This window comes from Euphorbia lathyris, chromosome 5 (genome assembly GCF_963576675.1).
Source record: "Euphorbia lathyris chromosome 5, ddEupLath1.1, whole genome shotgun sequence".
Lineage (NCBI taxonomy): Eukaryota > Viridiplantae > Streptophyta > Magnoliopsida > Malpighiales > Euphorbiaceae > Euphorbia > Euphorbia lathyris.
Window position 1 is genome coordinate 62719425 of NC_088914.1, and position 72089 is coordinate 62791513.

At 36.6% G+C, this 72089-nt stretch overlaps 1 protein-coding gene across 1 annotated transcript; it reads left to right on the top strand.

Moving 5' to 3' along the window:
* Positions 1-30902: 30902 nt before the first annotated feature.
* Positions 30903-37726, top strand: LOC136229381 (GLABRA2 expression modulator). Its single transcript, XM_066018132.1, is given in 5 exon segments — positions 30903-31431; positions 31523-31624; positions 32969-33240; positions 37058-37221; positions 37223-37726. Coding segments are annotated over 5 exon segments (936 nt in total). The 5' UTR covers positions 30903-31055; the 3' UTR covers positions 37245-37726.
* The last annotated feature ends 34363 nt before the right edge of the window (positions 37727-72089 follow it).

Here is a 72089-nt window from a genome sequence, read left to right on the forward strand (position 1 = left end):
TATGATGATTCCAATCATTCTCGTCAAATATATTCATGCCTTTATTTATTTACAAACAACAGAAATACTTAGTCTCTTATACATTGTTTTTGTAATTGCTCAAGTTATAACTATTGTTACCAGGACCCGCCTTTCGGTTTTCGGATCCCGGCGATTTTCCTCCTCTCCTTTTACTATCCCGGAATTTTTAAATGAGCGCCCTTTCGGGTTTTCACCCATTGGGATTTCCCTTATTGTTGCATAGGTCGCCCTTTGCGGGTTTTCGACCTATCGGGAATTTTTCTTTATTTTTTTTTTTTTTTTTTTACGAAAAGTATTTCTTAAGCCTATCCAGATTGGTAGGTTCGGAGAATTCCATACCGTCCATTGTGGTTAACTTCACCGCTCCTTTGCTTAGTATCTTCTTCACGACGAATGGTCCTTCCCAGTTAGGCCTGAACTTCCCCCTCGGGTCGGTGTGCGTCACACGGATCTGTTTCAGCACCAGATCTCCTTCTTTGATAGGGCTGGTCTTGACTTTTTTATTGAAAGCCCGAGCCATCCTTCTTTGATACAACTGTACATGGTAAAGGGTTTCCATCCTTTTCTCATCAACTAAAGCCAACTGCTCGCATCGCCTCTTTACCCATTCCGCCTCGGGAATTTCTGCTTCCACTGCGATGCTCAACGATCGCTTTTCGATCTCAATCGGCAAGACTGCTTCTGTTCCGTATACCAAAGAGAATGGTGTTGCCCCAGTCGAGGTTCTGACTGTCGTGCGATAAGCCCACAATGCGAGAGGGAGGTGCTCATGCCAGTTCCGATGTGATACTACCGTCTTTACGAGGATCCTTTTAAGGTTCTTATTAGCTGCTTCTACTGCCCCATTAGCCTGTGGACGGTACGGAGAAGACCTGTGATGTTCAATGCCATATTCTCGGAAAAGATTCCTTACTTCCCCCTGAAACTGGACTCCGTTATCCGTGATCATGTGATGAGGCACTCCGAACCTGGTGATCAAGTGTTTTTCAATGAACTTTCTCATCTGCTTGGATCCCAGTTTGCTAAACGACTCTGCTTCTACCCACTTGGTGAAATAATCGATGGCGACTGCAATAAACTTATGTCCATTTGAAGCATTAGGCCTTACTTCACCGATGATGTCAATGCCCCAGGCAACGAATGGCCAAATAGGTGCTAGCACATGTAGTTCCATGGCCGGAAGATGACTGCAATCACCGTGGATTTGACAATCGTGACATTTCTTCGCATACTCGTTACAATCTCTTTCCATGGTGAGCCAATAAAAGCCTTGCCTAATAATTTTCTTAGCTAGTACTGCTCCTCCCATATGGGCTCCACAAATTCCCGAATGTACTGATTCCATCGCCTCGCGGGCTTCCCCCGCATCCAAGCATCTTAGTTGTAATCCATCAATGTGCCTTTTGTAAAGCAAGTCGTTATGGATGACGAACTGACGAGCTAGCCTTCTAATCACAGCTTGATCCCTAGGTTCCGACTCTGTCGGATATGTTCCATCTTTCATGAAGTTCACGATATCGAAATACCACGGTTTTTCATCTGCCCCTAACAGCATTACGTCTTCGTAGCACGGTTTGTGAGATCTTCTCAATACCAATGGTTTCGAAACAAGGTTCCGGGGGTTGTCCCAAACTGACACCAAAGTAGCCAAGGCATCCGCCGCCTGGTTCTGTGCTCGAGGAATATGATAGAAACGACATTCCTTGAATCTTCGTGCCAACCCTCCTAGCTGATCTAGATACGGGCGTAGCCTTTCTTCTCTCACTTCCCAGTTCCCTTGTGCCTGTCCGATGATCAACTTGGAGTCACCCCAAATTTCGACATATGATGCTCCCAGTGCTGCTAATGACTCCAAACCATAAATGCACGCTTCATATTCGGCCATATTATTAGTAAGAGGGAAGGATAACTTCTTCGCCATCGGGATTCTTTCTCCTTCAGAGGAGATAAGTAGTACTCCTACTCCGGCTCCCTTCGAATTAACTGCTCCGTCGAAGAACATTTTCCACGGTATAACTTCGATTGCATTCAAATGTTCATCGGGGAAATCATAGCTTATCTCTTCTTCTTCTGTATTCAGGGGTTGATTAGCCAAAAATTCTGCCACGGCCCTTCCTTTGATAACCTTCTTCGTTACATATTCAATGTCAAACTCGGACAAAAGCAACAACCATCGGGCTAACTTCCCGATCAAGGATGGAGTTCGGTACAGATACTTCACGGGGTCCATCCGAGAAATAATGATCACTTTATACGATTGGAAATAGTGCCGCAGTTTCTTCGTCAACCACACCACTGCCACACATGTCTTTTCGATCATGTTGTATTTGAGCTCATACTCCAGGAACTTCTTACTCAAATAATACACCGCGTGCTCCACGCCGGTGTCTCCCTCTTGAGCCAACATTGCTCCGATAGATCGCTCCTCAATTGCTACATAGAGGAGAAGTGGCTTTCCCAGTTTAGGCGGTCTCAACACTGGCGGATTAGACAAGTAACTTCGGACACTCTCCAACGCTTGTTGACACTTATCATTCCAAACGACGGGTTGGTCTTTCCTTAGAAACTTAAAGATTGGCTCGCAGATTGCGGTGAGTCTTGCTATGAACCGGCTGATATACTGAACCTGCCCCAGAAACCCCCTCACTTCCTTCTCACTTCTCGGCGCTGGCATTTCCTTTATAGCCTTCACTTTATCGGGATCCACCTCGATTCCCTTATTTCCGATTACATAGCCTAAGATTTTCCCCGACGAAACGCCGAAAAAGCACTTCTTCGGGTTTAACCTTAGCTTGAATTCTGCAATTCGGGCCAAAAACTTCTCGAGTGCGGCAAAATGCCCTTCTCTTGTCTCTGATTTGACCATCATGTCATCCACGTAGACTTCTACCTCTTTGTGTATCATGTCATGGAACAGTGCTGTGGCCATTCTCTGATAGGTTGCCCCGGCATTTTTCAAACCAAATGGCATTACTCTGTAACAGTATGTTCCCCACTCTGTTGTGAACGAGGTTTTCGCTTTGTGCTTTTCGGCCATCTGAACTTGCATGTAGCCCATGAAACCATCCACATTTGTGTGTAAGACGCTTGATGCTGCACTGTCGATCAATACATCGATATGAGGCAAGGCGAACTCATCCTTGGGGCATGCCTTGTTAAGATCTTTGTAATCCACGCACATCCTCACTTTGCCATCCTTTTTCGCAATGGGCACTACATTTGTGACCCAAAGGGGATAGTCGATCACTTCGATGAATCCTGCTTCTAACTGCTTCTTCACCTCCTCTCTGATCTTATCTGCCCATTCGGGTCTCATACGTCGGAGCTTCTGCTTTACGGGCCTTGCCTCGGGATATGTTGGAATACGGTGAGTTACGATTGATTGATCGATTCCAGGCATGTCTTCGTATGTCCACGCAAATACAATTTCGTATTTTTTAATTATTCTCTCAAATTCTTTTCTCTCTTCAATAGTTAATTCTTGAGCAATTTGTATAAGTTTAGGATTTTCATCCGTACCAAGATTGAAAGTTGACATTTCTATTGTATTGATTTCAAATGTAGGCATGTTATATGAATGAGAATGCATGGAATGATCATGATCAACATCAAGCAAGTAAGCAAAATCAGAATTCATTTCATTGATAGCGTGGGTGATTACATCATCAGACTCAAACAAAGCAGTAATACAATTTTCATCTCAATATCTTTGGGCTTCTCATGAACTTTGGAGGTACTAGGCTCATCTCTCACTCCTGCAGTTGCTTCAATGGTAATGACCTGCTCCTCGGCATTTGAATCCAGCATCATGATCTCCTCGACAAAGCAGCTTGCCTTTCCTTTGCCCCAGTCGGTGACATCATTGAAGATTTCAAACCTTGGCAGAATCTTTCCTTCCGTGCTAGTCCACGACTCGGAGGTTCCCGAATATGGCTTTCCATGCCCCTCGCTTACAAAATGCTTCCTCAAGCCTATTTTTCCTTCTGCACTCATGTTGGATGGACTTCCCTGCTCATATCCCAAACCCCTCCGGGTTTTCTGACTTTTAAAATCCAGAAACTCCGACAACCCTTGATGGTGTGCTCCTAATCCCATTCCCGGGATGAAACCTCCCTTCATCATCTTCACCACATCGGTGGTCATGCTCGACTCGTAAATCCCAGAGACTTGGAATCCGGAGAAAAGTTGAGGCTCAATTCCCAATGCTGCCACCGAGCTCAGTTTCTCAGCTCTAATTGTAACTATCTCCTCCCCGAAGGGGAACTTAATCATTTGGTGGAGCGTGGAGGGTACACCTCCCAGCTTGTGGAACCAAGGGCGTCCCAACAACACAGCAAAAGTTACCGGGATGTCCAATACTGTGAACTCAGTCTCTTCCTCATGCGGCCCTACCTTCAATTTGGCCTTGAAAACTCCTTCAATATGCCTACGGCTGTCATCGTATGCTCTGATCACTGTTTCAGAAGCTGTCAAATCTCCTCTCTCCACTCCCAACTTGGACAAGAGCTTCAAAGGACAAACATTAATGGCCGATCCATCATCGACCATAACACAGCTAGTCTTCTTCCCGTTGATTTCCGCTCGGATATACAATGGCTTATTGTGAGCCTTCCCCTCTTCTGGGAGATCCTTGTCGGTAAATGTGATCTCAGTCCTCTTTCGGGCCATAATTGCCCCTACTAGCGCTGTCGGCTCGGTATCGGTGGAAATAACCAAATTCTGCAACTCTTTCATCAGATTTTCACGATGGTACCTAGAATGGCATAAAACTTCCCAGACCGTAGACTTAGCTTGCGTCTTCTTCAACTGTTCAAGAACTTGGTCATCGGGCTTAGGAGCCGACCCTTCTCCAATCTCAGTCTCTACCATTGGTGCCTTTCCCTCGACCACACGACCTGATCTCGTCATCACCGCAACTTCCGGCTCGTCCTCCGACTCGTCCCAAATGTTAATAGGAACCCTTCGATTGGCATCCTCCTCGTCCGAGGAACTCGCCCAAATGTCTACGACCATTAAATCCATGACGTGAGGAACACTCGGATTCAGGAAAAAGGGATCCGCTGATCCGTACAAAGCCCAACCTATCAACTCATCATAGTCACGGAGGGACACCCGGCTCATTCTCCTTGCGGCCAACGGAATAGCGCCTCGTTGTATGCACATAAGCTGCACCTTATCGCTCATTGTCTCATTACACTGCTCATAACGGTGCCTCCACCTCCTAGCATAATCCACAAAATGTTCCTCGGGGAATTGCCTAATCCTGTCCAAATCATCCAGGGATCCCATCCACGGAATGTACATTTCGTATCTCGCCACAAAGGCATTTCTGAGTGGTACCCAATGACACATCTCTTCCTCCGACAGACCCTGATGCCACAATAAGGCTTCTCCCATCAAGGTTTCCGGAAAATGTTCATGCAACTCACACTGTGGGAATCCAGCGTTATACATATGATCGCGGAATATCCTCGCATGCTCTACAGGATCCCGGTATCCACCATACCTAGGCATTGCTAACACCGCATCAGGTGTTTGGTAAGACGGGGAATCAGGAGTTTGCTCTGCTAGCATCCATACCGTATGTTCCTTGATAAATCTCTTCGTCATAGCTGCCCAATCGGTCTTAACATACATCGGCAGCGACATGTACCACATCAGCGGTTCACCCATCAATGAATTACAAAACAAGCTAGTGATCTCTTCCTCTTTGAAACCCAAGGCTGTCATAGCCGACAAATAGAAGTGAAGGTGCTCCATAGGGTCCTTATTGCCGTTATACTTGCTCACCCTTGGCAATGGACGCTTGATGGGTCCAATCTGCATTGCAAAGTGCTCCGCGGTTCTATCCTCAGCTCTCTGATACTTTTCAAGAAACAAATCCGACAATCGATCCCAATCGTGCTTGCAAGAGTCGGGCCATGAATGGAACCATTGCAAAGGCTCACCTACCAGCGAATGGTGGAACCACTGAGCAATTTCATCTACCCCGAAGGATTCAATAAACATGTCGTGCATATACTCACGCAAGTGCACTTCGGGATCCCTTCCTCCACTGAACAAACCCAAATTTGGCACGATAGTCCGCGACGCCCCTTCACCGGTCTTTTCGGCACTATCCTCGTCATATGGTGCTCCACCATCTGATCCCTCCTCCATTGGTTCTTCCTCTTGTTCCTCACCCAAGAAGGACACATACAAACCATTTCCCACATTGCTTCTTTCGACGGAGTCCAACAACTCCTCTACATCTTCCTCAAAAGATTCCATCACTACAGTTTTCGTCAAACCAACTCCGATCACGCTCACCCTATGATTAGGCAATGGATTGAGCCTAACGGAAGGGTTTGCTGACGAAGGATCAGCTATCTTCTTCTCCTCAATCAAATCTTGGATTTCGTGTTTCAGCCTCTCGCAATTCTCAATCGTATGTCCATAACTGCTGTGGAATTCACAATACCCTCTAGCCTGAATCTGCGGAGCGGGTGGTGCCTTGTTATAATGAGTGAGGGCTTTCAACAACCCATTTTTCTGCAATCGTTCGAAAACTTTTGCGTATGTCAGATCAAATTGGGCGAACTGCCTTTTTCCGATAGCATTAAGATCAACCACTTTCACTGTCGCAGATTCCGTACTCGCGCTAGGCCCTCCGGCACTATATCCAGACTTCGTCCACTTGGTATAAGCTTTCTTCGGCTCCCCATCGCCTTCGACAGTCAAGGCACAACTATACATCTGATTGAAATCTGTGAACGGCATATATCTCAACTCATTCTTAATATACGGCAACGTATTGCCAATCACCATTCGGATCTGATCTTGCTCAAGCGGCTTCTGTTTCATGACCGTGGCCTTAGCCCTCCATCTCTTCACGAAGTCTGAAAGGGATTCCCCAGTCTGCTGCTTAGTGCTCTCTAACTATTTCAAAGTGACTTCCAATATGGTGTTAAAACTATACTGAGCGATGAATGACTTCGCTAACTCCTTCCAATCCTTCTTTGTCACCATTGGCAGCGCATGGAACCATGTGAGGGCAGCCCCCTCTAGGTAAGTGTTAAACAGCCCCAAGACTTGATCCTCGGTCAGGATCGTGTGCTTCATTACCGCAACGTATTGATTCATGTGAGCGGTGGGATCTCCAGTTCCATCGAACTTTTTCATGTCAGGGAGCCGGAATTTCAGAGGCAAAGCTGTTGCTGTCAAGCAATTCTTCAAGTTATAGAAATCCTGACTTCCGGAGCTTCCTTCGTGCAAGTCCTGCACTTCCTGTGTGATGTGTTGCCTCCACTCCTCTTCCTTAGATTTCTCCTTCTCTAACTGTTTTCGGACATAATCCTGATAATCCTCCTCATTCCCAAAGCGAGGGCCATCGTTCACCTCATTCTCCGCACGCTTACTACCACTCTTGTTGTCCTTCAGTGCTAACTCAGCTAGCTGGGCCAAGATTGCGGCCAGCTGGTCGTTGATATTGTTCACAGAATTCTCCAATTCAGCCACCTTCTCGTCGGTTGCAGACATACTGACGGAAGACTGAGTATACTCGGATGAAGATGATTCAGGAGCCACAACTACTGATTCGGAACTATCTACTCGCAACTGATCAAACTGTCTGACAAGCCGATTACTCTCGCGAAACCACAACCGCTTAATGATGACGTCTGCGCGAACGGTATCCATTAGTATGTATGCATGATTTCATATGCATGATTCGTGGTGTGTGCGTTTATTTATTTACGATTATAAAATAAGAAGAACAAACGTTAGTTCTATTTACATGTATCACAACATCTCTCTTCCACCCTTATTCCTCCACACACTCGTTGGTCCAGGTCTCTTTCCTAGGATTTTGGTTTTTTGGCTCACATTGCGGTCCAGGGGACGCGTGATGCCGTCGATTATTGTGGGAAAATAAATCATTCATCAGACAATACAGTTCGTTTTGACGTATCAACATTCAGTGACTAAGAAATTGACCAAGTTGGATTGTTCTTTCAGAATAACTCGTCTGTCGTCCTTTCGTGAGACGCATTAATTCGGGTTTTGACTCCCTTTGAGCGCATCTCAGTTTTTAGACGTGGTTCGAGTTATTCTTCTAGTCCAATCGTTCTTTATTATCAATGACTCGTTCCCTTTTGTTTGCGTGGGTTCGTGTCTCGATTTTTGGATTACAACGGGACCTTTTGGATCTATCGAGAGACGTAACCACGTGTTTATTTAGTGATGGAATCACTTTTGGATTTTTTTTTTTTAGGGAACGAACTCATCGCGTAACGCGTTTGTTCTTAGCGTCGAGGATCCGTTTGCTCATTTTGCTACGTGAAAAGACGGCGAGTCTTATTTTGAGCGCACGATAATCTTTCGGCTAATTAAAACTCTTTGTTCCTCCCACTCCACGGGATATATCATCTCAGTGTGGTTATAGAAAATAAACGTTTCGTTGAATCGCGTGTTTATTCGAAGCGAGGATATCACCGTTTTCCTTCCTTTAGGCGCGAATTTAAGCAAACACGTACATCGGGCCATATTTCTTGCAGTTTTGGTAACGGTCGAAATGATCGAGTCGTTAGTCAAAACCCGCAGTCTCGTCCATATGGCGCAATTATATGGTTTGGCTTGATTCGGCTTCGAGATTTTAAACGGGGTATACACTCATTCGAGGCACGTATTCAACGGTATTGGTTTATTTTCTTTAACTACTCTCGGGATTGACATATATCGCAGATTCGGAATGATTTTGGTCTTTTAGTTCATTTTTCTTTTCTTAGTCACCTTTTGCGGACACGTCCATTTCTCTTAAGAATGACGCAAGGCATAACGTAAAAGCTCGTCTTTTATTCGGAAGGGACGGGCTACTTGTGCGAAACTTTTCACGTTACAACAAGGTCGTTCGAAACAGAAATGTTCTTCGTTTTCGTTTCGTCGTGATCTCGTTTTATCCCAATTTATTTAAAGAATGTGAATAACGGCTACCGTTAATATAGTCTCTTGTATCGAAATGTAACTATCCTTAACACCGAACCGATTCATACTAATACGTGCTTACGTCATAACGTATTTCCTGAACACGTGCCTTCGTCGGGACACCGAAAGGGACAAGGCGGGTCGCACATGTTCATTCATATGAGATGACTAAGTCGTCTTTAGTTCAAATCGTTTCGATGTTTTAGGGTAACTAGTATGTCGATTCATGAGTATATATTAACGCATCGTCTCATTTTCTTTACATAGTTTAGGATTAGACACGTATCATGGCGGTTTGAAAACACGAACTGATTCATTTATCACATCAAAAATAGTAACGGGTAATCCTATGGAAACTTCTAAGGCTACTATATGCTGACACGGCTGACCGCGGGACCTCACAGGACCGCACAGATTCGCCCCTAACGAATGGATGGGGACCCTCTGGCGCCTTACTGTAAGGGGGAACTTACGCTATCCTCTTTCGAGCGACAAATGGACTCTCGCTAGAGGTTTCACGGAAATTACCCAAAGGGTTTGCAATAATGCTCGTGAATGCATACGAAAAGAAGTAAAACGATCCGTCCCCGTTAAGGGCTTAGTGCATGCCTTCCGGAATCAAATTTCTCGCTTCCCCAGCAGAGTCGCCACTTGTTAGACGAGGTGCCGCGGCCTAATCTCCCGGGCGGACCGGGGGGTGGACAACCTCATGGCGACATAAGCGGTGATTGGCGCCGAAAGCAACCAATCACGGAATCAAGCTGCTCGACAGGACCGGAGCTCGGAGATATGGAAGAGTCGCCACCCACGAATGGGAAAATGAACACCGATCCCTTGCGGGAGACCGGTGTGGGTTCGGGAAACTTAGGTACGAGCCGAGAAGGCTAGCTCCTTTTCGGAGAAAGGCTACTAGGCACCCCGACATCGCCCGGTTATGAACCACCGGCCTCCTACTCAGCATGTTAAGCGATAACGGACTAATCGTATACTTCTTTAAGTTTAAAATTCATTTGAAACCCTTTTCTTTCTCTTTTTGGAAACCATTTTGAGCATATGATATTGAAAAGCCACATCAGTAAAGAATCACCCATTTATATTTATACATACACAGAGAGGGGGAAGAAAGAAGTGATTTATTTACAACCGTATTTAAATGTTATGTTGTGTTGTCTATTCTACATTAACTTATTTCCCCAAAACGATGTTTATTACATGGTTCGCACCTTAATCGCCGTTGGAACGATTTAGGTACGTTTTAAAACCCCGTTTGATGAAGCTTACCCGAGTCGCCGTTGGAACGACTCGAGTAATTGAAAACGTTAAAGTAAAAGCCTTTTAATAAGAAAACATGGTTAAACATACAAGTCAATTTTATTTTGTACAAATTCATTAAGAAAGCGATTCAAAATCTCCATTATTAACAAAGAAAACAATTTTGATTACAATGTTCGCTTAATCCGTCGTTGGAACGGACTAAGGTTTTAAAACGTGGTGTTTAGAAAACGATTTGAAATATCAACCAAAATGACTCTATTTATCTACATTAGAGATTTAAGAAAGCTCATTAGCTTAAATAATTTAATTGGAAACTCTCTTTTTGTGACTTATTTTCCCCACTTATTTAATGGACTCTCTAACTATTATAATTACATCAATAAATACATTTAGGCCCAAAATTTAATTTTTCCAAGTGAAGCCCATTTGAAACATGGACTTATAAATGACCAAAAGAAATAAAGAAAATAATATAGATATATATTTACACATTTTAGCCCAAAAGACATAAAATAAGAGTAAAAGAAAATATATTATCTAATACATATATAAGAAAGAATAATGAAAATAATATATTTATACTTTAAACATAAGAAAATAGTGAATGAAATTCATAAATAGGAAAATAGCCTTTATCACTCAAAATAATTTTATTTAACAATAATTAAGATAACCCAAATATACCCCAAAACTATATATATATACATAACTAATATAATCCTAATGTCAAAAAGACTATATGTTCATCCCCCAATATCTACTAATTATCTCCCAAAATGTCCAAGTAAATAACATTTAAAATAGAATTTAATGTAATTTAAATGAATAATAATAAAAAAGAAAGTAATATATGCATATACAAAAAATTAGAATAAAAAATGGAATACCAATCTCCTAAAATAATTATATATGTTGAAGTTTTAAAACAATTTGAAAAGAATATATTACATTATTATATATTTATATACTAAGGATTAAAAGTCTAAAAGTTAAGAAAAAGGGACCGAAATGGCATTTTTTACATTTTGGCAGATTTACCGACGGAAACTCCGTCGGTAAACAGCATTTAGTGACAGAATTGGCAAATTACAGCAGCACTCCAATATTTTCCAGATTTATTCAAAAGCTTTAAATTAAATCTAATTCAATCGTTTTGGACTTCCGAACTACCAAAGATGGATCATAGTCGAAAACGGAAGTTCCTAAAACGATGTTTTTATTTTAAAACGTTATTTGAAAACCTCTTTTAAATTAAAAACTTATAATTACAACATTTTCGACACCCGAACTACCTTTTTATCGGATCACGGTTCGTATTGGGATATCCAAAACGAGGTTTTTATTTTAAAACAAAACCCGAGTTTTATTTAACACGAAACGAAAATTAAATAAATACATTAATTAAATAGAACGTGACAAAATAAATAAATAACTAAAGGAATAAAAACTATAGCATAAAAAAATAAATAGAAGGAGAGAATAAATTAAATAAAATAAAGAGTCTAGTCCTCGGATAATACCTTTGATTCGGTATCTAACAGTCGAAGCCGATTGATTCCGCGAACCGCGAGCTCCCGATATTAATAAAAATTTAGTAAAAATTGAACTTAGGAAATTTGGAATTTTTGAGAAAAAAAAATATTTTTCTCAAAAAAAATCCACTCTCTCTCTCTCTAAAAATGTTTAGAGTGAGAAAGTTTTCCCCAAAAAAAAGCCTTCCTCTTCACCTTGGGATCCGTGCCCTTATATAGGGAAACAGATCCCGGAACAATGGGCGACGCCCAAAAAAAATTGGGCGTCGCCCATTGTGGTTGGGCGGCCGCCCAACCTTGTTGGGCGGCCGCCCAACAATGTTGGGCGATCGCCCAACGGCGTTGGGCGAGCGCCCAACGCGAGGTTGGGCGCCCGCCCGGCGACCCCCGGAGCGTGCCCCGCGCCGTCGGACGCGTGCACTCCGTGGCCGCCGAGCGCGCGTTCCGCGCAGCTAGACGCTCGCGCGTCGCGGCCGCCGAACGCGCGCCTCGCGCCACTAGGCACGTGTGCTCAACGGCCCACGAGGGCGGGCACCGCCAGCGGTCCCAGGCATTGCCCCGGGCGTCGAGAGCGTGCCACTCGCGGTGCGTCCGACGGACGCCGCGCGCACGTCTCGAGCCGTCAAGCGGGCGTTCGACCATTGTCATCCGCGTGCGGGATGCCGTTACGTGCCCGCGCCGTGCCGTTAATTTTCCTCAGCTTATTATTCTTTATATATTTTTCAAAACTTCCGGAATCAATCGCTTCGACCGTCTTGTTTCAGGTTTTCATCACAGGTCCTCCGACTCGGTGTCTACAACTATATTTTACGATATCTGACTTAAGTATCAGAGCGTTTGTGGGAAGATTGCTTCCCACACTTTAACAGGCTTGATCTTCAAAGAAGACGTTCAACCTTCATCCAGAGACGTTCAACCTTCATCCAGGGACGTTCAACCTGTTGAAACACCTTTCCAACATGATTTTGATTTGACAAAATTATTTAAGTTAATCCATGATTAAGACAATTAAATTTAAGTGCTTTGATTTAATTATACTAATGCGTTTGTTCAGTGTTGAGTATAAGAATATTTATAAGAACAGGAATCAAATTAAACAGAACATAGTCAGCATAACAACATAGCGCGGGCTGAGTAAAGAATGACTCAGTACGAAAGAAGGAAAGTCTTCTTCAGGACCGAAGCTTACAGAACGAAGCTGACCGTAGAAGCTGAGTGAAAAGCAACTCGGCATAAAAGAAGAAAAGTCTTCTTCGGAACTATATCTTACAGAATGAAGCTGACTGTGGAAGCTGAGTGAAAGGAAACTCAGTATCGGAACTGGCAACAATCAAAGACAACGGTTATCAAAGTCATGCTGAATGATTTTAAGGACACCACCAATGATCCGTTTGCTAAAAGACAAGATCCGACAACTGTCTGCACCAATAATAGAAACCTTGGAATTATGCAAAGAGTTAATTTCGAGATGCATGGGTCAACTGTCCGTTAGCTAAATGACAAAAACTGCACTAGAAGACAAACCTGCGAAAAGAAGACAAGCCTGGCGACTGCAGAATTCAGACGACAGGATTGGCCTGCAAATCTGAAGCTGACCAGAACATGTCACAAAAGAAAGCCGTTTGAATCCAACGGAAAAGTCCGGATTCAAATCATTGTATCCTCAGATTTCAACTATAAAAGGACAAGTACACTTCTTGGATCCTTAGCCGAAAATACAAGAGAAAAAGAGCATACATACAAAGCACATCAAAACAAGAAAAAGATCTTACACCAAATTTCTATCTCTGTGTAAAAGCTAGTTTGATTTTATAATCATCTAAAGTGTTCTTTGTCTGAAAAAGAACAAGTTTGTATCAATTGTAAAATTGAGAGAGTTGTGCTGAGTACTCGGTTTTAAGTGCTCAGCGGTAGAGAAATATAGGTGTTCGGTTATAGCACTTAGTAGGAGTTGAGTAGACGAATAGAGGAAGGTACTTTTGCATATTCAACTGCCTTGTAAACGGTTTGTGCTCTACCTTTAAAGAGCTCAGTATTGGATTGAAAAAGCCCGGAGGGATTCTGGGGACTGGACGTAGGCGGAGAGGCCGAACCAGGATAAGTCGTGCTGAGTAATCTCTAACTCTCTCTCTATATATATCTGTATGTGTTGCTTGCTATATGTACTCAGTATATAAATAGTTTAAGCTGACACTGAGTAAATCAGAGTGCTGAGTTGGAAGCTGACTACAAAAGTGTCATTTCCTAACTCGCAAGTAAAACAGTTCTAGTCAGTATCTGACTAAAAGCTGTCTTACGCCTCACTCGGCCGTGCTGACCAAAACTGAGTTGTGAAACTCAAAGAATTATATTAAGTCAGCATAATTAAAACGAAAAAGTTATATTAGTTCCTAACCCCCCCTTGGAACTAATTACACGGGACCAACAAGTGGTATCAGAGCCTAATAGCTCACTACTCAAAGATATAACTATCTTGAGCTGATCCCGATAAATGGCTGAGAACAGCACTCGTTTCCTTCCAGGGAACCAAACAACATAGATACTCCCTGAAGGATTATCAATTAGTCGGCCTCCCCTATTCTTTGGATCTAATTATACATTCTGGAAGAATAGGATGAAGAACTTTATTCAAGCCACAAACATGAGTGCATGGCTTGCAATAGTTCAAGGCTCATATGTGCCTTATAAAACTGTTAACAATGAGAAAGTTGTTAAGAGTGAAACTGAGTGGTCAGAAGATGACCTTAAGAAATTACAAAATAACGCTTCGGCTATCAATATGCTTCACTGTGCTCTAGATGCTGCAAAGTACAATAAGATTTCAGGTTGCGAGTCAGCACAGGAGATATGGAAGAAGCTGGAGGTGACCTATGAAGGTACGAGCAAGGTCAAGGAATCTAAGGTAAACCAGCACATGAGACTCTACGAGCTGTTCGAGATGAACGAAAACGAAGACATCTCAGAGATGAACTCGAGATTCACAAATATCATAAATGAGCTCAAGAGGCTCGGGAAGAATTTCACCGAAGAGGAACAGGTGAAGAAAATCTTGAGAAGTCTACCCAAGAGTTGGCAAGCTAAGAAAACGGCTATGGAGGAAGCCCAAGACTTGACCACGTATAAGTATGGAGAGCTGATTGGATCTCTGCTGACTCATGAGATCTCTATGAAAAACTTTGAAGCAAAAGAAAAGTCAGAAGACAAGAAGCAGAAATCCCTTGTCATGAAAGCTGACTCAACCGAAGCTGACTCATCAGATGATGAGAAGATGGCCAATTTTTACAAGAAAAATGAAGAAGCTGTTCAGAAAGAACGACAGGAACAGCAAGAGGCCATACAAAAGAAGCGACAGGTACAAAGCTGAGTCTAGTGACACCAGATATAAAAAGGACAGCTCCAAGCCTGTCACATGCTTCGAGTGCCATCAAACTGGGCACATTAAGTCAAGCTGTCCCAACTTAAAGAAAGAAAAGAAGGGAAGCAAAAAGGCAATGGTGGCCACATGGAGTGACATCGATGAATCAACACCATCTGGAGCTGATGCCACTGAGTCAGCAAACATATGCTTCATGGCTGATGATGCTGCTGACCACACTCATTCTGAGCAAGCTGACCTCTCAGAAGAATCTGAACAGGAGGAATATTCCAATGAGGTGACATCTTTACTCTTGCTTAGAAATGAAATGGTTAATGCCCTGAGTGATCTATATACACTAACTAAAAAGTGCAATAAGAAAATAAAAGCACTCAGCAGGCGGTGTGACGAGATTGAATAGGTCAAACTGAGTGACCTCCGATATCTTCTCCAAGACAACTCAACTTTGCATGACAACATGGAAATCATGCACAAGTTTGTCTCGGAAGTCCAATCAAATTCAAACAAACTGAGGAAGGATGTCACAACCCTACAGAACCAAACAAAAGGTTCAACTAAAAATAAATCCCACGCTGAGTACTCAGGTATAGGTCAGCATAGATAGTTCACTCAGTGCGACTGTTGTGGGAAAAGGGGACACACAATAGATGTGTGTTGGTATAATAAGCGGATTGTCCAATGTGACTTCTGCGGAAAGAAAGGTCATACCACCAAGGTATGCTGGCATGCTCAGCACAACGGTGCTGACCAAAAACAAAGTCACCATAAAAGGGTAACTGACGCGGCCTCGCGCGGTTGTGGAGCGAGGCCGATCTTAGGGATAAGTGTACCCCGTCGTTATTAAGTAATAAATTTCTGGTTTAGTCCAGGTTATCGTCCACAGGATTTATTTCTGCAAGTATCGAGTTACTTGGTTTCAGGTGTTATCTAGACTTAGGGGGTTTTGAGTTGGTTTTTCTAAGTTAATCTACTCCTAGGTTGAATTATACTATTCCTAGCTAAGTTATCCGATTCTAACTAAGTTATTCTACGCCTAATTAAGTTACTCTACCCCTAATTAAGTTAAACTACTCCTAAGTGATATTTTACCAATGCAATTATCCGAAGGAACATGAAGGGATACGATGATAATGAAAATAGATTGTTTAAGCAATTGAATTAAAACCTAAGTCACTTGTGTCCGAGGCGATTAACCCGACCTATCCTCCTAAAGTCCCTAGTTCGTGATTCCCTTGTAAGGCCGAAACTAGCTCTAAGGCTCAACAATTTGGGCTTAATCTTCTATAGGGTCGTCAATCCTATAGGCACTGACTAGGTCAGATTCAGTTCGCAATATGTGCCAACTTGATTTTGGGATTATCGAATGAGTTAAACCAATCAGACAAAGCGTAAGACAAAGATTAAAGCATTAAAACAATTGAATGAACAAGAACTATAATATATATCAAAGATGAAAGTATTGTCACGAAGTTACAATGAGCCTAGGATTCATAACATGTATCAGAGGCTAGACAGAATATAAAAGAAGAAAAATCCCTTTCAGGGAACCTGTCTACCAATGCAGGCGTCTTCCTAGGACTTAAGGATGGAGCTTGAGCAATCCTCGGTGAACGGAGCTTCGGAGGTGTCTTTAATGGAGGTTTGAAGGATATGGAGGAGGTGGAGAGGATTTCTCAAGATGAAAAGCTAAGAAAATTACCAAGATAAAAGATACTAATTTACATTGGAAAAACTCTATTTATAGGCGTGGCTCGGCCCTCTTTTTGACCTATTTTCGTGTCCTTATGCAGGTAGGAAGTCGTGGGGTCCGTCGTGGCATCATGGGGGCAGAATTGGTCTTTTTGACCAATTCCCGCAGGTCTGCTCGCCGAGCAGGGCGAGCTGCTCGGCGAGCAGGCGCTGCTCGCGGCGAGCAGCGCCCTGCTCGGCGAGCAGGCCTCTGGCGGCCTGCTCGGCGAGCAGGCCTCTGGTGGCCTGCTCGGCGAGTGGGCATGGCCTGCTCGGTGAGCAGGCCTCCAGGGGCCTTCTCGGCGAGCAGGCATGGCCTGCTCGGCAAGTAGGCCTCCAGGGGCCTGCTCGGCGAGCAGGCATGGCCTACGGAGGCCGGCTCGTCGAGCATTCTTGCCCGGTATGCCCCCGCGTGCTTGCTGACTGCCGTCGATGCCTTTTTCGTCCGAACTTATACCTGCGCATGTACAGAAACTCTAGATAACATTAGTCCAAAGGCTAAATTGACCCGCCAATCGCTTATTTTGAGCAAACGCTTCGTTTGGTGCGACTTTTGACGGACCAATTAGCTTCAAAAGATAACGGAATTATACTATGCATGCTATTTTGGCCGTAATTGCCTAAATTGGTCATAAAACGAGCCTAAACAACGAAAAATAAATAAAACGTTTCCAATTCCTAACTAACTCACACAAAAGCATTTAAATGCGAGAAATGCTCGCTTATTAACTAAATAATGCTAAAACCCATCCTAAAACCGTACCCAAAGATAGGGGTTTTTGACCCCTATCAAACCTCCTCGCACTTAAAACTTTACTTGTCCCCAAGTAAACTAAAAAACTAAACCCGCAATCACAAGCAAGCTAGAAAACCTCCCGGTTTGACTAGGTGCTTGACACAATTTCGAGCATCTGTAATTACATGCATTCAGAAATACAAAGTAGAGACACGATATCCAAAAGCCGCATTTCAATTATCATAGGTCATAGTTTTAAGCAAAAGGACACATGTTCAATTAAACGAGCTTGAGGGGATCGCTAAGTAAAACACCTCACCATAGGTAGTTCACTCAATTCACACAATTTTGGTGGCTAAAGTGTTTACTCTCGGCTTATGTTCTTGCTTAGGATTACGTTGATTTTGCACGTTCATCCGAGTTCCTCTACTATGCTATATGGCTCTGATGATATCAAAAACAGCCTCGAATTTGGGTTGTAATGTGGTTAGAGGGTTAAAGGTACAACAAGGGTTAATAGTTCTAGCGCTAGAAAAACAAAGTTCAAATGGCTTTAGCAAATATGAAGTGACTGAGCTTTTTATTCATAATTTTTTTTTCTTTTTCTTTGAGACGTTTTGATTTTAAGAACTGGGGAACGAAGTTCTCCCCTTTTTGTTCGTCTCTTTTCTTTTCTTTTCTTTTTCTGTTTTTCTTTTCCTTTTGGATAGTAATGCTCATTCACTTCTTAGCCTTTTGGCTTGCTACTTTGATGCCATAAACAAAGATAAAGCGCTAGAAACGACAAAGACACGATGTGAGCTTTGCAAAAACTTTGGGTTAAGTAACAAACCAAGTGATGGCTTGCAAAAATTGGGTTATAACGAAAGAAAAATCTATAAACTATAAAAATATAGGCTCAAAGGGGCTTCCTAGAGTGGATGAAAAAGAGAAAATAAGGTAAAGAAAATGGTTAATTCTAATGAGGCTGATTCATCGTTTATCATCTCAAATCATTGCATGTAGGTTCAACACAGTATTAGGTGCAAAATCTGTAATCTTTCCACAAGTCAAAGCATTCACACAAAAATGTCAAGAAAAAGAGCTTTTTGATGTTCGCTCTTAGGCTCAAATTCAACTCACAATTCTTTGGGTTTCAATTTTGTGCTTACTAGTTTCCCCCAAACTCAAGTTCAACATCACATGCCTTCAATTCTTAAGTTATCTACCTAAGTAATGATTTAAGCATTTCTTCAAAAGTAGGGTCTAAATGCAAACTTTAGCTCATGCTCTTACTGATACAAGGATTGTGTCTTACACCTAAACTAGTTGTCATGCAATATTAGATTCGGTTCTCAGTCCTCGAGGATAAATAACGAAGTTTAGATTCGAAGGAGGTTCACGGTTTTAGGTCCTAAACATGCAAAAACATAAATAAAACCCGAAAACGCTAAACCAAACTAGACACGACGCAACAAAAATTAAAAAATTTATACAATTTTTGTAAGTTTGTCTACCCCTCCTCCTCACACTAAAAATATGCAATAAGTTCCAACATTGCATCACAAATCATAAAGTACGAGTGTAAAAAGTCAGGGTGGAGAAGACAACTTACTGATTTTATCGCAATCGCCAAAAATTTGATGATTTGCGGTGCCAAAATTATTTATTTATTATTATTATTATTATTTATTTATTTATTTCAGCTCCGTTCGGGAAAAAAAATCCCGAACAGTTTGCTTATCGCGGGCCGAGCAGCGGGCTGGGCGGCAGTGCCCAGCGGCGGGCTGGGCGCAGTGCCCAGCGGTAGGCTGGGCGCAGTGCCCAGCGGCGGACTGGGCGCAGTGCCCAGCTCGCCGAGCTGGGCGGCAGTGGGGCCAAATTTTTTTTTTTTAATTTTATTTTAAACCTGAACACTTAAAAAAAATAAAATAAAATAAAATAAAATAAAAGAAAACTAAACAACTAAAAAAATATTTATTTATTTATTTATTATTTTTTTTATTTATTTTTTATTTATTTTTTTTAACGAACACTTTAAAAAAACGTAAAAGAAAAACTAAAAAGACTAAACTAAAAGATCAATGTATAATCTAAATAAAATAAACCTGAAAAGTTTTATTAAAACTTGGGTTGCCTTCCAAGAAACGCTACGTTATAGTCGGTGAGCTCGACATAGAATTCTCGCCTAGGTGTATGCTTCTAATCGCGTTAGGAATTCGAACTCCTTAACAAATAACCCGTACCTACAAAACGGATTAAGAGCCTCAAATAAGTTTAATGAAAGTAGGAGGCCGAATTTAAACATATTATGAAAAAGTTTGGTTTGCTCCCTTTTGGATTCTCTTGGTAGGTCGAAGAGAATGAAAACTTCTGAACAATGAGTAAATCCAAACTTTTCGAACTTTTGAGGAAAAGGTAGTTGATATACACAAGCTTCGATTTGATCATTTATTTCTATCACATGATTTAGAATTTCAGATTTTGAACCGGGGTTGCTTACCGCTTCCGGTTCTTCACTTACCTTGAGTGATGCATGTGACAGTGGACTTGGTTCTACCTTTTCGTCATTCCTCAAAGAGATGGCTTGAGCTGATTCCCTTTGTGGGATTTCTATGTTTTCCTTTATGCTTGGGAGGGCATCTTGGGAGTGCTCTTGCATCTCATGGTTTATTTGAGCCAATTGGTTGCTCAAGTCCTTGCAAACCTCCTCATTGATTGTAAGTCGGGCTGATATTCCTTTCAAAAGGGACAGCACCTCATCTCGTGAGCTAGAGGGTTGTGGAGGAACTTGGCTTGCTTGTTCGTAAGGGAACATTCCCAATTCGTTTTCCATGTGCTCATTAACAAACCTATTTGGAGGCCTCAACATGTTAGGGTTCCCGTAGGACAGATTTGAGTGTTGAGGTCTCCTCCAATCACTACCATAAAAGCTGTAAGAATTGGGGTTAGAATTATACCTTTGGTGATTACCCATAAAACTTACACTTTCATTGGTGTTGAGGCTCAGTTTCACCATCAAGATATCCATTTTCTCATTTAAGTCGGCCATGGAGGGATTGGGAGCCTCATTCTCCAGGGCATGAATGTATTGTCTTGATGGGATAGTAAACTTTTAAGCTTAACACTCGACTTTTTCTTGCCAATTCATTGATCAGAGAATGCTGAGAAAAAGTGAAGTTCTAGCACAAAAGTTGATAAGTAACAGTATACAGATATGAACAAGTATAGAAAAGTATAAAGAAATTATATATCAACAAGTATAGAGAATAAGTATAAAGAATTATGTATAAACAAGTATAAACGATATAAACAAGGATATTCACAAAAAGAATCGTATATAAACAAGTGTATGTATAAACAGGTATATGTATAAACAAGTATAAATATGAACAAGTATAAATATAAACAAGTATTAACGGTTATAAACAAGTATAGATAAACAAGTATAGATGATATTCACAGAGATATTCACAAAGGAATGCCTAAACTAACAAATCGACCTTTGGTTCGATATTGCAGAAGAAATAAATCCCCGGCAACGGCGCCAAAAACTTGACGCGACCTCACGCGGTTGTGGAGCGAGGCCGATCTTAGGGATAAGTGTACCCCGTCGTTATCAAGTAATAAATTTCTAGTTTAGTACAGGTTATCGTCCACAGGATTTATTTCTACAAGTATCGAGTTACTTGGTTTCAGGTGTTATCTAGGCTTAGGGGGTTTTGAGTTGGTTTTTCTAAGTTAATCTACTCCTAGGTTGAATTATATTATTCCTAGCTAAGTTATCCGATTCTAACTAAGTTATTCTACGCCTAATTAAGTTACTCTACCCCTAATTAAGTTAAACTACTCCTAAGTGATCTTTTACCAATGCAATTATCCGAAGGAACGTGGAGGGATACGATGATAATGAAAATAGATTGTTTAAGCAATTGAATTAAAACCTAAGTCATTTGTGTCCGAGCCGATTAACCCGACCTATCCTCCTAAAGTCCCTAGTTCGTGATTCCCTTGTAAGGCCGAAACTAGCTCTAAGGCTCAACAATTTGGGCTTAATCTTCTATAGGGTCGTCAATCCTATAGGCACTGACTAGGTCAGATTCAGCTCGCAATATGTGCCAACTTGATTTTGGGATTATCGAATGAGTTAAACCAATCAGACAAAGCATAAGACAAAGATTAAAGCATTAAAACAATTGAATGAACAAGAACTATAATATATATCAAAGATGAAAGTATTGTCACGAAGTTACAATGAGCCTAGGATTCATAACATGTATCAGAGGCTAGACAGAATATAAAAGAAGAAAAATCCCTTTCAGGGAACCTGTCTACCAATGCAGGCGTCTTCCTAGGACTTAAGGATGGAGCTTGAGCAATCCTCGGTGAACGGAGCTTCGGAGGTGTCTTCAATGGAGGTTTGAAGGATATGGAGGAGGTGGAGAGGATTTCTCAAGATGAAAAGCTAAGAAAATTACCAAGATAAAAGATACTAATCTACATTGGAAAAACTCTATTTATAGGCATGGCTCGGCCCTCTTTTTGACCTATTTTCGTGTCCTTATGCAGGTAGGAAGTCGTGGGGTCCGTCGTGGCATCATGGGGGCGGAATTGGTCTTTTTGACCAATTCTCGCAGGTCTGCTCGCCGAGCAGGGCGAGCTGCTCGCCGAGCAGGGCGAGCTGCTCGCCGAGCAGGCGCTGCTCACGGCGAGCAGTGCCCTGCTCGGCGAGCAGTGCCCTGCTCGGCGAGCAGGCCTCCAGGGGCCTGCTCGGCGAGCAGGCATGGCCTACGGAGGCCCGCTCGTCGAGCATTCTTGCCCGGTATGCCCCCGCGTGCTTGCCGACTGCCGTCGATGCCTTTTTCGTCCGAACTTATACCTGCGCATGTACAGAAACTCCAGATAACATTAGTCCAAAGGCTAAATTGACCCGCCAATCGCTTATTTTGAGCAAACGCTTCGTTTGGTGCGACTTTTGACGGACCATTTAGCTTCAAAAGATAACGGAATTATACTATGCATGCTATTTTGGCCGTAATTGCCTAAATTGGTCATAAAACAAGCCTAAACAACGAAAAATAAATAAAACGTTTCTAATTCCTAACTAACTCACACAAAAGCATTTTAATGCGAGAAATGCTCGCTTATTAACTAAATAATGCTAAAACCCGTCCTAAAACCGTACCCAAAGATAGGGGTTTTTGACCCCTATCAGTAACTCATTGTGACTTCTGTGGTAAACAAGGCCACACAATAAATATATGTCGTCACAAACTAAAACATGATATTGCACCTGTTTATGCTAACCAACGAGGACCCAAAAAGAATTGGGTACCTAAAAATGAATAGTTTAAAATGCAGGTGAGCCTGAGATGCGTGGAGAAATCAAAATTGTGGTATATTGACAGCGCATGCTCGAGGAACATGATTGGTGATGAAACTCAGTTCATCACACTTGAGCTTAAACGAGGTGGAAACGTAAGCTTTGGAGACAATAAGAAGGGTAAGATAGTAGGTTCAGGTACTATCGGAGGTAACCCTACTATTGAGTCAGTCTCCTTAGTTAAAGGTCTCAAATATAACCTATTGAGCGTAGCTCAGCTGTGTGACAGCGGTAGACAGGTTATATTTGATGCTACTTAGTGTCGGATACTCGAGGGAAAAACAAATGCTTTGATTTTAACTGCCCCTCGTGTTGATAATGTATACATATTGAGTTTGGAAAAACAGTTTCCAAAAATATATGATTAGTATCTAAAGAGGATAACTCCCGGCTATGGCATAGGAGACTTGGTCATGTAAGCATGGACCTCCTTGCCAAATTAGCTAGAAAGCAATTAGTTGAGGGATTGCCCAAGTTGAAATTTGAAAAAGATCAATTATGTAATGTTTGTCAGCAAGGTAAACAAACGAAAAAGTCTTTTCAAAGTAAAAATATTGTGTCAACCAAGAGACCATTGGAATTACTACACTTGGATCTTTTCGGACCTATCCAGCCACTCAGCTTGGGAGGTAAGAAATTTTCCTTAGTCATTGTAGATGATTTCTCTCGGTACACTTGGATCATCTTGCTGAGTAGCAAGGATGAAACTTTTGAGATGTTCACAACATTGATTAAAAAGCTTGAAAATGACAAAGACCTAAGAGTAGCTCATATTAGAAGTGACAATGGCGGAGAATTCAAAAACCAACAGTTTGATGAATTCTGTGAAGTCAGTGGCATTGACCATAACTTTTCTGCTCCTAGGATGCCTCAACAAAATGGGGTTGTTGAAAGGAAGAACAAAACAATAGTTGAAATTGCTAGGACAATGCTGAGCGAAAATAGGCTTCCAAAGTATTTTTGGGGTGAAGCTGTCCACACAACATGCTATATACTCAATAGGGCTTTAGTTAGACCTATTCTTAAGAAAACCCCATATGAACTTTGGAAAGGACGAAAGCCTAACATTGGCTACTTTCGTGCATTTGGGTGTAAATGTTTTATACTCAACACAAAAGATAACCTTGCTAAATTTGATGCTAAAGCCGACGAAGCGATCTTTTTAGGGTACTTAACTAACAGTAAAGCATATAGGGTGTATAATAAGCGAACTCAAGTTGTAGAAGAGTCTGTCCATATCGAGTTCGATGAAACTGACCCTGCAGGAAAGACAACTCAGTCCGCCGAAGATGAACCAAGCTCAGCTTCCGCTGACCAAATTAGAGCCGATGTGTCATCAGTACAAGGGCTGACCAAAGGTAAACACGAAACCGAAATTACCTTTACTGACCAATCTACTCTTGCAGATATTGTAGAAACACCGATTCCAGACAACTCAACATTACCCAAAGAAATAAAAATTCCAAGAGGACATTCAGAAAAGTCCATTCTTGATGCTGCTGACAACAAGCTGATGACGAGAGATCAGCTTAGAAAATACCTTAGCAATGTTGCATTCGTCTCAGTTCATGAGCTAAAGAATTTTGCTGAAGCTGAGCACGACGAACATTGGATCAATGCTATGCAAGAGGAGCTTGATCAGTTAAAAAGAAATGAGGTATGGGATTTAGTACCAAAACCTAGGAATCAAAAGACCATAGGAACTAAGTGGGTCTTTAGAAATAAGCTAGATGAGCAAGGCAATGTAGTTAGAAATAAAGCCCGACTTGTAGCCCAAGGCTATAGTCAGCAAGAGGGTATTGACTATGGTGAGACCTTTGCTCCCGTTGCTAGGTTAGAGGCTATACGTATATTGTGTGCATATGCTAGTTTCATGAACTTCAAACTATATCAAATGGATGTTAAAAGTGCTTTTCTTAATGGATTTATAAATGAAGAGGTATATGTTAGTCAGCCTCCTGGGTTTGAAGATCCAAAGTTTCCAAACCACGTTTATAAACTCAAGAAGGCCTTGTACGGCCTGAAACAAGCACCTCGTGCTTGGTATGAGAGGTTGACCAATTTCCTGCTGACCAGGAACTATGTCAGAGGCAAAGCTGACACAACCTTATTCATTAAGAAGAAGGGTTAAAATACCTGCTGGCACAAATTTACGTAGATGATATAATATTTGGTGCTACTGACGAATCTATGTGCAAAGAATTTAGTAAACAGATGCAAACTGAGTTCGAAATGTCTATGATGGGCGAACTCAACTTCTTCCTTGGACTTCAAATCAAGCAAGGGAAGAATGACATCTTCATTAGTCAGTCTAAGTACGCCAAGGAAATGTTAAAGAAATTCAATATGGAAGATTGTAAACCCATATCAACCCCAATGGGTACTGACATTGTCCTGTGCACGGATGAGAAAGGTAAGTCAGTAGACAGTAAGTTATATCGAGGTATGATTGGATCTCTACTCTATCTTACTGCTAGTAGACCTGATATTCAGTACTCAGTATGCTATTGCGCTAGATATCAAGCTGACCCTAGAGAATCACACCTTATAGCTATGAAAAGAATTTTTAGATATTTGCAGGGATCAGTTAATGCAGGTTTGTGGTATCCAAACTCAAATGACTTCACACTCATTGGATACACTGATGCTGACTATGGACGAGACAAGCTAGAGCGTAAGAGTACTTCTGGAGGATGTCATTTCCTTGGAAGCTGTCTAGTGTCTTAGTTCAGCAAGAAGCAGTCATCAGTTGCCCTGTCTACAACTGAAGCTGAGTACATTGCTGATGGAAGCTGTGTCACCCAAGTCCTATGGATTAAGCAGCAACTTGAGGATTACGGAGTCAAAACAGAAACAATTGAAGTCAAGTGCGACAACAAAAGCGCTATTGACCTATCTAAGAATCCAATCCAACACAGCAGGATGAAGCATGTCAGCATAAGGCATCACTTCATTAGAGATCATGTACTCAAAGGTGAGATCAAGCTGACCTACGTACCAACAGATGAACAGCTTACGGATATCTTCACTAAGCCTTTGGCTTGTGAGCAATTCAGCATATTAAGGGAAGAAATTAATATACTTGAAAAAATGTATTATTAATTTTCTTAAATTGTAATTATTTTTTTGGTATACATATCTTTAAAATAATATTAAATATTATTATAATTTTTTTTATAATTTTTTAAAAATCATATTTTTTTTCTTCATTCGTAAAATTTATTAGAATTGTAAAACCTTTTTACAATGATAGTCTTACTCCTATTTTAATAATTTTTCAAATATTTTTCATTTATTTTTTAGTCAATAGATTTTATGTTATTAAATTAAAATTCTATAATGTTATAAAAATTAATAAATCAATTACTTTATATTGGAGTTTATAATGTAAAGATTGTGATTATGTAGGAAAAAAGAAAAAGAAAAAAAAATATAAAATATGAAAAATAGATGTTTTATTATTAAAACATAAAGTAAAGGGTAATTTTGGTATTTTAAAATTTATTTAGTATAGTTTGACCATTGACCCAAGCATAAGGACTAAGGAGTTAACAAAAACAAAAACTCAAGGACTATATAATTATTTCTAAAAACATAGGGACTAAGTAGTGTATTAGGTAAAAACACAGGGACCTTATAATTATTTACCCTAAATATTATGAAATAATTATCATTGAGGAAAACAAATGTTGGATGTGAAGGAAAATGATGATAATTAATAGCTTGTCTTGACAAAGATATATTCAATGGTTCATTCGTGTACGTGTTGATGGGATATATATGGTTGAGTTGAGACATGAATTGCTAGGCACTTGTCCTTGAGACTAGTGTCGGAGTATCTCGGGTTGAAGGAGATACTCTGTGCCCTTTTTGCTACGCACCGGGGTGGTGCGGGGATACCTGACGGTGAGAGGCATCCTATGTTGTTGATATATATATATATATATATATATATATATATATATATATATATATATATATATATATATAGTATGATGAGATTGCAATTGAGATTGAGACAGTTTGAATTGACCGGTGAACCATTGACTATATTTTTACTTGGCAAGCAGGGCCCTTAAATAGAGAAATAAATGAATGTTTTTAAAGTCGTATTTTATATTTGGTCAAATGCTCATAAACTGAATTGTATGCACGTGTGGTTGTCTTATGTATAAAATTACTGAGCTCCAAGCTCACCCCACTCTCCACTATAGCTTTCTTTTCAGGTTAAAAGTATTAATTGACTAGCGGTACAACTGTCAGAGTGACCGGTATGTTAAACTATGTTGCTATATATAGTTAAAGTATAGGGTCATTGTTAAGTTTGATATGTAAAGGATGGAGAATTAATAAATCCGTGTGTTTATGATAATTTTTCGTTTTAATGACGTTTTAATTATCTACGATTGTAAATATTAATTAAATAAAAGGAAATTTAGAGAGGGTGTTACACAATTGGCAACCCACTCCGGATAATGTACCTTCTTGATTGTCTGCATGTCTTTAGTTTGTCGACCTCAACTTTTATTGCTTTCTATCTGCCCGCCATATGTTTTTTCTTTTGTTTGACCACTTTGGCCTTCGTTTCTACGTCCATCGTGTGAGTCATGACTTTTAGTGGGACACCAATGACATCTGACGAAGTCTAGATGATGGCTTTCATGTTCTACCATATGATTTCTAGCTTTCTGGGTTTCACCTAGCTTTATTCTCTCTCCTCTAGGATTTCTAGCTTCGTGGGTTTCATTTGGAGCGATGTCATGTATGTTTCCTGAGATATCTTTTGGTTCCCTTTGTGCGACATCCATTCCCTTCCTAGTGAGAATATTCCATGCTAGATGGTATATGAAAATAACACCTGCTGGCTCCAACAAGAGCGATCAACTATGATGACGTTGTATATTGTTGGTTTAGTGTCATATAGACAATCATTTTAGGACATAATTTATTAATAAAGGAATTGTTCATTATTAAGTTATTTGATTTTTTTGATATAGTAAGTTTAACTATATAAAGACATTTATCTTTTTTATCACAATTAAACAAGTTAAATAAAAGTAACCCCTAGTTTATAAAAGTAATCATAAAATGTTCATACAAAAATGAAGTGAGACCATACTTTATTATTCTAATTAGTTGATAAACTTATATAAATCCAAGTCAAGTATATGCCTTTAGATAAAACATAATACCATTGATACTTGCATGTAACAATATATTCTGTTCCTGAACAGAAAGCTGATCTCACAAATTTTAGATATATGAATATCTAGACAGTTACATGGATCCAATGAAAGAGTTAATTAGGATTGAGACTCGACTTGAGATAACAGGATGAATAGATTTATCTAGTGTCATATGTCTCATCTCAAATGTATTAGTAGGTATAACTAATTCTTAGACTCAAACGATCATTTTAATGTATTATTAAAATACGGAATGAAATAATATATTAGGTAAAAAAATACATGGATTACTAAATTTTCTACCCTGTAGCAGGGGCGGATGTAGGGGGGTCAAATGGGGCATTTGCCCCCCCCTTCATCCCAGTATAATAATTTTTTTTAAATAAAAAAATAAGGATTAAAGTACAAAAATATCCCTAATGTTTTGGGTCAGGAACAATTTTATCTCTAACATCTAAAATGGTACAATTTTATCCCTAATGTTTGAAGCCAAGAGCAATTTTACCCCTAACGTTGATAAATTGAGTCAATTTGAGAAATAATTCATCAAACTGTCTTCTCGGTCATAAATAATAGTATCTGAAATTGATCCAATTTATTAACATTTGAGGTAAAATTGGTGTAAAATTATAAAATTGTTATGTAATTGGTGCAAAATAAAGAAAAAAATGACTGTATTTTATAATAGTGTCTGAAATTGATCCAATTTATCAAAATTAGGGATAAAATTGCTCTTGGCTACAAACATTAGGAGTAAAATTGCACCATTTTAAATGTTAGAGGTAAAATTGCACCTGACCCAAAACGTTAGGGATATTTGATGCGTAACAACCCGAGAATCCCGGAAATGGATGATTACGAGTTGGAAACATTATAATTTACGTTTTTTATAAAAAAAAATCATGAAAATAATGTATGACAATTGAACGATTTTGCATTTTTCGTCACCAAAAATTGAACAATTTTGTATTTTTTGTCATAAAAAATTGAACAATTTTATATTTTTTGTCTAAAATTTTTTTACGTAGAATTTTGCTCCCCTCTCCCTCAAATCCTGGATTCGCCACTGACCTGTAGTATAAAATTCCTTATTTCATCTCAGGGCAATTTTCATGATCATTTTGTTTTAAAAGTAAGTATGAAGCCATCATAACAAAACAGGAACAAAAAGGCGATTAAATTAGATTTATTTAGAAAGGTTGATGTAAATGTAATGGTTGTATGATTGTGGCATCGCATGGCAATGCTATCATTATGAAATTGAATTTGTGAATGAGACAACATAAATGCCATAATTACTCAATCCACTGCTAACTTGTATGTATGTGTAACAGTTTGATTGTTGTTCTATCAATAAATAAATAAATAAACAATTCAATTGTTGTTTCTATTTCATTGTTTATAAAAAAAAATTGTGCAAGACTTTTTATTTATTTTATAAAAATCAAAAATTTTTCCTACAATTGCCAACTGAAATAAAGGCAAGTGTTTTATTATTTGAAATGTAACTATAAATACATTTTTATTTTTAAAATTTATCCAAAGGAAAATTTAAAATATTCCAAAAGGCTATTAATGAGGGTTGGTCCGAATAGTAAGCGTTGAATCTTTGCTTGACATGTTTGCCCTGACCATGGGAGTGGGTAGACCTACCCTTACCTAAACTTTTTCCTACTAAAAAAATTCCAAAAGGCTAACATCTGATATTTATATAATTGACGTCTATGTAATTTCAAAAACTTCATACCAAATAATTAAAATAATTGAATTTGATGAAATTGAAATTTTTACATTTGGTTTGATTTACCAACCAAATTATCAAAATTTCTATATTTCTAATTTAAATGTTTAAATTTAATTAACTGATTATAAATTAATTCAATAATGTTAAAATAATTTGTTTCCTAAAAATGTTCAAACAAAATTTTAAGAGAATTAAATACGATTAAAATAATAACTAGTAACTAACTAAATACTAAAAGGAGAAGGCATTATGACTGGCAAGCAACTCTCACGAGATAGAAGTGCGAAAGTTTGAGCCTTTAAAACCTTAAGGTTAGTTAAGGTATATGCTTTGCTTCAATTATTTGGGGGGTTTTTTTGTTACAAGTTGAAAAATATATAATAAAAGTTAAATTATATATTTTTTTATTTAAATATAAATTATGTTCGGTTTTTATTAAACTAATTCTTTATGAAATAATCGAACTGATAATCAAATATTAAACAAGGTAAAATTAACAATCGAACCGAGCAAGAGTATTAATATAACTGAATCAAATAAATATTTCGGTTGAATTACACATTTGGTCGTTGATTTTTAGACCTTTTTTTTGCCACCGTACAAAAAAAAAAACAAAAAGAAGAGGTTCTAGATTATTATGAAAGGTCATATGCAATAAAAAAAATTAGGATAAATGATGTTTTTATTGATAATTTTCAAATTTCATATATATGTTTTTTTATAGTCCAAATTTTATATTCTCAACAAAAAAATCCAAATTTTATGTTTTATTGAACCAATAATTGTTAAATTATGAAAGAGAAATAGAAAAGAAAAAAAGAAGAGAAAGATTGAAAAACAGTTAAAATAAAATAATGTTAATGTAATAAAATAAAAGGGCAGCAGTCAAAAGGTGTCTCCTCAATCAGACACAACACAAACACTTACTACTCTTTGTTCGCGCTAAAAAAAAGGCATTCCTATTGTATTGCACGGCCCACCACCGTCTTTCCCGTTAGCCCATCTACGAACCTTTTCTTCCTTCCTTCCTTTCCCATTTCAAACTCACTTCTACGCGTTATTCGTAATCAAAACTCCCCCCTCCTCCGACTACCTACTCTCTTCCTCACGCGCCACCCTGCTCCTTCTTTACCCATGGACAAACAGCCTAACCCCGACCCCCAACCCAACCCGGAATCTGCTGCTCAGGTTCCTAACCCCAATTCAACACCTGCTCCTGATCCTGATCCTAAAAAACTCGATAATCATCAGCATACTCCGAATGGAGACGCCAATAAGCCTACCGTCGAGACTGGATCGGATTCTCAGACGGTGCCTTCGGATGATCACCTTCAACAACCCAATCTTATGGGCTCCGGGAGAAAATCGGTCCATTGGAGCCCTGATTTGGTCTCTGAATCTCACGCTTCTCAGAATGTTGTCGATGAGAATAAAAATGTTAACTTAGATGGATCCAATCCTTACATTTCTTCTTCTCCTGCTCAATCCTCATCTCAGTATTCTTTTAAAGGTAACTTTATGTTTTGAATATGTAAATAGTTAAACATATGTGATTTGTTTAGGAATTTTCTGAATGTTTATTTCTCTTTGTTTTGGAGCAGACACAATGGGAACAGTGCGGGATGTTCTTGGGAGGTGGGGAAAAAGGATGGGAGAAGCTACCCGGAAGGCTGAGGATCTCGCTGGCAATACATGGCAGCACTGTAAGTCTTTTTTTTGTTGTCCATTTCGTATATGTATTGGGGTCTGAGGTCTCCATGGCAAATATATGATATATGCATTTGACAATCATTGCATTGCATGCATTTATATTCATATGGTTGATTGGATATTTTAAAATCGTGGTTGAAGGTTGAGTTTGCTTCAGTTATCTGATTATTGGTCGTCCGTTTCATCTGTAGTTCATTAATATTTTTTTTTGTCTCTATTGCTGGAGGAAAGTGTACTTTGGTATGCTATTTTGAGTATCCAGCATAATTGGAGAGTATTTGGCGTATGCTTTATTGCCTAGGCATTGAACATTGAGGTGCATCTTCCTGATGAACATAAATGGTTGTTACATTTGGTATTAGAGCCTCACTCTCCATTTTCGATGTGAGATTTAGTTCATTCATGTTCTCATCGCAATCCCTCAGGCCACTCCTTGCTCAAGCCTTCTACCTATAGCGCCACCCACTCCGGACCAGGTCGTTCTAGGCCCACGAGCTTCTGCCATGTAGGTCCTCGAACCAACGCATCGTACTAGAGAGTCAGCTCTGATACCAATTGTAACAATAGTATCCATGTATTTTGACATAGCTCTTTTATGGTGGATTCTATTTGTATTTGTAGTGCTGGCTGATTTACCTTATGCATGCGAGAATTGAGCTCGAGTTTGGGGTGTCAACAACTTTTTTATGTTATACCAGTAAAAGTTATTGCTCTAGTGGAATTTAAGTTTTGAAGGTAAACGTATTCTATTTTAATGCTTAAATGAAATTGCCTCTTCCTCCATATCGATTTGATTGCATGGAATTGTAGAAGTCCAAGCTAGTTGCTTCTTCTTCTAGGTATCTAGTTTTGATCAGTTATCGTCTTTTCCTTGTAAAATCTCGTATTACCTATGGTGAATATTAATGATGAATAGGAAAAGAAGAAGAAAAAGTCTTTTACTTCATATTAGTGAGGAATATTTTGGTTTCCAAGAAGAAAGTGGAGGATAAATATAGAGTTTGTCATTATGATTTTGTGATCTTGGTTGAAATTACGGAAGTTGTTTTTGCCTCTTAGTCTTACCTTGTATGTGCATCACTTATGCTGGACTAACTTTGGTCATATGCATGCTACATTGTTACTTTTCAAAATTATTATATATTTCAATTTTTTTGGGACTATCAAAACAAGTAATCAAGTTTATTTTCATAAAATGTAGAGCACATTATTGTTTGCTTTACTCAATTATTTGTGATTTCTTTTTAAATTCTTATTTTGCTCTTTCTCTGACTTCGCTAATTTGGATTGACTAATTGCTCCTCTCTTTTTTCTTATATTTCCTTGTGTCAAACCAGTGAAAACAGCACCTAGCTTTACAGATGCTGCCCTGGGTAGAATTGCTCAAGGAACAAAAATTCTAGCAGAGGGTGGTTATGAAAAGATCTTTCAACAGACATTTGAAACAGTTCCTGAGGAACAACTTCAAAATTCGTTTGCTTGTTACTTATCAACATCAGCTGGTCCAGTAATGGGGATTTTATATGTATCTACGGCAAAGCTTGCATATTGTAGTGACAATCCCCTTTCATATAAATCTGGTGGCCAAATTGAATGGAGCTATTATAAGGTATGCTTTATGTGGTTTGAATGAATTCATGCTACAGTAGGGAGAAGACCCTCATTTTCATGCTAATAATAAGACATGGTAGAAGTTTCATGTGGCCATACCTGGATCATGCGTTTTAAGTTTGATAGCATATTTTTTTCTTAAGCTTCATAGTTGCATTTAACAAATTTCTTTATTTGTATAGCTGTTTGTTCTGAAGTGTCATTTGTATCTAGAATTATGCAATGTCTATGCCTTGTAGCTCTTGGTTTTATAGGTAACAGGCTTTGGTGAGGTCTGTGTAAGTGCTTTTAGACCTATACTAGTGACAAAAAAGTTCAAATGACACTGGACTAGGCTTCAACTAGAAGTCATATAAATGGTGTTCACTGATATTTGAAAAAATATTTGTGTGTATGTTTCTGTGTTTATAGTACAAGAGATAAATTAAAATGAATATTCATTCAGTAAGTTATAAAATTTGTCTCTCTTATTAATGATAGAAAAGGTAAACGTTGTTGTCATGTGACCGAGAGGTCAGGGGTTCGAGTCTTAGGAGCGGCCTCTTGCCAAAAAATTGGCAGGGGAAGGCTTGCCCCCAGTACACCCTTGTGGCGGACCTTGTGGTGTAACCCCTCCCCGGACCTCGCTTAGCGGGGACGCATAGTGCACCGGTCTGCCCTTTTATTAATGATAGAAAAGGTTACTCATATAAGTTAATGATAAAGTAAAAATTATATTTGCTTATATGAAGTTAAAACTTGCAAAAACGTTTGATGCTTATTTAGTCCAATTCTATGATATTATGAGTAAAATGAGATTTTGTAGAGTATCTAAGTTTTATGTCTAACTTTAGAAACTTGATTTGTGAACCATGAAAATAAAATTATTGGTTTTTAAGGAAATATAATGCAAATCTAATAATTTTTAAATATTTGCTCAAGTTTTATTTATTTATGGTCTAGAGGAGCTACACCTTTTTTTTAGAATGGAGGTGTTTGAATCCTCGTCGGTATCAAATTAGAATATAATTTATTTTTTCAATCAGTGACCACATTGTTTCTGCTATTTAACATCAGCTGGTTCAGTGTAACCTATCTGGTTCAAGCGTACAGAGCCTGATATGAAATAAAAAGTAGGTGGTTGTTGAGCGCCAGACCAGATTCTTGCAAGCACTTGAGTTTGAAAACAATGGGTTTTAGTAGGTCTCTCACTAAATATTACCAACTATGTTGTGATCACACTTTCTGTAGCTGTTAAAGATATCAAGGCTCAATTTACATTTAATACTTAGATTAGTGCGATTTAACTTCAATTCAAGTGATTGACCAAATGGCCATAAAAAGTGTTAAGGTCAGCATTGCATGGACAAGAGCAAACTAGCACCCTACTAGCTGCTTTTTGGGCTTGAATCCCGTGGTTTCTCAAGATGCCCTTAAATCCCACTGTGCATTTAATTTTAATGTAAAACTGCTAAATAATTATATTTAGATTATTTTTACCCTCCGTCTGTCTGTAGCAGATAGGCAAAAAATTTCTTGAATCCATCCAGAGTTGCCATAGAGAATTTACTTCTCAAGCCAACCACCAACCTTTCACTTGAAATCCATAAAACTCATGACTAGCAGCCTTTAGTCGATGAATATGCTATTAAAGGAGTTTTTGACAGAAAACAGAACCAGGCATGAGAGTTTGATGCACTGGAGATCCCCATCAAACCCTTGCTCCTGGTTTTTCTACAGTCCGATCTTTTGATTGATGAAGTTACAAGCGAGTTTGCTTGCAGTACTAAAAAGGGGAGTGTGTGGCTCATCCTATAACGATCTTTGCTAAAATCTAAGGTGCAAAGGAAACAAAAGCTTGTTGCTGATGTGCTCACCATTGAGTATAGATATCTGTGCAATTGATGGAAAAAAGGCGATATTTGTTTCATTGGGACAAAAGAATACCAGTGTTCTAAAGATTCTTTTGCAATGATTCTCAAGGCTCGCATGACAGCTTTAACGCAAGAGGGAGAAAAATTAGGAGCATGCTTTCTTTATAATGTTGCTTCTGAGAATGCATTTTCAGTCATCAGAGGATTTCCTAACACCAGTCTTGAGGACAAATCTGTTTTGAAGGGGCGGGTAATGATAGCTAATAAGAATAAAGGAAAATTTGGGAATTAGGGGGCATTTTGTGTGGGTTCTAATGAGAGTTAGTTAGTGGAGAGAGAGGGTTTTAGTTGGAATATATGTATATATAGATGTAGCCAGAGAGGAAATTGAGAATTATGTTGTTTAGCTCTTTTGAGAGTTAGGTTCTACTCTTTGCATAGTGAGGGAATTCTGAATTCCTGTGTGGGTAGAGTCCTTTCTCAGCTCAACTTCTGTCGTCCTTTTGTCTTGTGTGATCTGTTTTGGTTTCTGTTCTCCTGCTACTTTGAATCAACTTCAAAGAAATGAACCAAGTTCACAACAAATTCCTAGAATCAGTTCAGGAAGAAGCAGAAGAGTGAGGGAGAGAATTAAAGAGAAAGAAAATTGAGAGGGGCAGAAAATATTTCTTCATTATTCACCATTTTGTTGCACACAATGAATAGGATATCCACGCAACTAAGTTCGTAGCTTGCTAATGAAAATTCAACAGTTTTAGTTATAATAGCCTTACAACTCATGATCACTATAACTGCCTCTTAAGCTCTGGTATTTCTGGTTGTACAGGGTCACGAAAGTGTTGTGATCAGGCCTCCATATAGGAAATACCAATTTTTTTAGGCAAAATAATGTCTTGGTAGGTTAGGTTCTTGTAACAGAAATTAATACCTTTCTAAGAGCACAAAAGAAACTGTTTGTTTTCTCTTTCTTTGAAGAAGCCAAGGTCTTACATAGTGTTGGATTGTCAGAAAGAGAATGAAGTATTGGTAACTTGTGCTCAAGACAATTTTTATGTAAGCTCAAATGAACAGGGGTTAAGAATTTTAGCCATTGTAGAGCTTTATTTAGAAATAAGACAGTCAAGTTTCGCTTTTTTTTTTTTTTTTTCTTTTCTTTCTAGGTTGAAGTTCTGTGATGTCTTTGGATGCCAAGAAAGTGAGGAAAGTTGGAGCAAGTAGAATATATAATTTGACCTTGTTATAGATGGGAGAGGAGTTTACTTAATGTTAATTGCCAAATTAGTGAACACAGGGAAATAAGAATAGGTTAAATGACTTAAGGTAAAACTAGACCGTACTTAATGTTAAGCTGCTCTTTTGATGACAGAATAACATTTTCTGTCCTAGCTGATACATTTTTAATGCATGTTAATTCATTTGCGAGGTCAAGAACAAAAATTGAGATTTTAGCTGGTGTAGGGAGTAAAGGAAATATTGTAAAATTGAAACACATTTTCCAAGTCGTAACAGACATTTGTTTGCTACAAGGTTTTATTGGGTTGGATTCTCATATAATAGATGCATTGTCGGATCCAATTCCAAATTTCATACCCTCGAGAAGAAGTGTTTAAGTTTTCAGTTTATGCCAGTGCCAAATGAAATGTGGCAGACGAGGAATTTCTTGAATTCACTCCAGCTAATGTCTGTGTTACATTTTTCCTTTTCTTTCACATACATCACTTGTGTATATGTTGTCTCGGAGGAAAGATGACGAATAACTTTTTGTATGAACTAAGTTCGTTCCTTCTAATTTATTTTGGCAGTTGAATTTGGTTGCGTACTAATTACAGGATCCAGAATCGTCCTTGCTGCATATCTTTTACTTATGGCCTAAAATATGTTTTCACAAGTCTTATGCCTTTCATGATTTTACTGCCATATATTTGACTCTTCTGCTTTTCCCCTTTTTTTCTGTAAAAACAGGTGGTGATGCCATTACATCAGCTAAAATCCGTAAATCCTTCATCTAGTAGATCAAATCCAGCTGAGAAATATATCCAAGTTATCTCTGTTGATAATCATGAATTTTGGTTCATGGGATTCTTAAACTACGACGGTGCGGTGAACTGTCTAAAGGATGCTTTGCAAGCATAATCTACAGTCTGGATGATACTCTTTTCATTTGGGGCCATAGTATGTTGTTTATCCATAACCAGAAGTTAACCAGGTTAATTCAGTCGCAGCAGGACACTGCAATCCAATCTTGTAGAAATTTTTTCTGTTCTTGTGGGAATGAAATTAGGTAATGTGTAGAGTCCTGAAGATTTTTTTGCAAGGACAGATGAAGATAGCAAAAAAAAAAAAAAAGCAGAAAAGTATATTAACTGTTACATTTTTTGTTTTTGGGTCCATATGGTAGTGTAATTTTGCATGATACAACTCATTTTGAAACTTTTTTGATATGCTATTTATTGTATGTATGCCATGGAATTATTGTATTCTTCTAAATAAACCTTCTCTTGTTTTGGGCCCCCAACTTTCAAATGGGAGGTTACGAATCTATATTTTGCTTGCTTTAGCTGCTCAACAGTTGTATAGTGCATAAAGATGTAAGAGCATTTTTACTTTCAAATATATTTCATCTTGTAATTATTTTTAATTTAACATCACTTTCAATGGGATTCAATCAATATTTTCATATAAATAGTTATTATCGTCAAATAAAAAATATATAAATATTTTCAATTTGTGGGATTCAATTAATATTTTCAATTTGTGGGATTCAATTAATATTTTCAAATTAAAGGCAATCACAATGATTTTTTTTTTTTTTATAAAGAACAATAATTTGTATATTTATTATTTATTCAAATTATTTACATGTATTAAAAATTAATAAAATAAAATCCACATCTAATATTTTATCAATAGCAATTGTCTCTCCTATTTCAAATTAACATTATTATTATGGAGATGCTCTAATAACATTGAGTTATTGCAATTTTGATTAGTAAGTAATTCTCCATGGTGTATATATTAATTTAAATTAAATGTCATGACTTGTAAATGTATTAAAAGATGAGGTGAGAGACTTGCATTTTTGTAAAATCCTAAACCAGCTCTCAATTTGAAGAATTAAAATATGAATAATGATTAAAAAAGAAGAAGAATAATGATTGATCTCTCCAATTAGTTTGAACATACCTAACCTCCATTGCAAATTTACTTGATTTAATGTAAGTATAGAATAAAGGCAAAGGGTTATGTTGGAGACTATTGTGTAAAAAAACTTGGATTACACAATAAGCTAGCAAGACATAGTTGTACAAGGTGGTCTTTTTAGGGTCAACGGTACTAGTAGCTTTTTTACCCAAATAAAATAATACTGAGGAACACGTTTAGTAAGTTCATGAGACATTATTATTATTAAATTTAACTGATGAGTCGCTTTCCTAATGATTGCATTTCCATTCCACTAACCCAGTTTAATGAGATCCTAGCCTATAGCAGCACTTGTTTCTTCCTACTCATGAGAAAGTGCTTCTATTCTATTATGTTTTCAAAGATTAACTTCCCCTATACCACCATAATCAACTTATAGGGAACATGTACATGTTTGACCTTAAAATATGAAATTGCTAGCATTTTAAAAAAAAAAAAGTTCAAATTTATTCCTATTTAATAATTTATTTTAATGAATTGATTTGACAATTATTTCCGACACTGTAAACAAATTTATCAATAAACTGAAATAATTTTATACATTTTTTTATAAGTTATTGTAACTATACTAATAATATAATACGACAAACATTTCTAGACACTTTTTACCAAAAAAAAAAAGTTATGATTAATTTATGTGGCATAATTAGATATATTTGCATTTTAATAAACCTTTTTACAATTTCGTTAGTAATACTTTAAATATTTTAGATATAATTGATGCTTGAAAGGTCCAATATAAAAATTAAATAATAGTAATACCAGTTTGTTTAAGTTTTTTGGTACATATAATTAAATGATATTGTTTAAAAATATTAAAGTTAGATTTATATCATTGTATACGTTAAGGTAACTCTGTATTTTTTTTAAAACAAATGTTAGGTTCAGATTTTACTCTTATCCCCCAACTTATATTATAGGGTTAAGGTGCAAAAATACCCCTAACGTTTTGGGTCAGGAGCAATTTTACCCCTAACGTCTAAAATGGTGCAATTTTATCCCTAACGTTTGTAGCCAAGAGCAATTTTACCCCTAACATTGATAAATTGAGTCAATTGCAGAAATAATTCATCAAACTGTCTTCTCGGTCATGAATCTTATCATCTACACTTCACACATGCGTCATTTTATCAGTAACAAATCATAAACATATGTTGGGATGTGAAAAAATAATAATAAAATAAAAAAATATACTGTCTTTGGTACGAATTAGAAAAAAAAAATTCAAAAAGTTCACCGAATTTATAAATATTAATTTTCAATTCTATTATTAAATTATAAAAAACATGAAATCTTTTTTTTTAAATGAATTGATATGCAATTGGTGCAAAATAATGAATAAAAATATCTGTGTTTTATAATAGTGTCTAAAATTGACCCAAATTACCAACGTTAGGGGCAAAATTGCACCATTTTAAACGTTAGGGGTAAAATTGCTTCTGACCCAAAACGTTAGGGGTATTTTTGCACCTTAACCCTATATTATATACAATGAATTTCTAAACAACTACATAATGGCGATGAAATCAAATAAAAAGACCGTGCAAAGCACGAGTCTAAAACTAGTTAATTATACTATAAGATATATCAATTAAGGTTGATTTGAGTAGTTAAGGGTTTCAAGTCGTTTAAACTAGATCCCGTGTTTGAGTCCTAACGTATGCGGAAAGTTTTAATTGGGAGATGATGTTTGACGATCTTTGAATTGAGAAATCGGATAAATTTTATACAGTAAAACCTCTATAAATTAATACTCGATAAATTAATAAACTCTTTAAAATAATAATTTCTTCTGGTCCCGACTTGGGTCAGTTCAAAAAATGATCAATTTTAATAAATTAATAAAATAATAATTTTCTGGACCAACCCTTTATAAATACATTGTATTATTACCTCTATAAATTAATAATTTCTCAAATACATATGCGAAATATATATAGATATACATACCTAGGGTAATTTAGCAAAATATGAATCTATAGTATTTTATTTTTTCTTGAAATTTAAATCTAGTTGAATTTCATCCCTAACTATTCTCAATGCATTCAAAAGTTCCGGTGTATCCTTGTCAAATTGTAACAAAAAATTGTAAAGAGTGGATGATGCTATAATTGCTCCTTTTTGTGACTGGTTTCAAAGGTACCGAATCATCATTAGCTTCATCCTCAACTGAATTTCGCATAACGCTCGACATTGTTTCTTCTAAACTTTGGACTTGTGAGCATTCATTGTTTTCACCTAGATAATCCAATATTTGATTGTCATTCATTTGATTGGGGTAACCAAGCTGACCAATCATTCCCTCAAATCCATGAATGTTTTTTTCAGTGATTGCTTCCTCTAAATTCGTTGTGACAGATTCATCCATTGTACGGATTTTGCAATGTTTGAAATAATTTGTAATTTAAAATTTATTTAAAAAAAATCATTCTATAAATTAATAATTATTAATTTATCGATTAATTAATATCTTTATAAATTAATAAAATTCCATTGTTCCAACATTATTAATTTATGGAGGTTTTACTATATATATATATATATACTGTGGAAATGGGAATGAATTCCTTGTATGTAGGCCGGTGGATAACGTGGCCCAACAGTATAGACCGAGTCATTGTTAATCATTTTCTCTCATTTTTGGGTCATCATCTAAATAAGGCCCTTTTCAGATCAATTACTATATTAGGGCTAAAAATCATATTAATTTTTCATGCATCTTCTTTTTTCTTTTTCCTCTTTTATGTACCTTTTATAAAGTGAATTACTATATCTAGCCCTTGATTCCCACATTTAGCCTCAGGAATAGACCGAAATACCCTTTGGATAAATTTAAAAATTCTCAAAACCTCTCAAACACCCTAAACTCACTTGGATCAAATCCGGACTAATTTATCAACGAAAACATGGATTGGGGGAGGGACGGTAAAGGAAAAGCACTAATGGTACGGAATTATGTTTGATTTTGTTGATTTTTGGTTGATTTTTGAATCGGTTTGAGAGTTTGAGAATCCAGAATCGGGGGGTGGGGCGTGAGGCCATCACGTCCTCACCTCTGGTGCGGCGTATGAATATCATGCCGCAGCACAGGTGAAAGCGTGATAGCCTCACGCCTCACCACAGGCGACGGCGTGATATTCATACACCGTCGCCTATGGTGAGGCATGATGGTCTCACGCCCTCACCTATGTGAGGGCGTGATAGCCTCACGCCCGCCCCCTATTTCGGAATTTATTTATTTTAATTAAATTTATTTTTATTTAAATTTTTATTATTATTAATTATTGTTATTTTAATTTTATTAATTTGATTATAATTTTTATTTTTGTTAAATTTTGTGTTGTAAATTTTATTTTGTTAATTATAGTTAAATTTAGTTGTTGTAAATTTTATTTTGTTTAATTTAGTTTTGTTAATTTTTATGTTGTAAATTTTATTTTGTTTAATTTAGTTTAGTTAAACTTTTATGTTGTAAATTTTATTTTGTTTAATTTAGTTAAATAATGTGGTGAATATGTGTAGATGGAGCGGGAGACTTTGGCGGGAAAATCTATCCCGTCAGCAGCTAGACATCTAGATATGGATGAGGAGGAGGATACACCACGTCATACGAGACGGCGTGGTATTGATATATCAGGCCGTAGACGGAGAGGGCTGGGACGCAACATATGCGGGGGGCTTCGATAGAGCAGCTTGTGTTGGATCAGCCCGAATTTGGGGGAGAGGAGACGGATGATTCGGGAGACCGAGATCCTGGTCTTCACCTTGTGGATGAGTATTTTTAGGAGAGAGCCGAGGCACAGCGATGGCCGGGATCTGATGGTGATGGTGATGGTGATGATGATGTGCAGCCGACCCAGGGCTCGAGCAGACATCGCAAGAGTGGTCGCTTTGCTAGTACATGTGTTATTTATAATTGGGAAAAGTACAAAAATAAACCATGTGGTTACATCTGTTTTCGATCGGCACCCTTGTGGTTTAAAAGTTTACAAACTGATACCTTAAAGTTCATTCCGTTAGCAAACACATACCAAATTGACTAACGGTGTTAAAAGTCATAGGAAAAAGAGTTAATTTAGTCCTTATATTTATTTATTTTATAAATTAAACCCCCTTATTATCTAATTATCACAAATAAACTCTAAAATAAAAAATAAAAATCAGTTCCACCATCTTCTCCATCTTTTTTTTAAAAAAAAAAAATTTCGTTCTCTCTCATCATCATGTTCTTCTTCTTTCGTTTGTCTATTCTCTATACCTATCCTTTGTTTTAACAATAAAATAAGCACATATTATACAACCACCATTGTTACACAATCTTCAATTTGCTTTCTTGATTGAATAACCAAAAATTAGGATCCTTCAATTTTCTTAAAAATTTAGGAAAAATAAAAACAAGGAGGGAAACTAAAAAAAAAAATATTAAGATGAGGATAGGGAGTGGAGGACGAGAGAGAGAAATGTGATTACATTTGCATTTGAAGGTTTTTCTACTTCCTTTTCTTTCCCTCATTGCTTAACTGATAGATTGATTTAAAATCTGTGATATTTTGCTTTTGAAATGTGGTGGATCCAACAGGAAATGACCAAGAATTCAGGAAGCAACATGTTCCAATTGTTTCTTATATTTTTTTAGAGAGAGAAAAATTAACAAAGATAGAGAGATGAGAGAGAAAGAAAAAAAATTAAAAAGATGGAGAAGATGGTGTAATTGATTTTTATTTTTTATTTTGAGGTTTATTTGTGATGATTAGATAATATGGAGTTTAATTTATAAAATAAATAAATATAAAGACTAAATTAACTCTTTTTCCTTTAACTTTTAATACCGTTAGTCAATTTGGTATGTGTTTGCTAACGGAATGAACCTCAACGTACCAGTTTGTAAACTTTTAAACCACAAGGATGCCGATCAAAAATAGGTGTAACCACAAGGTTTATTTTTATACTTTTCCCTTTATAGTTTTAGTATTATTTATAGTATAGTATTATTTATATTTTTAGTATTATTTATATTTTTAGTATTATTTATAATTGAGTATAATTTGAAAATAATTTTAGTATTATTTATTTCCGGGACCATTAACGGTCCAAAGTTAATGAGGACCGTAGCTGGATTGTTTCTGGGCTGGTGGATGGTGGCCTCAGTGATGGTTCCGTGATTCCTAGTTTTCTAGGACACGTTGCCTCACGGATGTTGGGAGGGGATCTTCGATCGTATCTTACATGCTACAATAGATCATTAGCATGTCAGACATTGGAGCGATGGTATCAGGGTGTGACACCCGAGGTAAGAATAATTTGGTCAATAAATTATTTTACTTATTATTTTTAACCCTAACCCTAAAAAACATTCAATAATTGTATATGTGTCATGTTTACACCTGCGGGATATGGTCAGAAGGACTGGGTTGTCTCACCTCCCATCCACCATGTTCAAGAACCTGGACACGTCTCTGATATTTGCGTTCGTGGAGCGGTGGCAGCCAGATACGAACTCCTTCCACATGTCGTTCGGGGAGATGACTATTCTCCTGCACGATGTATGGAAGATTCTACGTATTCCGGTGCACGGTCAGATGGTCTCCGATACATGCAGTGCTGAGCGGCTGCATGCCATGTGTATGATGCTATTCGGGTTCAGTCAAGAGGAGTTGTTATCACCATCCTGGCATTACTGGAGTGGTGGAGGTGTTTTTGCTGATACTGTGGAGAAACTTACCCACGAGGGGGTGGGTCGGGAGGACGGGACTCGAGCCACAGCGTGGATGTGGCTTATGTTAGGATCCCCCTTGTTTGTCGACAAGAGTGGCGATAGGATCAAGCCATCCCATCTCCAGGAGGTTAACGACGGTGTCAGAGGGGCAGTTGGACTTTCTTGAGGTTCTGCTACACTTGCCACGCTATATCGGCAGCTGGGAATAGCGAGTAGAGGAGAGTGCTCGGGTATTTGTGGATGTTTGACCCTCCTTCAAACGTGGATATATGAGTATTTTTCGATGTTCCAGACCCATCGACTACCACTCCGGATCCTAGATGGTTCTCCACGGGTGTGCAGATGGGAGGTCGGGGTTCCAGGCAGGAAGGCCGCCCGACTCGAGACCATTCGTGCACAGTTAGACCGCATGACGGCAGCCGAGGTATTATTTATAGTTTAGTATTATTTTATATTTAGTATTATTTATAATTTTAGTATTATTTAAAATTTAATATTATTTTTAGTATAGTATTATTTAAAATTTAGTATTATTTTTAGTATAATATTATTTATAATTTTAGTATTATTTAAAATTTAGTATTATTTAAAATTTAGCATTATTTTGTAAGTGTTGTATGCCCTAGGCCATTCCTTTTGTATATTTTACAGTGTGAATTTTGTATCCAAATGGAAGTTAATAAAATATGTATTCATGTGTAATTATTTGTATTGTTTAATTATTTAATGAATATATATATTAGTCCAAAGATTATTTACAAAGAGATAATATTATTAAGAGTTAATAATAATGAGATATATTTCTTTGGTGAAATAATAATCTCAAATGTTCATAGTCGGTGGATAATGAATTGGACACTCATCTATCCTTAGACTATCACCTCTGTTTATTTTCTTGATTAGTATGAGATATTAATCAGAAACAGCAAATCTCATTCTGTTTGATATGTTGATATCAGAATAAATATGTGGACATTCAAAGAGGTGAATGGTTCGAACTGTGACGTTAGATAATAATTGCACAAAGGTTTACTCCTAGTCAACATAATTATTATCTAGGTCATAATAGTGCATATAGTCCTTTGACTTGAGGAAACTTAGTTGTTCTTGCATAGGTAATTATAGTTTGTTCCTGCTTTGTACTGGAATCTTAATTCTGTTAATCCGGCAGTGAATCGCTACAGTTAGTTGTGTAGTGTAACAAGAGTTTGCTAATAGAGGGTTCATTACTCTAAGTAAATAGAGATCATGACCTTTAGAGGACTATAAGTAAATATAAGTTAAACTTATATAGGATACACTTATAGTATATGGAATTGGATTCATGACATACTTACTAAGAGTTAGTACTATGCCTCTAATGCCAGTTAAAGATGAACCTAGAAAGTCACACACATATAAGTTGTTTGTATCAAGCTTTAGTTAAATTGATTAATTAAAAGCGTTTTAATTAATTGATTGACACAATTGAATATGTCAATGGGATTGACAAAACATTCTAACACTGTTTGATATTCAATTGAGGAAATTATAAATTATTATTTTTGCTCAATTTAAATTGATGGCTTTTAAAAAAATGCAATAGTCAAGTGTTGACTGTTGGAATTTAGAGGTGTTTTAAATTAGTCCTTCTAAGATATTATTAAAGGATATAACAGTAATTAATTAAATTGTTAATTAATTATTATATATATTATAAATTAATAATAATAATAATATAATAATTATTATATTAATTTATTATATATATATAACACGCACTAGGACACGTAGTGTTCTAGTACATGGTTTGTTTCGATCCACAATGGCTTGAAACAAAGTCTGCATATATATATATATATATATGTATATATATATATATATATAAAGATATATATATGTAAACTAAGGAAATGATAATAGAGATACGGTTTCGTTCAGAAATCATATCCGGAATCAATTTTCGATTTTGAGCAAAATTAATCAATTTCTTCGAGGCTTGATCTAATCGACTTAGTGGACTGACTAGAGGCTTTACCGGTAGAGAATCTTTAATACCCGATTGGAATTTACAAGAGGTATTTTTCAATCTCGTAGTATAAATATCAATTTGATTATTAAAGAACTTAATGATCTTGGTTAAGGATTTGATGTCAGACATCAGATGTTTGACTGTTTATCAGAGTGATTGGATCACACTGATTGTTTGTTTAGGGAAAATTTTTGAAATTCGTTCCTAAATACCAACACGCTTCCGCTTCAAATCCTTCAAGTGGTATCAGAGCCCTCTAAGTTCTTTTATAGTTAATTGATTTTGTGTTCTCTAGATTTATATAATTATGAATTGTTGAGGCTTTGCTTTTATTATTTTGCTCTTGTTGTAATTTTGGAGCAAAATTGAAGAAACAACGAAATTGGCAAATTGCAGATTTATAGAGCGGACACGCTTTAGTCAATTTTTAGTTGTCTAGTTTGTATATTGTTTGCTGTTATAAAATTGAAATGTGATTAAAATTATATATTGGCCTTAAATTTAAGTGTTACATTTAAGAACAATTGAGGGTCGATTGTACGAAAAAGGTCAATTGTATAATAAAATCAATTTTGATTTTACTACATAAATATATGTAATTAATTACATGTTCAATTTTATCCGATCCATAATTATACCAACAAGATTATGAATGCTAAGATTGATATACACCACAAGGCATGTTATTGGATAATGTGCAAACATTAACTAATAAATTGAATTAAGTGTTCATTCAATATAAATTTCTTTTTACATAAAATGGCATGTTAGAAATTTAAAATTGGTTAATGTGCAAAGTGAGACCTTAAGTTAAATTTAATTTAACTGTAAGACCGGTAATCTTCCAAATAAATATTAAATCCGATAAAGATACAAGAGTTGTATCGAGGCTCTCCACTGGTGCATTAATACACAAATAGTTTGTGTGATTAGTGTGAAAGTTAATTCCCATTGAATTAATTTGTGGTTTATGTTAGGCAATTAACATTGTAATAATGCCAATGTGAAGCTGAACAATGTTGATTCGGGCTTAATATAATCTGCTGATCTAGTGGGTTGGATTTATCTAGTGTTGAAATCCAATAATGTTAAAGGGAAACTGAGGATTAAAACACTAGGACCTAGAAAAGTATGAAATTGAATTTCACAGCATAGTGCAAGGTGATTGACAAGTGTTGTCAACTTATGAATTTATTAGTTGTCCCAATAATACCAATGTGAAGTTGAGGGATAAGCTAATAGAATTTATAAGAATTCGATTTACCCACTAGTAATTCATTCCAAAGAATTATCGTTTCCTATTTGGAAGTATAGGATTCGCCAAATTAGTGGGAAACCATTATGATAAAAGTCCATGTCATATTGGTTCGTTTTAATTCACCGTAAATATATAACTGACTATCAATCTATATTTTCTGCAGTTGTTCTTTGATTCCAAACATGTTATCAACACCTCTCCAATCGATATTAGACCGTAATAGGCTCACAGGGCCGAATTATGTGGACTGGCTGAGAAACCTTAAGGTTGTGTTAACTCAGCAACGCTTGTTATATGTAATTCTAAAGCCTAAGCCTGAATCCCCTAAAAAGGATGCAGAAAAGGCTTTACATGATGCATATGACAAATGGGTAGATGATGATACCCAGGCCAAATGTTATATTATTGCTTCTATGGATAATGAATTACAGAAGCATTATGAGAATATAGCAACATCTTTTAAAATCTTATGGGGCTTAAAAGACCTGTATGGTGAGACCAACAAGACTATTAGATATAAGATATCAAGTAAGCTCTTTAGGATGAAGATGAAAGAAAGCCAAAATGTTTCTGATCATGTTGGAGAAATGATCCATTTAATCCACTCTTTGAAAAATTTGGATTTTGCAATGGCTCATGAACTCCAAATTGATCTTGTGCTTTCTTCGCTCCCACGTTCATATGGAGGTTTTGTTTCAAACTTCCATTTAAACAAAGTGGAGTGTACTTTGGCCCAGTTGCTGCAGAACCTGGTTGTTCACCAACAGAATGTGGTGGACCTAGATAAAAAGAAAGATGACGTTGTGATAGTGGCATCATCTTCTTTTAAAAGGAAGGGTAAGACCCAACCTAAAAAGAAGAAAAAGAAAGTTCCAAAGACCACTAATACAAGTCCATCATTTGTGAGGCCAAAAGCCTCAACACAACTTAAGGGTGCTGTTAAGCAGAGATGTTTCCAATGTGGAATGGAAGGTCACTTTAAGAGAAATTGCTAAATCTTTCTGAAAAGTTTAGAGAAGGGTAAGGGTGTAGCTTCTGCATCAGGTATTTCTCTTAATAATTATTTAAATGTTGATTTAAATAATGATCTTTCTAATAACTCATCTAATGCCTGGATTTTAGACACTGGAGCAACTTCTCATATTTGTTCCTGTAACAGACCATGAAAATACAGAGAAATCCATGGGATACCATGTAGAGTAAGATGCTACATTGATATATTTTACTTGGGAATAATACATAGATATATATACAAGTAGTAGCTCCTGATATTACTCCTACAGTCAAGGAGACATACTGACCCTACTAGCAGCCTAAGTATGCCCCAACAGCCCTTCAACAGCCTTAGACATGTTATTCATTAATTACATTGACTTACTCTAACAATTACATTGACTTATACTCTAACACTCCCCCTCAAGCTGAAGGATGGATTTTAATCATGCTTAGCTTGCTATAGATACTTATAATATAATCTTAAGACAATACAACTCAAAACAAGAAACTCAAGATACTTTGGAATATAAAAACATAAACAATTACATTGACTTATACTCTAACAGTTCCTATGTTCAGGATCTGGCAAATAGAAGGTTGTTGGAAGATGGTGAAGTGGAACTCACACTGAGAGATGGTGCAAGGGTTGTAGCCATGGCAGTGGAACATATTTCACTTATGTTAGACCATCATGTTTTGTTATTGAAAGATGTATTGTATATACCAGGATCATATAAAAATGTAATATCTGTATCTAGTCTGACAAAAAGGAATTATGAATTTCGATTTTGTAATAAAGCTTGTATAGTATATTTTGATAATGTGATTATCGGTTCTGGTGTTTTACATCGTGGTTTATTTTATGTTGATAAAAATATACCAAATAACAAAAATGAAAATAAGCAAGTTTTGCTTGGCAACCTAAAAGAGATGAATAATAATTCCACTAATAAACAATCAGAATTTAATTCCAAATATTTGTGGCATCTCCGTCTAGGACATATTTCTAGTAATAGACTCACTAAGTTGGATAAGATGGGAATTTTGAATCTAAATTCTCAATCTGATTATTCAACATGTGAATCATGTTTACAAGGAAAAATGACTAGAAAACCATTTGTGGGACAAATGAAGAGAGCCAATAAAATATTAGAATTAATTCATTCTAATGTTTGCGGGCCATTTAGTGAAATAGCTCGTGGAGGTTATCACTACTTTGTAACCTTTATTGATGATAAATCAAGATATGGTTATTTGTATTTAATGAAATACAAATATGAAGTTTTTGAAAAATTCAAAGAATTCAAAGCCGAAGTAGAAAATCAAATTGGGAAAAATATTAAATCACTAAGGTCGGACCGAGGTGGTGAATATATGAGTACTGAATTTGATGATTTCCTCAAGGAAAATGGAATTATCTCTGAACTCACTCCTCCTTACACACCACAATTAAATGGAGTGTCTGAAAGGAGGAATCAGACTTTGTTGGATATGGTTCGATCGATGATGAGTTATACTGATTTGCCTATCTCATTCTGGGGATATGCAATTGAGACAACACTTTACATTCTCAACCGTGTTCCTTCTAAATCTTTTTCTACCACACCATATGAAATATGGGCTGGAAGGGCACCAATTTTGAATCATATTAAAATTTGGGGTTGCCCTGCTTATATAAAAAAGCAGAAAATAGAAAAATTAGAGGAACGGTCTACTAAAGGCCGATTTGTTGGATACCCTAAATCAAAAGGATCCATGGGTTATTATTTCTATCTCCCTGATGAACAAATTGTTACTATCAGTAGGGATGCCATTTTTCTTGAGAAACAGTTTCTACAAGAAGGTGGTAAAGGTAGAAAGATTTTATTGGATGAGGAGTCATCTAATAAAGAAATCCAACATGCTGAACCAATGCAAATTGATCAGCCAGATGAGTCTACCAAAACAACAGATATCATCACTCCAACTCTTAGGAGGTCTGAAAGGGTTTCACATCCTCCTGATATGTATGGTTTAATTGCTGACCACGAACAAGAGTTATTTGTTTTTGGTAGTACTGACCATCCTGATGATCCAGTTACTTATGAAGAAGCAGTATGTGATACTGACTCTTCTAAATGGTTAGAAGCAATGCAAAGTGAGATTGATTCCATCTATAAGAATGAAGTTTGGGAACTTGTTACCCCACCTGAAGGAATTGTTCCTATAGGTTGTAAGTGGGTATTCAAACGCAAACTGAATTCTGAAGGAATTGTGGATACTTATAAAGCAAGGCTTGTGGCAAAAGGTTATCGCCAACGGGAGGGAATTGATTTTGAAGAAACATTCTCACCCGTAGCTATGTTTAAAAGTATTCGAATAATCTTATCTATTACAACACACTTTGATTTTGGGATTTGGCAAATGGATGTTAAAACTGCATTTCTCAATGGATTTCTTGAAGAAGAAATCTATATGGAACAACCGAAGGGTTTTATATCCAAGGAAAGTTCTCAAGTGTGTAAGCTTAAGAGATCCATTTATGGACTTAAGCAAGCTTCAAGGAGTTGGAATAAAAGATTTGATGAAGCCATATAGGGTTATGAGTTTGTCAAAAATCTTGATGAGCTATGTGTTTACAAGAAGGTTAGTGGGAGAGTTATCACTTTCCTTGTCTTGTATGTTGATGATATTCTGTTAATTGGGAATGATATTGGTATGTTAACTAATGTTAAGGTCTGGTTATCCTCTACCTTCTCTATGAAAGATTTGGGAGAAGCCGCCTTATTCTTGGAATTAAGCTTTATAGAAATAGAGCTAAAAGAATATTAGGGCTATCTCAAAAACTCTATTTGGAGAAAATTCTAAAGAGATTTAGAATGGAAGACTCCAAAAGAGGATTGATACCTGTTAGACATGGTTTGCAACTCTCCATGGAGCAATCGCCTAAGACTCCAGCGGAGAGAGCAGAAATGGCTAGGATTCCTTATGCTTCTGATATAGGAAGTCTAATGTATGCTATGTTGTGTACAAGGCCAAACATTGCATTTGCTGTTAGTCTAACAAGCAGATATCAATCAAATCCAAGTATGGCTCACTGGATTGCTGTTAAGGCTATCTTTAAGTACTTGAGAAGAACTAAAGATATGATCTTAACATATGGAGGAGGTGATCTATTAATTGAAGGCTTTACAAATTCTAGCTTTCAATCAGATAAGGAGAAACTTATATCAACTTCTGGATATGTGTTTACATGTAATGGAGCTGCAATTGTTTGGAAAAGTTCTAAACAAGATACTGTAGCTGATTCCACTACTGAGGCTGAATATATTGTCGCCTCAAGTGCCGCTAAAGAAGCAGTGTGGTTGAAGAACTTTATCACCGAACTTGGTGTGGTTCCTTCCATTGTTAATCCAATCCCTTTGTATTGTGATAACAATGGAGCGATTGCACAATCCAAGGAACCAAGGTCTCACAAGAACTTCAAACACGTGCTTAGGCGGTGTCACTTAATCAGAGAGATTGTTGGACGAGGAGATATCTCAGTGCAGAAAATAGCATCAGCTGATAATCCAGCTGATCCATTTACTAAGCCAATGACTCAGTCACAGTTAGACCGTCATCTTGAGAAGATAGGTCTTAAATATTGTACTGAATGGCTCTAGTGCTAGTGGGAGATTGTAAGTGTAGTATGCCCTAGGCCATTCCTTTTGTATATTTTACAGTGTGAATTTTGTATCCAAATGGCAGTTAATAAAATATGTATTCATGTGTAATTATTTGTATTGTTTAATTACTTAATGAATATATATATATATATTAGTCTAAAGATTATTTACAAAGAGATAATATTATTAAGAGTTAATAATAATGAGATATATTTCTTTGGTGAAATAATAATCTTAAATGTTCATAGTCGGTGGATAATGAATTGGACACTCATCTATCCTTAGACTATCACCTCTGTTTATTTTCTTGATTAGTATGAGATATTAATCAGAAACAACAAATCTCATTCTGTTTGATATGTTGATATCAGAATAAATATGTGGACATTCAAAGAGGTGAATGGTTCGAACTGTGACGTTAGATAATAATTGCACAAAGGTTTACTCCTAGTCAACATAATTATTATCTAGGTCATAATAGTGCATATAGTCCTTTGACTTGAGGAAACTTAGTTGTTCTTGCACAGGTAATTATAGTTTGTTCCTGCTTTGTAATGAGATCTTAATTCTGGTAATCCGGCAGTGAATTACAGTTAGTTGTGTAGTGTAACAAGAGTTTGCTAATAGAGGATTCATTACTCTAAGTAAATAGAGATAAATCCTAAGATAGTTATTGATTGGTGTTTTGATGGAATGAGTTCCTGGCCAGGACAATAAGACTCATCTTATGAGATAAGTATCAAGGAATGGTTCTTTGATAAGAGTCTTATTTTATCAAAGACTTAATCAATATTTCTTAGTATCTTGACGGTTAGAGCTTGACACTTTGTGACTCTAGTCAAGATCGGGATTTTTAATGAAAGAACTTTAGTTCATGAAAATTATGATCGATGTTTCATAATTAGTTTAATTATGAGTTTACTTCAAGTAACTTCATTCTTTAATTGGGACGTCATGGCGCAGTGTGTTAGCTGGAGATCATGACCTTTAGAGGACTATAAGTAAATATAAGTTAAACTTATATATGATATACTTATAGTATATGGAATTGGATTCATGACATACTTACTAAGAGTTAGTACTACTATGCCTCTAATGCCAGTTAAAGATGAACCTATAAAGTCACACACATATAAATTGTTTGTATCAAGCTTTAGTTAAATTGATTAATTAAAAGTGTTTTAATTAATTGATTGACACAATTGAATATGTCAATGGGATTGACAAAACATTCTAACACTGTTTGATATTCAATTGAGAAAATTATAAATTATTATTCTTGCTCAATTTAAATTGATGGCTTTTTCCAAATGCAATAGTCAAGTATTGACTGTTGGAATTTAGAGGTGTTTTAAATTAGCCCCTCTAAAATATTATAGGATATAATAGTAATTAATTAAATTTATTAATTAATTATTATATATATATATATATATATATATATATATATATATATATATATATATATATATATATATATATATATATATATATATATCCTAGTACATGGTTTGTTTCAATCACAATGGATTGAAACAAAGTCTGCATATATATATATATCAAAAGATATATATACATATTTGTAGTCTAAGGAAATGATAATAGAGATACAGTTTCGTTCAGAAATCATATTCGGAATCAGTTTTCGATTTTAAGCAAGATTAATCAATTTCTTCGAGGCTTGATCTAATCGACTTAGTGGACTGACTAGAGGCTTCACCTGTAGAGAAGCTTTAATACCCGATTGGAATCTACAAGAGGTATTTTTCAATCTCGTAGTATAAATATCAATTTGATTATTGAAGAACTTAATGATCTTGGTTAAGGATTTGATGTCAGACATCAGATGTTTGACTGTTTATCAGAGTGATTGGATCACACTGATTGTTTGTTTAGGAAATTTTTTTGAAATTCGTTCCTAAATACCAACACGCTTCCGCTTCAAATCCTTCATATTTTTAGTACAATATTATTTATAATTTTAGTATTATTTAGTATAGTATTATTTATAATTTAGTATTATTTTTTACAGGTGACGTGACTGCCTTATGGTCTAGTCGCCGATGACGATCAGCTACGAGTGTCCTACGCCGGTTGGATACGGTGTAGAGAAATTGTTGAGCCGTATATGCTCGATCGAGCCCTACATCAGGTCGGTTATGTTCATCCTATCCCGGCTGAGCGTATTAGACCTGATACTCCATTCCTGCCATGAAAGTTTATATCGTACAGACTCACACATTCATTTGTTACAATTGATGATACTTGGCGGATATTTCCATCGACTCTTGGCGTTGATCGGAGGAGATGCCAGCCAGTTGGAGCCGATCCCACTGCTTGTGATGCGAGGTACATGGAGTGGTACAGACGATATTCACATCCTCATCTCCTTCACGCCCCTTGGGATGCGCCGGTCTAGCATGCTCGCTCCAACAACGAATATGTAAGTTTTTTTATTATTTTGTTATTTATTATTGGTTTACATATGTTTGTTTTGTAATATTTAATTTTCTGTAGTGGGTTAGCCGTTTGTGGCGTATCACTGAGCAGTCAGTCGCCGAGCGAAATGATGCGGATGCTCCACTTATTAGGACTGATATGGAGCAGTTTATGGACGAGTGACACCGGGCGAACTGATATACGTTGTCATTTACTAGAACTTATTGTTTTTAACACATTTGAAAACATATGTAATATTTTGTGTATATTAATTAATTGTAATGTTAATGTTGTATATTTAAAACTAAAAGGTTAATAACTATAATACACAATAATCCGCAATAAACCGTCAAATCCGCAATAAATTGTCTAATCCGCAATATAATACACTATAATCTACCTTTTTTTTCTTATCCGCCACGCAGGCGTGTGGCTATCACGCCTCACACCCGTGTGGTGGGAGAGGAAAAAAATTCAATTTCCCACCCGAAAACCTCAAAGGGTATTTTCGTCCTTTCACGGGGCTATGAGTGAAAAATTGAGGCTATGTTTAACAACACCCATTATAAATTACACTACATGATATAAAATTAATCTGTAGTGTTTTGATTTAGTTTAATATGTAATGAGTCATTTTTAGATTGACACACAATGTTTTTGGATTGAGTTAGGATTGATATGCTAACTCGGAAATAATACGAGAATATTCAAAATTATTATCATATTCTCTCATATTTTTACATGTCACTTTAGTTACTAAAGATAATAAAATTATAATTATTACCTAAAGGCACAATTCGAATTTCTTATATATTTACAAGGCATCCTTAATAGAAATAGTAAAATTACAGGTGACTTGTAAATATATTATACGAGTCTAACATAATAATACAAAATTTTCAAATAATTAGTGTTAACATAATAATAATAATAATAATAATAATAATAATAATAAATGTTTACTTTGTTTTTGAATGAACTTACTTTTGTTAAAATGTTTAGAAATTTTACCATTTCAACTTATAATTTAAAGTCACCATTAAGACCATCTTCAACAATTAATCTATTTTTATTCTTATATTCAGAATGATGTTATGTTTCTTTTTTCGTAATACAAGTTTCCGGTTTATAAAAAAAAAACAATTAATCTATTTTTATCTAATCCAACTCTATTTTTTCTTACTTTATCTTTAATTATCAACTCCATTTATAACTCCAAAAATATTATCATTTTTAACAAAAATTTTTTTATCATTATATTAATTTTTTCATATACCATTTATATTAATTTTATTATTTATCAAATTTTATAATTTAATATTTTTATTTCATTTTCAATATTTTAAATAATAATTCATTAAAATTAAAAATTGAATTAATTATTATCATTATTAGTATTAGTATTCAATAAAATATTTCTAATTATAATTTTTTAATTTTGTTTAAAAAAATTATTGTATAGAATATTTATTTGTTTCATTTTTTTTTATGTAAAACAACTCATACCTTATTAACAAGGCAAGTCATTTTCAAGTTGCATTTCTCAAAAAAAAAAAAGTCATTTTCAAGTTTGTTTTTGTTTTATTTAATTTGTGTAATGTTTAATGTGTCAATGTTAATTTAATTATATACATTTTATTTCATATTATAATATCTATTTTTTAAAAATTATTACGACTAGATACAAATTTTTTCATACAACTGTAATTTAATATTTAAATGTGTAACATGTAATATTAATAACAATAAAAAAATTTAAAAGTCACATTAATTAAAAAATAAAACATATTTAAATATGAAAAATAAAAGTATACACACATTTGATGCAGGGCATCTTTCCCTAGGATCGGGTCCGGACGAGGGAAGTCGGAGGAAGAATCAAGCACGAACAACAAGCGAGTAAGGAGGCCAAAACTGTGCCACACAATAAGTGGGGCACGCTCCGCGTACTTGAGGGTTTGATCTAGAGAAAAGTCCAGGAGGTCATCCACGCGGGGCTTGGATCAGGCACGCTCCGCGTAGAGTTAAAACACGCTCCGCGTATAAGAAGAAATGATCCAGAGAAGAGTTCAGCAGCCAAGGCACGCCCCGCGTATAAGGAGTACTGATCTGGAGAAGAGCTCAACAGCCAAGGCATGTCCCGCGTATAATTAGGCACACCCCGTGTGCCTTCAGCTTAAGGAACTTGCTCCTTACTCCAGCTTCCTCCTTATTTATAATCCTACCACTCCTTATTTACACCTTTGCCACTCCCTTATTACAACCATGTCACTCCCTATTTACCATCCATGCCACCCCTTATTAATTAACACATTTACCCCTTATCTTTATGTTTTACTTAGTTATGTAATTTGCCCTTTATGTAATTTGGCAATTAGGGTTTTTGAGATGATATAAATTCATCTATTTCTCTTTGTAATGTTTCAACTTTTATCAATACAAACTATAATCTTCTTCTTCATTGAAGTTTGTTAAGGTTTTCACCTTCAACAATGAGGATTTCACTATTCCTATGGATTTAGTCCATGAAACCCGGGATTCACTCCTTCTAGTTTAGCTAGAGAAGAACATCTTTGTTAGTTTACGATTAAAACTAACTTGTCCCGAATTAATCCGTATCAGTTGGTATCAGAGCCGATCGTTTCCCTTGAACGGAGACTTCTTTCGACAATGATTCAACCGAGTTATTCACAAGCCTTAAAGGAACGTCTTGAAGCCGAGACACGGGAGATGGAGCTCCAATATGCCGAGATGATGAGAAAGACAAAAGAGAACTTGGAGCAAGAAGAAATGGAAAGACTCCAAAGGGGAACCCGAAATAGCCTGAGACGACAACGTCGAGCCCAACGGAAAAGAGATGGAGAAACCACTATTTCACCTCCTAAAGATTCATCCCAAATCTGTCCCATTTTACATAAGGAGGAGGTAAATCCAAAGCTTTCAAATTTTGATATGGAAGTTGTGGGTATGCCTATTATTAGTGATGATTTGGTTGTTTGTGATGTTGAAGTAGATTTAAGTTCTCATTGTGGATTTATTGTTAATGAAATTGTTGATGAGAATTTAAATGCATGTGTGAATGCGGAGGAGTGGGGATTGAGAGGTGGAAGTTTTGAGGAAACCCCATGTTGAGAAGGGTACTCCCCAAGTGTTTGATGAAATGCCCCTTAGGCATAGCCACATATGTATGCTTAAGGACATTAAGGATATTTGTCTTGAAGAGGGGGGAGAAGGAGTTTGGGCTTATTAATCTCTTTAAGGGGAAAGATGAAATTAGTTTATGTGTGGAGATTGATGGCTATGGTGATGGGAGAGATGTTGGTGGTTCTACCATGTTGGGTTGTAGCATGTCTTTTGAGTCGGACGACTTGGCACGTGAATTAGTCGGTTCGAGTTATGGAGAGGAGTGGGAGGAAACGAAAGGTCATGGGAAAAGACGGATCGTCGATGAAGATGGAAATGAATTTGAATACAACCATAAAGAAGAGGGGTTAGAAGAGGAGATTGATGAAGAGGAGAACTAATCCGAGAATGAGCTAGTAAGACATGAGGAGTGTGATTATTATGAAGGCGAACTCGAGGATGAGGTTGAAGAGAGAGAGCACGCTTCCGAAGATAAGATATGTGAGGATGGTGAACTTTGTCATAGTGCATATGAGTTTGATTATGATGAAGATGGTAGAGTTTACCATAGGGAGGATGAACGTCGAAGCATTGAGTGGAACCAATATGGGGCCGCTTATGAGGAATACGAAGATAGAGTCTACTATGATGAGAGTGAGCGTCGATGTGTTGAGTGGGATCGACACGGGGATCCTTATGAAGATAATGAATGTAGATTCTATTGTGATGATGAGTTGGAGGATGTTGAACGAAACTACAATGAAGATGTCTATGAGTATGATGGAGGACGCTTCCGTCGTGAAGATGAGTTGGGAAATGTAGAGTGGAACCGAAACGAAGATACTTATGAGCATGATGATGGTCGGTTCCGAGATGACTATGAGTCGGGAAATGTTGGGTGGAACCAAAATGAAGATGCTTATGATGATGAAGAGAATCGGTTCCAAGATGAGAATGAGTCAGGAAGTGTTGAGTGGAGCCAAGATGAAGACACCTATGAAGTTGATGATGACGGCAATAAGCATAATGTGTATTTGGTGACTAGGGTGCCAATGCCTAGTGAAGAGGAGCCTAGCCAACGTCATCAATTATTTAGAACTCGATGCTTAGTTCTTGGGAAGAAGTGTGAGATGGTGATCGACGGAGGAAGCCAAGTGAATATCATTAGTCGGTCCACCGTAAGTAAGTTTGGGTTGGTTCCCGAGCCACATCCTAGACGTTACCGCCTTGGTTGGGTCAACGAGGCGGAAAGGCTTCAAGTTACTCATTGGTGTAAAGTTCTTTTCTCTATTGGAGCTTATGGGGATGAAGCTATGTGTGATGTTGTGGAGATGGATGCTTGTGATGTGCTACTTGGTAGGCCATGGCAATTTGATTGTGATGCCTCACATGCGGGAAGAAGCAACACCTACACCATACGCAAAGGCGGAATTCGATATGTCCTTACACCTTTAAAGAGTTCTCCTAGAAAGAAAACGGAGACCACTTTGGAAGATTGGCCAACTCGGGATTTGAATGTGAATGGGTGCATTGGTGGAATGGATAAGACATTGAATCATCTTGACTTGGGTTCCATGGAGGAATTAGCTCTCCACTCTCCTAATGAAGTCAAATCCAAAGAGGAGAATGAGGTTGAGAGGAGGAAGACCACCTTGAGAGCTTATCCAACTTGGGAGTTGAGTGAGAATGGATGCCTTGGTGGCACGGAAGAAATGTCGGTTCGCAAAGACTTGGGTTTGGTGGATGGTTTACCTAACCTTTCTCTTAATGAAGCTAAAACTAAGGAAGAGAATGCGATTGAGAAGGGAAAGAGCAAAGTTGAACGTGAGGAATTTGAGCCGATGTTCGAGGGTGACAAGCACATGTCTTTCAACAAGCCGCCTAAAGGGCTTCCACCTTTGAGGGAGCTACCACATAACATAACATGGGATCTGGGAGATAGTGCACCTAGCTCTACATATGGTGAGTTGAACTCAAACGAGGAGGATAAAGGTTGCTACATGATGCCTATTGATAGCACCAAGACACCTAGCACATGCCACATGCAAAGGAATCAAGTCTCTTACTTGGTAAAATCTGAACTTATTCTTTTGTGCTTTGTTGAAATATTTTTGTTGGAATGTTGGATGTGCATGTTGAGGGAGGACCTTTCCTATGAGGAGCCCATGAGGAGTGATTTTGTCATGATGAATGGGAGTTTTATGATGAAGGGGGATCTTTCCTATGATGAGCCCATGAGGGGTGATCTTGTCATGAGGAATGGGAGTTTTATGTTGAGGGAGGATCTTTCCTATGATGAGCCCATGAGAGGTGATCTTGTTTTGAGGAGTGTGAGCTTCATGTTGAGGGAGAACATTCCCTATGATGAGCCCATGAGAGATGATCTTGTCGTGAGGAATGTGGACTCTATGTTAAGTGAGAACATTCCCTATGATAAGCCTATGAGAGGCAAGCTTGTTGTGAGAAATGTGAGCTTTATGTTGAGGGAGAACATTTCCTATGATAGGACCATGAGGGTTGATCTTGTTGTGGGCTTTGGTGATTGTTTGTTGAGGGGGAATGGCTTCCCGGGGAATATAGAGAAGATGGAAGGAAGTCAAGACTTGGTAAATCCGGAATTCACTATTGTGTGCCTTATTGACATGAATGTGTGCGGGTATATGTTGTGCTTGTTGAGGAAGCATCAACCTTATGAGGAGTTAATGAGAAGCGATCTTGTGATAAAGAGAGTGGGGTTTATGAAGTCTTTGATGAATGGGGATAGCCGCCCGAGAGATGTTGAGAAGGTAGAAGAAATTCAAGACTTGGGGATTGAGAGCCAAGTTAGTAAGGTGGCGAATCTTGAAATTCCGGGATTGTTAACCCAAGGTGAGGGAGGAGCTACTATGTGTGTGCTTGGGTTCACTATAATGTGGGATGACAAATGTCGTCGGGATATTCCGTTTGATGTGGGCCATGAGTAAGGACAGATTGAACATGATAGCCGGGTTAGTGGAGTGAGTAAAAGCGAAAGTTGGGCCTATTCAATTCAAAATCATGTTTGGGTTGTGGAGAGTACTCAAGGGATCGCTCCAATTTGGGTTGATATATGGCACCGATATATGACATTCGAGGTCGGCTATGAGCAAGTGAAGGTTGAGCCTAGAATCCGGGTTGATGGCGTGAGGTATATAGAGGTCCGGGCATATTCGACTCAAAGCCATATTGGGGTTTTGAAAAGCATGTGTGGGATTGAGCCTAATTGGGTTGATACATGTCGTCGGGACCTTCCATTTGAGGTAGGCCAAGAGCGGGAGAAAATTGTGTTGATTCCTCAAGTTCGTGATGGGGAGATCAAGAGAACCCATGGATGGTCCATTCAACGAAGTGAGGGGCGTTCAACGACCATCCAAGCATTTGTTGGGAAGTGGTTTGACAAGCTTCGTCAAGACATACCATTTGATGTTGGAAGAGGATTCGATATTGGTGGAGATTGGGAGATGAGTACCACGGAAGATGAAGTCCGGGGTGAGGCACTTGTGGAGATATGGGGAAAAGCTCGTGAGGAGAAGATGAGTCTGACAATATGTGGAGTGGACTTCTTGAATTCATCTCGAACAACACTTTGGTTCGATTTGAGGGCTTGGGTTCATTCACAACGAACACGTCTCATCAATATGTGGCAAGCAACTTGGGGTCAAGTTCTTTTTAAGAGAGAGTGTATGATGCGGGGCATCTTTCCCTAGGATCGGGTCCGGACGAGGGAAGTAGGAGGAAGAATCAAGCACGAGCAACAAGCAAGTAAGGAGGCCAAAACTGTGCCACACAATAAGTGGGGCACGCTCCGCGTACTTGAGGGTTTGATCTAGAGAAAAGTCAGGAGGTCATCCATGCGGGGCTTGGATCAGGCACGCTCCGCGTAGAGTTAAAACACGCTCCGCGTATAAGAAGAAATGATCCAGAGAAGAGTTCAGCAGCCAAGGCATGCCCCGCGTACAATTAGGCACACCCCGCGTATAATGAGTACTGATCCGGAGAAGAGCTCAACAGCCAAGGCACGCCCCGCGTATAATTAGGCACGCCCCGCGTGCCTTCAGCTTAAGGAACTTGCTCCTTACTCCAGCTTCCTCCTTATTTACAATCCTACCACTCCTTATTTACACATTTGCCACTCCCTTATTACAACCATGCCACTCCCTATTTACCATCCATGCCACCCCTTATTAATTAACCCATTTACCCCTTATCTTTATGTTTTACGTAGTTATGTAATTTGCCATTTATATAATTTGGCAATTAGGGTTTTTGAGATGATATAAATTCATCTCTCTCTCTTTGTAATTTTTCAACTTTTATCAATACAAATTATAATCTTCTTCTTCATTGAAGTTTGTTAAGGTTTTCACTTTCAACAATGGGGATTTCACTATTCCTATGGATTTAGTCCATGAAACCCGGGATTCACTCCTTCTAGTTTAGCTAGAGAAGAATATCTTTGTTAGTTTACGATTAAAACTAACCTGTCCTGAATTAATCTGTATCAACATTTAAATTAAAAAAAAAAACTCACAATTAAATTATATACATACAATATAAAATATATAAAGTCAAAAGCAAAGAAAATATTTAATCCATACAAAAACAATATTTAATTCATATAAAAAATAGGCCTAATGCTCCTCCAGTCCCATTAATTTGTTCAAATTGGTCAATTTACCCTTCCAACTCATCGAATTTCCTATTTACACCATTAACTCCATAGAAATGGTATTTTCCACCCCATTAACTTGTTCAAATTAGTCATTTTACCTCTCCTCAACTCATCGAATGTCCTATTTACCACATTAACTTTTTAAAAGTGGTATTTCTCACCCCTTATGATCATATTTACCCACTTAACTCCATAAAAATGGTATTTCTTACCCCTTTATAATGCAAAATTAATAGCACTTATTCAAATGAGTTTGAAAATATATATTTTCAATATCAACTTTTTATTTTGTTTTAATTTGATAATTATATCGACCCTTCATGTGTTTATTATAATAATATTGTATTACAATAATTAGATAATCAAAATTTAAATTTCTATCAAAAAAAAGATAATCAAAATTTAACTTGAAAAAAAATTGAAAAGAGAAAGAATGAATAAAAGATACAAATAACAAGAACATTTTTTATATATATATAAAAAACAAGAACATCAATATAAACAAGTTAAAGACATTATATGTAGGGAAAAGGTACCAAAATAGACCTATGATTTTGGGGAAGTATCAATTTAGGTTCCACATACAAAATAGCACCAATATAGGTTTAACGTTTAAAAAAATGTATCAATTTAAGCCTCGATGACGGATTATAAGGGGTGAGAAATACCACTTTTATGGAGTTAAGGGGATAAATAGGACATTCTATGAGTTGGGGAGGGGGTAAATAGACAAATTGAGGGGGTAAATAGGATATTCTATGAGTTGGAGGGATAAATGGACAAGTTAAGGGGGGTGAGAAATACCACTTTTATGGAATTAATGGGGTAAATAAGACATTCGATAAGTTGAGGGGATAAAATGATCAATTTGGACAAATTAAGGGGGCTGGTTGAGTATTAGGTCTAAAAAATATTTAATTTATAAAATAAAAACATTTAAATAATAATAAAAAATAATAAAAAATTCTTTACGACAACTTTATCGTAAGTAGGGCTGTAATCGAGCCGAGCCGAGCTTTGGCATGTTCACGCTCGGTTCGCTATAAAATTAACGAGCTCGAGCCCGAGCCCGAGCCGAGGTTTGGCTTGCTCAACGAGCTTGAGTCGAGCTTTGAGCTTGTTTCGAGCCCAAAATCCTCTTTTGGACTTGGTTCATTAAGAAAATTATCTAACCATGAATTGTTTATGAGTAAATTGTTAATTATATTTGTGAAGTTTGCTCGCAAATAACTCTTTAATTGTGTACATAAACAAGCTCACAAGAAAAGTTCGTGAATAAATAAACAAGATGCTTACAAATAGCTCGTCTATTACTCATTTATTATGTTTGTGAACGAACTCATTTAATAGCAAATGAAATAATATTAAGTTTAGATATTTGTGAACTAACACAAAACAATATAGTTTTCTACAAAACTAAAATTTATTCATAAATATTCTAATCGAGCCTCCTCGCGAGCTTTCAAGCCGAGTTTTGGTCTGCTCAAGCTTGGCTCGTTTACGAACCGAGCCAGTAAATCGTGTTCACGAACGACTCGTTTACAAATGGAGCCGAGCCGGGTCGAGCTTTTATCGAGCCGATCACCGAGCTGCTCATGAGCGGCTCTGTTCATTTACAACCCTAGTCGTAAGGAGCTGGTACTCTAAACATAATGTACCTTAATCCTTGCATCAAAGATACCGCAAGAATTTACAATCGACTAGAGCTGTAAAATCTAATAGTACTCTATGTTTACAGTATTATTGATAATGACCTGATATACATATATAATAAATTACATGGATCCAAAAATATATAAAATATTGATACTAATCTAACAAGGTTAATACGATGGTTTATTTGATACTAATTTGATAAACACGATAATACTTGTACTTTTGAGTGGACCGACCATATTTTATTAAGTGGAAAAGTGAAAGTCCAATAAGATTCTTCTAATTATAACTATGTCAAAATCAAGGAAACTTAAACTGTTCATAAGTCATGATTATATCCCAAAAATTAATAAAGCCGTAATATTAGATTAGATGACCCACAACCACAATAATAAAACAAAACTAAACCAAAACAAATCTCATTTGCACGCGAGCGAGACTGTCATTTCTTAAGATTATAACTAAGATTAGATTAGATTAGATTATATTACACCTTTTTCTTCATTACATTTAAACCACAACCACTTCCAGACAACTTCAATTAATGCGAAACAGCTCAATTCTTATTTTTTGGAAGTTTTTATTTAATTTCAGACAAATTACAATATTTGTTTATGCTTCAAACAACCTAAGGATTTTTGTTTTGTTTTTGTCTAATTAGATTAGGCTTAGGTTGTATTGTAGCCACTATTGGAATATGTATGACTCATTTACCACATGTGATTATTAGTATTATGACATTTCCTTTAATGACTATGACTCCAATACAATTCACTTAATTCATCCCTACATGCCCTTTCAAATATAAGATTTTGTTAACAAGTTTAGCTTTAATTTCATTTTACAAGTTATTTCCACGTTTATAAATAATTTAATGTTTTTTTTATATAATTAATGATGCTGGAATCTAGTCGACTAAACAAGAGGAGACAAATGGTGGAAGAAGTCGGACCAATGAAAAAACACACTAAAGCAAAGGAAAGCCCATTATACTAAAAACAGAGCCGGCACGCCGTGTTGCTATTCCCACATGCCGTGTCGGTCTGATGGAAAGTTTCTAATTCTTTTTAATCAATTGACACGCGGTGTCGCTATTCCGACACGCCATGTCAGGCTCCTTAAAAAGCCTTACAAATCAGACTTCCTCTCACTCCAGCTCATTTCTAATTACAACTTTGTCACCCCTTAATTACCATCCATGCCACCCTTTTATCTTTAACCTGTTTTACCCCTTTAAGTTTTATATATTTAATTTTATGCATTTTTCCTTTATGTAATTTGTCATTTAGGTTTTGAGATGATATAAATTCATCTGTTTCCATTAACTTTCAATTAATAAAAAACATGATCTTCTCTTTTAAGAGTTTTGTTAAGGTTTCATACTTTCAACAATGAGGAATTTCTATTTCCTACGGATTTAGTCCGTAAAACCCGGGATTAACTCCTTATAATTTAGCTAGAGAAAAAACCTTCTTCTAGTTTAGCAAGAGAAGAATCCTATTTGTTAGTTTACGATAAAACTAACTCGTTCTTTTCGCCATTGAGGCTTATCAAGATGAAGCTATGTGTAATGTTGTGGAGATGGATGCTTGCCACGTGCTCTTAGGAAGGCCATGACAATTTGATTGGGATCCTCACATGCAGGAATAAGCAAAACCTACACCATACGCAAAGGCGGAATCCGATACATCCTTACACCTTTGAAGAGTTCACCTATTGAGAAAATGAAGGCCACCTTGAGTGCTTATCCAACTCGAGAGTTGAATTTGAATGAGTGCAACGGTCAATTCATGGAGACTAAGTTAAGGGGAGTTGAACCAATGTCCGAAGGTGACAATTACTTGTCCTTCAATGAGCAACCTCGAGGGCTTCTACCTTTGGGGAAGATACTACGTGACATAGCATGGGATCTGGGAGATAGTACACATTTCCTACATATGGTAACTTGAACTTTAGAGAAAAGTATGAAGGGTACCTTGTGACACATCTTGAAAGAACCACTACTCCTAGCACATGCATAACCCAAATGAACCAAGTCACCCAATCTGAACTTATTCTTTTGTGCTTTGTTGAAATATATGTGTTGGGAGTTATGTTGCGTTTGTTGAGGAAGAATCCATCCTATGAGGGGTCTATGAGATGTAACCTTGTGATGAAGAATGTGAGCTTCATGGAGTGTTTGGTGAATGGGAATGGCATCCCGAGTGATGTAGAGATAATGGGAGATATTCAAGAGTTGCGGGTTAGTGCCCAAGTTAGTGAAGAGGTTACATGTTATGGATAGATATACGGGGGATACTTGGTGATGGATACAATATTGAATTTGATTTGAACTTGGATTTTTAGTAAAGTGTTTATATAAAGATCATTATATTTTGGTTAAGTTGGATTTGAAGATATCGGTTATAATTATGTTTCCATTGGTTAATTGAATAAAAATGTTATTTACAAGTTATAAAGTTTAAGGTTTGATTTGGTTAAATGCTTTTACAAATGTATACGTATAACTATTTTAAGTAAAAACTAGTTTCGATAGTTGATAGTTGCTTATTGAGATTTATGTCTTATATTTTCAAATGTTTTAATGTTTTTAGGCGAAGAAGTACGAGTTACTGAGGAAAGTGTTTGTCACTAGGGCGAGGATTGGATACAACCACAATTGTCCAAGTCGTCTTTTAGGGTATTGCATACCATTTTGTACATGTAGATACATTAAAACCTTCATAAATTAATACTCGATAAATTAATAATCTCTTTAAAATAATAATTTCTTCTGGTCCCGACTTTGGCCAGTTCAAAAAATGATCAATTTTAATAAATTAATAAGATAATAATTTTTTGAAACAACCCTTTATAAATATATTATTGGGTTAAGGTGCAAAAATACCCCTAACGTTTTGGGTCATGAGCAATTTTACCCTTAACGTCTAAAATGATGCAATTTTACCCCTAATATTGGAAGCCAAGAGCAATTTTACCCCTAACGTTGATAAATTGGGTCAATTTCAGACACTATTATAAAACATGTATATTTTTGTTCATTATTCTGCACCAATTGCATAATAATTCGTTCTAAAAAAAGGATTTCATGTTTTTTATAATTTAATAATAGAATTTGAGATTAATATTTATAAATTCGGTGGATTTTTTGAATTTTTTTTTGTCTAATCCGTACAAAAAGACAATATATTTTTTTTTTTATTTTTTTCACATCCCAACTAATGTTTGTGATTTGTTACTGATAAAATGACACACGTATGAAGTGTAGATAACAAGATTCATGACCGAGAAGACAGTTTGATGAATTATTTCTCAAATTGACCCAATTTATTAACGTTAGGGGTAAAATTGCACCATTTTAGACGTTAGGGGTAAAATTGCACCATTTTAGACGTTAGGGGTAAAATTGCTCCTGGCCCAAAACGTTAGGGGTATTTTTGCACCTTTACCCTATATTATTTTATTATCTCTATAAATTAATAATTTCTCAAATACATATGAAAAGTATACATAAATATATTCTTAGGATAATTTAGCAAGATATGAGAAGCCATTTTTTGTATCATTTGAAAAAACACTCCATAGAAATTTATATAGTAATTCATTGATTATGATACATTGAATATTTTTAATATAATTACAATGAACTTTCAAATTCAATTAACTTATATAATGCACATTTAATTTTATTACGTAAAAATATGATGAATATAGATTTAGTTGAAGAACAAAAAAACAGAGATAAAACTCAATCAACTTTAGTTTTTAAGAAGCCAATTGATAATGAGCAAGCAAAAATATATTTTCAGTGTTTTGATTAGGAAGTTTGTAAAATAGATTTGGTTAGAATGATTGTGATAGATGAATTGCGTTTTAGGACAATTGAGAAACATGGATTTAGGACAGTTGAGAAACGTGGATTGTTAACTAAATGATTGTTATTTGATTTTGTAGAAATTAGTTCAGATCCTGAAATTGCAGCATCTCTTGTATTAAGGGGAGGAGCCAGCCAGGACCCAATAGTCGAGGGGGCTAAATTGTGTGCAAGAAAAAAAAAACAAATACATTCAAAAAAATTCGAAAAAACAAATTCTTCATAAATTGCTAATAAATAGTTCTCGTTATCTATAGTAAAAAAAATTAACGTTTCTTGACCTTCAACCGAATCGAAGAAGATAAGTAATGCTGAGAAGGTGGCAATTTATTCCTTCGAGATGTCATAACTTGGAAATTACGCACAATCGCTTCATTCTCAATACCAACAAAAATCCTTTTTTCAACATAACACATCATACAATCTTCGAGAAAGTCATCACCCATCTTGTTGCGCAAATCCGTCTTAATAAGTTTCATTGCAGAGAAAGATCTTTCAACAGAAGCTGTTGCAACTGGTAAGATCAAAATCAACTCAATAAGCCGGTATGTGAAGGGAAAAAGAGAGTGATACTTTAGCTCAACCATCTACTTTGCAAGTACTCCAACATATTTCATTCGATCTCATTTCATAAATGAACAGTTTAAGTTCATCTTTGAGCTAAGATAGATCACAATAGGAAAAATCTGCTGAATATAACTCAGCAAGCCGAAGCACTCGTTGAAAATCAAAATTCTCAAATGAATTTGTAGGATCAAGACAAGACATGCACACAAGTAGTTCTGTATTCAATTCAGAAAAGCGACTATCAAATTCAATAATAAGTCGAGCAATAACCTTACATTGAGTAAAAATAAAAAAGTCAACAAAATATTTAATAATAGCTATAAGTTATAACGTTATATGTAAAAAGAACAAGAAAAACATAGTACCTCCACAAAAATCTCATTGTTAAAATGACGAAAAGAAGTCCTTGGTCCACCATCAAGTAACCTTCTAGCCCGGTCATTCATAATATCATCCATATTTGGCACTTCAATGTCATTGGCTACACAAAAATCACTGACTTCTTAGCATAACTGACCCCACCAATTTATTAAGTAGTCTTTCAAATTGTCCTTTGTCATTTGGATCATTCGTAAAGCATTGGCAATATTTTGATTCTTCATTTGTAGACATTTTGATAAAATATTTGTCATTCCGAGTATGTCTTTCACCATATGAGCAATGAAGGCAATTTCATAACTATCCATTCTTCTAAGTAAACCACACACTGGTTTTAATCTTATGATCAGTGGAATCAACATTTAAAACCTCAAGCACTTGTTTAACTAAACTCCACATATTAATGAAACGTGAAACAATAGTATAGTGAGAACCCCATCGTGTATCACCTGCTCGAGCTAAACTCATTTCTTGATTTTTGCCTTTTCCTGAAGTAAGTTCTCCACTTTCTAAAGACTGCACTACTTTCTCATGTTGAAGTTGATTGAGAATTTCTCTTCTTTTACATGAAAAACCAACAACATTCACAATGAGAGATAAATAGCTAAAAAAATCACCCACCATTTGGTTAACATCTGCAACAACAACTACCACTAATTGTAGCTGGTGAGCAAAACAATGAATACAGTGTGCGTGTTTATTTTCACTTAAAATGAGTGTTTTTAGCCCACTAAGCTCGCCTCTTATATTCGAAGCTCCATTATAACCTTGACCTCTAAGACTAAAGAGAGATAATCCGTTCATTGTAAAGAAATTATCAACTTCTTTTTTCAAAGATTGTGCACAAGTGTCTTCAACATGTACTAGCCCAAGAAATCGTTCAAGAACTTCTCTACTTTCATTCACAAATCTTGCAACCAAAGGCATTTGCTCTTTCACAGAATAATCATGAGACTCCTCAACCAACAAAGAAAACAACTTTCCATCAAGCTCTTTTAAAATAACTTTGAGTGTTTCAGATGCACAAGCTTTAATAACTTCTTTCTGAATTTGGTGGGAAGTCATTTGATTATTTTTCGGGGGCATTCAAGTTATAACCTTATTCGCTTCTTCATTTTCATTGCAAAGAAATGTCAAAAGTTCAAGAAAGTGGCCCTATTCTAATGGCTCCAGTGATTCATCATGTCCGCGAAAAGGTGAGCCTTCCTTTAAAAGCCATCAGACACATTTCACAACTGATGTTACTCGAGTGTGATAAGCAATCTCATTTGTGCCCTTTGATTTCGATAACAAGTAGTCAACATTTAGCATTTCCTTTTGAAATCTAAAAACTCGGTCTGTAGCATAATGATGTGGACTATTAGTACCTCCTACATGATCCTTAAAGTTTTCTAAAGCCTTTTTCCAATTTCTAAACCCAATTTCTGTAAAAGCTTTATCACCAGACCTATTTCCTCTAGCAAACAGATAACAATATAAACAAAATGCCACATCTTTAGATACACTATACTCTAACCATGGATACGAATCAAACCACTTAACTTGAAAACTTCTGTAAAGTTCGGAAATAATGGTTCGAGGAAATACATAACCCTTTGGTTGATAAGGACCTTTTAACAAATACCGCCTCCGTAATTCATCTTGAATTGCATTATCATATATAATAATTGACTTTCTTTCCCCCGGATCACCGATTATATCATCAGATTCCACACATTGTCTTTTTTCACTATGATTAGGGTCATTTAATGAAGATTCAACATTTTGAACCTTATCAACCGATTTATAAAATTTGTGCATGATATCCCTAATATATCAACAAAATCATCAAAGCAAAATCACAAAATCAACATAAAATGAGGGATTTAAATTGAAGCTCTTAATCAGTAAAATTATCAACACAAAATCACTTAATTAAACATAAAATCCACATAATTCACCTAATTAAACAGCAAAATAACTAATTGAAGCTCTTTATAAACTAATTTGGATAATTTAAATCAAATAAACCCTAATTATAAATGAGGGATTTAAATTACAAAACTAACATTTTCTTCACTAGATCTTTGTTTGAATCTTTGTATCCGTAATTTCCGTTGATCTTTGTTCTATTTTGCTGCTAAATCAAAGAAAAAGAGAAAAGAAAGAAAGAAAGGAAAAAGGGAGAAGAAGAGAAAAGAAAGAAAGGAAAAGGGGAGAAGAAGGGGGGATGGGATCTCTGCTGTTCGATCCTTTTTAATTTAAAGGGATGGGTGGGTGGGTCACGGATCTGTTGGATCCTTTTTTTTAGTCATTGAAATCCAAAACAACATCGTTTTATTAAAGTCCAAACGATGTCGTTTTGGACTTCAGTGACTAAAAAAAATTTAAATTAGGTTGAAGAAGAGGGGCTTCGTCCCCTCTTCTTCAACCTCTGCCATGGCCGGAGGGGCTCCAGCTATGGCAGTAAACCTCCAAACCAGGGGTGGAAAACACCCCTGGTGGTGGTTTTCGGCGGGCCGGAGGGTCAGGAGACCCTCCCCTACCCCCTGGCTTCGCCCCTGCTTGTATTAATATTTTAATTGGGTTGTTGGGTTCTTTTTAATGTAAAACAACATTTGGAGGAAGCAAATGGTTTTAGAACTCAAGTTAACTGATTTTATATTTTGTTCTTTAGCACTTCGGTTCACCAATTACTTTATTTAGGTTGAAATTAATATTTGGTATTGGAAACACATGTTATTAATTTTGATTAAAAATTTATATACTTATTATCTTGTAAATTATATTTTTAATTTATTTTTTTGTAAAAGTATATGTATTTATTTGACTCGTCAAATAACTGTACTGGATTGGACCGGAACCGAATCTCCGAATCTCCAAATTGGACCGGACCGAAATTTTCAATCAAATAATGGAGATTCATTTTTAGGAATCCTCGAAGTTCAATCCAATCCCGGAAATTCTTGAATCCCCGAACTGGAGCGAACTGTGCCCAGCCCTTAATAATATTTAGAAAGAAGTACAAAAAAAAACCCCCTTATGGTTTAACCGATTTGCAAAGACAATCCTCATGGTTTAAAAGTTTGCAAACAGAGTTTTTGTGATTTGTGAAATTTACTGTTAAATGATACGTGGATCAATTAAACAATACTTGTGTTTTAGTTCATTTGCAAAGTTAGACCTTGTATTTTGAGTAACAAAATCAGTTTTTTTAGTTGCTCCAAATCGCTCATTTTTTGAATAAATAGTTACGACAATAATTTTTGACATACTGAGTTTGTAAACTGCTCAAAGCACATAACCCTTGTTTGTAAACTTTTAAATCACGAAAACTGTTTTTGCAAATCGGTCAAATCACAAAATGTATTTTTGTATTTTCCCCCAATATTTATTCAATTAAACAAATTATTTTGTTAATACAAATGGATAAAAATAAAAAAGAAATAAAATTTTGAT